Below are 72,089 nucleotides of genomic sequence, written 5' to 3'. Positions count from 1 at the left end.
TTTTCTGGATTCACCCATTTACCTGAAAAGTTCATGACTTCATTTTTAAAGGTTATTAGTATTCAATATTATATATGTGGCATACTTTTTCATTATCCTGTTATCAGTTTAGAGGTATTACAGTTGTCTTTGTTTCATAGGTATTATGAATAGAGCAGCAATGACTATGGTTAATCAAGGATTAGTAGAGTAGTTTATTGAGTCTTTTGGGTATATGCTAAGGGGTAGTATAGCTGAGTCATCGGTAATTATTTTTAAATCTTCTTGAGATTTTTCCATGCTGCTGTCCAGAGTGGTAGACCAGTTTGTAACCCTACCAACAGTGAATGAGTGAGACTCACTCTTTCCCTGAGGTAGGGTAATAATGCAAGCATAAGCAAGTGTATACAAACTCACAATAAATAAGCAAAATGGTCGTAACAACCTGTCAGCAGAACAAAAGTATGCTAACTAATAATGTGCACTCCTTGCCAATCTCAGCACACTAGCAGTGACCCCCAGTTTCAAAATGATGAACCAAAAATGTTTCTGTAGCAACTTTCTCTAATCCCATAAAAACCCCAAATCTTTTAAAATAAAATGCCTTTACATTTGAATCTTTCAGACTCTGTGTCGTTGCCTCTACATCTCTTCACCCTGCCCCCTGGGAAACAGAACATACAACAGAAGCGCAATAAGCCTACAACATTTCCCCTACAACTTTCCTTGTCTGTTGTTTGTTTTTATTGATTGGTACGATGACAGAATACTACAGACATGCAAAATTTAGGGTTTGTTTCCCAGTCCCAACTGATATATCTTCAACAATATTACTTTGCTCAGTCAGGTATCATTTCCAAAATGGGTGCAAAGTTATTGGAAAAAACTGTCAGAACACAGAGTTTACTTTAAGCATGTGTTTCCCAGGAATGTCAGAACCCCATCTCACCTACATGAGTACCTAAATATGAACTGAACAATGATGACAAGAAGACACAGAGTAATGTGGACAGAGGAATTCTCAGAGGCCTCAAGTCTACACAAATCACTACAGACAGTTAAGGAATGCTTAGAGCAGGAGAAATAGTCTTCCCCCAAAAAGAGCACACCAGTTGGTTATCAAATAAGAAATCATCAACAGTAAGAACATATACACACAAGTAATAATGAACAGAATTAATTCCTGATATTTATATATTTCAGAACATAAATATTAGTGTGCATATATATATATATATAGTATGTGTCATTTGTATATACAACTATTATATATGTAACTTTTAAATAGATATCTGTATTTATAAACAGTTAATGTAAAAAGAAGCTATGAATCTAAAAAAAGCAAGAGGCTACATAGGAGTGTTTAGAGGGTTAAAAGGTAATGGGGAAAAGATGCAATATATTATAACATCAAAAGGTAAAAGAAATATAAAATGCCTTTTAATATCATATTTTAGAACTTCTAACTAATGTTTCTACTTCGACTCTAATAATAATAGGCAACCAATTATTAAAATAAGCATTAAAATAACTAAATAGTCAATTAACTTAACAACTGTGAAGAGTATCAAGTTGAGAACCTGAAAGTAACTTAACACCAGAAAAAGGATGATATACATCTCTAGGAAGCAGTCCTGGAGAGGAGAGGAAGACAATGCAAGCGACAACTGCAGCATAGTAGGCAGCTCAGTTCTAACTGTAAATGGCTAAAAAAATCACCTCAGTGGCTAAAACATAACTAGGCAACAGAGACTAACTCTGAAATTTGAAAGCCTTCAGTCTGTAGTATTTGGTATATAAATTTCTGAATGTATTTATTTAATGTTCACTGCTTCAGAGTCCCCAAGAAATGAACTTACACTTTTTTTAAAAAAAAAATATTGATTCTTTGTGGATTTCACATCATTCCTTCTAACTCCACTTATCTCCATATTCCCTTGAATTCCCTCTCTGCCCTTGTAACTTCTCCCTAAAACAAAACTAAATTTAAACAAAACCAAACGAAACAAACAAGCAAGCATAAAAAAAACAACAACAAAAGAAAATTCTTGTCATGGAAGTTGTAGTTTTTCCCAGTGAGTCAAACAATTTACCCTTTACTCCAAACATCTTTACTTGCAAGCGTTTATTGCTGTGAGTCTTTGGTCTGGTTTTAGCCCTCTGGTGCCTGCTATACCGCAGGTAATGGACTCTCCCTGGGGTTCATGGATATGTGGAATAAATGAAACATGATCAGTAGTCCCCATGTTGCACAGAAAATAATTCAAAATATATCCAAGTTGTTCATGCAAGTGCTGAAAAACTTTAAAAGGCTTCAAAATATATGTATAAGCAGGAAGTTTCTGCAAAGGACTCTGATATACCAAGAAGCAATCAAAAATTGGGATCTTGGGGGTAGGGGTGGGGTGGCGGTAAGGGGTGATGGGGAGATGTGGATAGAAAAGTGAGGAGGGGAGGATGGGGAGACCCTGGGGGAATGGGATGGTTGGGATGGAGGAAGGGTGGATAGGGGTGCAGGGAAGAATATATCTTAATTAAGGAAGCCATTTTAAGGTTAGCAAGAGACTTCACTCTAGAGGGGGTCCCAGGTATCCATGGAGATGTCCACAGCTAGTTCCTTGGTCAGCTGAGGAGAGGGTACCTGAAATGGCCCTTTCCTATAGCCATACTGATGAATATCTTGCTTATCACCACAGAAGCTTCATCTGGCGATGGAGGGAGATAGAGACAGAGACCCACACTGGAGCGCAGGACTGAGCTCCCAAGGCCCAAATGAGGAGCTGAAGGAGGGAGAACCTGAGCAAGGAAGTCAGGACCACAAGGAGTGCGCCCACCCACTGAGACTGCTGGGCTGATCTAATGGGAGCTCACCAAGGCCACCACTACCTGGACTGAAAAATATGGGATCAAACCAGATTCTCTGAAGGTGTAGAACAATGAAGACTGACTGAGAAGCCAAGAACAATGGCACTGGGTTTTGATCCCACTGCATGTACTGGCTTTTGGGGAGCCTAGTCTGTTTAAATGCACACCTTCCTGGACCCAGATGGAGTGGGTTGGACCTTGGACTTCCAGCAGGGGCAGGGCAGGGAAACCTGACTGCTTCTTGGACTGGCAAGAGAGGGGGAGGGGAGTTAAGGGAGGGGGAGGGAAATGGGAGGTGGGGAGGAGGTGGAAAATTTTTTTTCTTCCTTGCTTTGTTTGGTTTTCCCAGTTTATTTATTTTTTATTAAAAATTGCCATCTCCTCCCCTCCTCCTCCTCCTTCCCTCCCCTCCCCTCCACCCATACTCCCACTCCCTCCCTCTCCAGGCCAAAGAGCCATCAGGGTTCTCTACACTATGTTGAGTCCAAGGTCCTCCCAACTCCCTCCAGGTCCAGGAAGGTGAGCAACCGAACTGACAAGGCTCACACAGAGCCCGTCCATGTCGTAGAGACCAAGCCCATCGCCATTGTCCTTGGCTCCTCGGTCAGCCTCCACCATCAGCCACTTTCAGAGAGTCCGATTTGGTCGCATGTTCCATCAGTTCCATTCCAAGTGGACTTGGTGGTCTCCCATTAGATCTGTCCTGCCGTCTCAGTGTGTGAACGCATCCCTCATGGTTCTGACTTTCTTTCTCATGATCTCTCTCCTTCTGCTCCTCATCAGAACTTTGGGAGCTCAGTCCGGTGCTCCAATGTGGGGCTCTGTCTCTATCTCCATCCATCGCCAGGTGAAGGTTAAGGCTCACAGTGAGCCCATCCATGCTGTAGAGTTCACATTCATTGCCGTTGTCCTTGGTTTCTCAGTCCTCCTCCACCGTCAGCCACATTCAGAGAGCCCGGTTTGGTCCCCTGTTCCATCAGTTCTATTCCAACTGGACTTGGTGGTCTCCCGTTAGATCTGTCCCACCGTCTAAATGGGTAAACGCACTCCTCACGGTCCTGACTTCCTTGCTCATGATCTCCCTCCTTTTGCTCCTCATCGGGACCTTAATAATAAAAAAATTTTAAAAAATCTGAAAAAGGGGGTTACACAAAATTAAATGTTTTGAAACAAATATAGTGTGTTAAAAATCATGTATAACAAAGGAAACAATCACCACAGTGTAAAAACAGCCCTGAGAATAAGGAAATATTTTATCAAATACACATCAGGCAATGGATTAGCATCTAGAATATAAAAGAATAATTTAAAAAGTACCCTGAAATCAAATTTACAAATGGACACTTCTCAAAAGAAGAAATACATGACTAATAAATATTGAATCAATGCAGAAATTTCTCAAAAAAATAAAAATGAAGCTCTCACATAACAAAACTATACAATATTTTTACATATATACATATACATACATATATATATATATATATATATATATATATATATATATATATACCCAAAGTATTTCAGTGTTCCAGAGATGCCGTTACTTTCATGCTTATAGTCACAGTATTCAAAATGTGTCACCAATATGTTATCTCTAAATACATGGATAAATAATGTACAGTAGTATTTTATTAAAGTATAAAGAAAAACTAAATCATTGCATTTGTAGGAAAATAGATGTAACTGCAGATCGTTATGTTAAAGAAAATAAGCCATTTTCCATAAAAATGAATAGCTTGTTTTCTCAATTGTGAAAAATCTAGATTAAAATTTATAGATGGGTGTATTGCTAAAGGTCATGATATTAGAATGCATACCTTAAAAGTAATGAAGAAATCTTAACAGAAATGATATGCGTAAGAAAGAGGGTAAGGAAACATTTCAGTTTCATGTGATACCATTTACTGTTGACCTCATGCAATTCTTGAGTTTCTCTTCTGTGAGCTTCAGTGTATCTCATTTTATGTTGAGATTTTGGTCCACTTGGATTTGAGTATTTTCCAGGGATGTCTCTCTCTCTCTCTCTCTCTCTCTCTCTCTCTCTCTCTCTCTCTCTCTCTCTCTCTCTCTCTCTCTCTCTCTCTCTCTCTCTGTGTGTGTGTGTGTGTGTGTTCGTGCGTATGTGTGTAATTGCATTCTTCTAAAAGTCTACAACGAATTATATCAGCACCATTTGTTGAAGAAGCTTTTCTTTTCCCACTGTTTATTTCTTGCTTCTTTATCAAGTATAGGGTGTCCTTGGGTATAGAGATTTAAGTCTGGGTCTTTGATTTGGTTCCATTGATCAATCTGTTTGTTTTTATGCCAGTTCTTTGAGGTTTTTATTACTATAGCTCTGCAATACAACTTGAAATCAGTGATAGCAATGCCTACAGAAGTATTTTTTTTTTATTGGACAGGATTGTTTTAGCTATCCTGGTTTTGCTTATTGTTTTGTTTTTCCATATGAAGTTGAGTATTGATCTTTCAAGTTATTTAATGAATTGTGGTGGAATTTTGATGTGAACTGCATTGAATGCGTAGATTGTTTTTGATAAGGTATCCATTTTTACTATGCTAATCCTATCAATCCATGAGTGTGGGGCTCTTTCTTTGTTCTGATACCTTCTTCACTTTCTTTCTTCAAAGACTTGAAGTTCTTGCCACATAGGTCTTTCATTTGCTGGGTTATAATGAAACCAAAATGTTATATTTTATTTGTGGCTATTGTGAAGGAAGTTATTTCCTTAATTTCTCAGCCAACTTATAATTTATGTACAGGAAGGCTACTGATTTTTCAGTCCTTTTTCTGAATGTGCTTATCAGCTATAGGAGTTCCCTGGTAGAAAATTTGTGGTTGCTTATGTATACTGTTTTTTCAGCTTCAAATAGTGATACATTGAGTTCTTCCTTTCCAGTTTGTATGTCCTTGATCTCCTTTAGCTGTCATATTGCTGCAACTAAAACTTCAAGTACTATATTGAACAGCTGTGAAGAGAGCGGGCAGCTTTATCTTTTTCCAGATTGTAGTGGAAATGCTTTAGGTTTCTCTCCATTTATTTTAATGTTGGCTATTGGCTTGCTGCATAATGACTATATAATGTCTGTAAGGCAAAGGACACTGCCAAAGGGCAAAATGGCAGTTTAAAGAATGGAAAAGGATCTTCACCAACCTCACATCTGACAAAGGTTTATTTCCAAAATATTTAAAGATCTCAAGAAACTAGACATCAACAAATCAAGTAATCCAATTATAAATAGAGAATTTTATATACATATATAAACAGAGAATTCTCAACTGAACAATCTCTTATAAACAAGAAACACTAAGAAATGTCCTTAACAAGCAGAGAAATGCAAATCAAAATGACCTACAATTCCATCTTAAACCTGTCAGAATGGCTAAGATAAAAACCACAAGTGACAGCATATCCTGTCATGGATAAATAGCAATGGAAACCCCTTCACTGCTGGTGGGAGTGGAAAACTTGTACAGACACTTTAAAAGGTATTATGGAAGTTTCTCAGAAAATTGGGAATCAACATGCCTCAAGATCTAGCTATAGCATCTAGGCATATACTCAAAGCCTGTTCTAATATACTATAAGGACACTTACTCAACTATATTCATATTGGCTTTATTAGTCATAGCCAGAAGCTGGAAGCACCTAGATGTCTACCAACTGAGGAACAGATAAAGAAAATATCATACATTTACACAATGGAATATTGTTTATTGCTAAAAAGAATGGCATCATAAAATTTGCTGCCAATCGAAAGGAACTAGAAAAGATCATGCTGAGTGAGATAACCCAGTTAGAGAAAGACTAGCATGGTATGAACTAACTTATAGGTAGATCGTCCATAGAATAAAAGATAACAAAGCTATAATCCGTAGACCCAGAGAAGCTAATTAACAAGGAAGGCTCAAGTGGGGACACATAAATCTCATTGTAAATGGAAAATCGAACAGACATCACAGATAGATAGAGGGAGAGGTCTGGGTGGAGGTGGACTTGGGAGCAGAAGGAATCAGGAAGAAGGAGGATGGAGGGAGACAGTGCTGGAGGAGACAACTGGAATCAGGAGCATCTCTAGGATGAGTTCAAAACCTAGTGCAATATAAACTCCCAGGAACCTATGAGGGTGACCCTAGCAAAGACTCCTATCAATGGAAGATTCAGAGCCTAAATGGTCATCTCCTGTAGTAAGGAAAGACTCCAACCCAGCCACACAATTTCTAACCTACAATTTCCCCTGCCTACAAGATATGCTGAGACAAATGTGGCACAAAAATTAACAGATGGCCAATAAATGACTGTTCCAGCTTGACACTTCTGCTATGGGATGCAGCCCACCCCTGAAAATGCTTGCACATCCAGGATGCAGAGATGGACAGCTTAGAGATCTATGTCAAAAATAAACATGACTTTCAAGAAGAAAAAAATCAATGCTATGATTCCTAATGATTTTCTGTTATACTCAGAGACCATTGCCTAGTCAAATTGTCATCAGGGACGCTTCACCAAGCTACTTCTGGAAACATCTGCAAAGACCCACAACCAAACATTAGGTGAACATCCAGGAATCCCATGGAATATGGATAGGAAAGATTATGGGATCCAGTGGGGCCAAGAACACCAAGGGGAAACACAAAGTCAACTGACATAGGCTTATGGGGACTCATGGGAACTGAACCGCCAGAGAACTTGTGTAGAACTGACCTGTGACCTCTGCACATACATGTGTTGCAGTTCTGTGGCTTGGTCTTCTTGTGGAACTCCTGGAAGAAGGAGCAGTGCCTTATCTCTGACTCTGGTGCCTGTACTTGGGAGCATATCCTCCTACTGGTTCGCCTTATTCAGCCTTAATAGGATAGGAGGCTCCTAGCCTTGTTGCCTCTTATGTCGTGACTGGCTATTTTACAGGCGAATCTTATAATTTACCTAAGTGAAGGGAGAGGGAGTGGATGAGGACCTGGGGAAGTTTGGGAAGAAAGGGAAGAAAGGAGGGAAGGGAACAGTATTAGGCTGATAAGAAACAAATTAATTGATTAATTAGGACAAAAAAGTGGTAAAGAAATACACATGATGTGAAATGAAAAGAGAGTATTACTTAGGTGAAGAAAGGAGATCAACAAGCTGAGGGTGGGAGATAATGGGGAATCTAAGACAATGGCATTGGTAACGTTTAAATTTGACAATGTCATTTGATATTAGCTAATATATATGAAATCTTGAAGTTTTGATTAAAAGAACCAAAGCACAAGAGAATGTGGAGTTACAGCCCAGTGTTAGAGCTCTTTCATATCACAGGTGTTTGCAAACAAAAACAGATAAGATATTAAAATCTTTTTTAATGAGAAACACTGAAAAAAATGAAGCTATTAAATAAAAAGAAATAGAATCATGGTAGTTACAAAATTCCTGTTTTCTAAGGCTGGGCATCCTGGGTGAGCTAAGAATACCTTTTTTTCTTTAGGTCGACATTAGATGCAGAATTACAAAAGAAACGTGACAGATTCAGAGCGACATTTTTGGCTACATGACTTACACTATGACTAATTTTAAGTGCTTGGGTCTCTGTCATTTGCTGCATTTAACTGTCACCTATCACTTAGCATATCTTATTAACTGTGAGAGTAAGACTTTCAAAAATGATTAAAGAATTTAGCTTAACATAGCATATACATTTACCAAAAATGTAGCACCAAATCTGGAAGTCATGTGAATCCAAAGGAACTATGACTACTTAAGGTGTACAATCACAGAGGACTGTTACAACACAGTTGGAGGTACAAGCACTCCTTGTCTTTGTAAATGAAAACCAACAGTGACCTCTCTTCTCTCATAACCTTCTATATCTCCAATTCACTAACGTCTCCTGCAACATTGTCATTCAACCACAATTCCATCCCTCGTCACTCTGGTTCTCTTAAAGTATACCATTCCAGGTTCTGAATGCAACTCATACATCTTCTCAGGTAGAAAAATACATTTGAGATGTTTACTGGATATGTTTTCTGTTTGCTTTATAAATCCATGACAAATAGCGTCATAACAATGGGGCATGTTGACCATTTTGTATATTCAAATACATGAATGCTTCAAAGTTCCAACTGGATGTCATTTCAGCTTCTCATCTTGCTGATTATACACAGCTAACTGTACAGACTTCGCCAGTCAGAATTCCAAAAGACTTTCTCTCTAAGCTAATTATCAATATCTCAAAATAAGCAGTTATTTTTCTTTCTCGCTTGCTTTTTCTTAATTCCAGTCACATAACTTTCATTAATTATTAATGTTGAGACATACTGGAGTAGACTTCCTCTACTCTTGACCTTTAATCTATAAATATTTCTTTGTACTAACCATTTCATTCCTGAAAGGATGCAATTCTCATTCTTCTTGGAGGTCAGGCTGTGTATCAGAGCTTGTAGCTATCTTGAATATGTTTCAAGAAGCGAGCAAAGGTGCCTGATAAGCAATTAAACCTTAATATCTAATGATTCTTTGCTATAACCTCTATCTGTGCTCAAACATCTAGTTTCTTTTTTTAAAAAATGATTTTATTCTAGTTCCCACATGTTGTTTTCAACCCATAAAGCTGATTTCTTACTTTCCACATCTTTTAAGCTTACTTACTGATAAAATAAATACAGTATCTAGAAAAATTATGCCTGGTTCACAATCCATATTTTGATTACATCATTTAATATGTATTTTATTAATATTAAAAGATGCCAAATCATTTATTTACTTTTAAGTCAGTGAGCATCCAACAAAAAAACAGATGAAATTTCAGTTTTTAAGAAGTTTAAATCATTTAATATTCCCTTCTAGGGTGATCCATGCATCTCTTTTTGTGTCTTCCTTGACACCTAGCTACTCTGAAGCTGTGGCTTGTAGTCTGTGAACGATAAATCTATAGCGACAGCTGATCCAGGTTCAAAGGAACTAATAAACCCTAAACCAACAGCTGTGGACTCTCCATGGAACTTAACTAGGTCATCTGCTGTTGGAGACAGTTTGTAGCTTGGTCTGTCTGTGGGGTCTCTCATTATAGCACGAGGATCTAACCCTGGTGCATAAGTTAGCTTGTGGAGCCCATTCCCTATGGTGGGATGTCATGCTCAGACTTATCGTGAAGTGGAGGGATCTGGTTCTGTCTCAGCTCAGTAGACCAGGTTTTATTGACTCACCATGGGTGGCCCTACTCTTTGGGAGGATAGATCTGGTAGACTGGGAGGAAGGTAAAGAAGGGAAAATAGGAGGGGTGAGAGGAAGAACTGGGGTTGGAAAATAAAGTGAAATTTAAAGAAATATATATAAATCTGGAAGGAGATGGGGGGGGAAGAGAAAAGAACATGATCAAAATACAGTGTATGAAATTTTTTTCAATAAAATAGAAATTTGAAAAATAAAAAAATGAATTTTAACCCAAATATTTAACAGAATTCCTTTGTCAATTAATTACATCATATATCTGGAAGTTGTGATAAAAATTTAAATATAAAGGGAGAGACAAATTGTTTCTGGTGATGAACTATGATGTTAAATTGATTGGCTTTAATACATGTTTCTCAGAAAGTGATCATGAAAAAAATTACAGGTATGATAAAGTAGTCAAGTAATGGCAAGTAGGTCATAACTACCTATCGAGGTTTATTTTGGGGTTAAGCACATTAAACCTCTCAGGGTTCAGAATGATTTGCTATATCAGGTGAAAACTGGCTAATTGGGCCTCAGGGTAAATGAAATAAATTAACTCACATAAATCTTTTCATCATGTTCTGTTTATTATTTTTTGCTCTCTCTAATGCTCACATTGTTCCTTATTCTTTGCTGTGTCTGTAGTTCTTGCTGTGCTTGCTGTTTCCCCTCCCATGAGGTTTTCAGTCTATGTAATCCACTCAGACATAAACAGTGCTATCAACATGCATTTTTAGAATAAAAATAAACAGTTAGACTCTTACAAAGTAATGCTTCAGGAATAGCTGACACACCCAGGAGGGGTCAGCATCCATGGGGAAATACCTGAAGTTCCAAACCATTAGATAATATCACTTGACTTCCCTGAACCCTGAATCACCCACTATTCTCAACCTCAATCTTTATTGTGATAACCAGCTTTCAGAATGCATAGACCTATTTGTCAATAAGCACAGGAATGCTGTCTTCCTATCTTTTTGAAATTCCTACATGATCTATTAGCAAAAGTAATTTTGAGTTATTGACTTTATGTAGCTCTATTATAACCAAGAGTGAAAAGGATGCTCAATACTACAAGGACATTGGTTCAACTGTGTTCATACAGCATTATTTATACCTGGAAACAACCTAGATGCCCTTCAACCAAAGAATGGATAAAGGAAACATGGTATATTTATGCAATGGAGTACTACTCATTACAAAAAAAAAAAAAGGATATCTTGAAATTTACGTGCAAATGGATGGAGCTAGAAAAAAAAACATCCTGAGTGTGGTAACCTGTCGGGAGCAGTGAGACGCCAGATCCTGAATTTCTTGTAATCCCCTGATCTGAGTGCCTACAGCTGCTCTGAGCACGAGACCTTCAGGCGTTCCTGATGGCATAGTGGTTTCTGGTGGGTTTGGCTGGGGCGTGGCTATCTCTATATAATCTGCCCCTGAACACAATAAAGGGGGCATTCTTGGGGAATTCAAGAATGACCCGTATCACTGTCTCTCTGTCTGTGTGTGTCTCTGTATTTTAACCTCCAGCCCCCTTGCCCGAAGCTAGGTAACTGGGTAATAGCACACAGAGCGCAGACACGGGCACGCGGAGCGTGGCAGTAAACAAGATCCAGAAATATGAGCATGGCATGCACTTACTCATAAGTGGATACTATCTGTAAAGCAAAGGATAACAAGTCTATAGTCCATGTAACAAGGAGAACCCCACCCAGAAAGTGGAAATAGACAAGATCTCCTGAGAAAACTGGAAGCATGGGGGATGCAGGAAGAGTGAGGGTAGAAACAGAGGAGGAAAGAAGGGTTGGGAGAAGAGGACTTGAGGAAACGGGATCATAGAGATGAGGAAAGGACAGAGACAGAGAACAAGGAAAAAGTTATCTTGATTAAGCGAGCCATTATGGGGCTGACAAGAAACCTGGCTTCAGAGAAATTCCCAGGAATTCACAAAAATGTCCACAGCTGAGGCCTTACGCACTAGTTGGGAGGGTGCCTGAACTGGTCTTGCCCTGTAGTCAGACTGACTACCTTAAATGTCACCATAGAACCTTCATCCAGCCACTGACGGAAACAGACAGAGATCCACCCCAGAGCACTGGGCTGAGCACCCAAAGTCCACTTGAAGAGTAGGAAGAGTGAGAATATGAGCAAAGATGTCAAGACAATGATGGGATATCCACTGAAACAGCTTACATGAGCAAATGGGAGCTCACCAACTGCAGCCTGATAAAGAAGGAACCAACATAGGACTAAGCTTGACCCTGTGAATGTGGGTGACAGCTTAATGGCTGGGGCAGACTGTGGGACCACTGGCAATGAGCTCAGGATTTATCCTTATTGTTTGTAATGGCTTTTTGGAAACCATTCTTGTTGGAGGGAAACCTTGCTCAACCTAGATATAGTGGGGAGGGGGAGGGCCTTGGTCCTGCCTCAAAGCAATATGCTAGACTTTCTTGATTCTCCACGGGAAGCCTTGCCCTCTCTGAGGAGTGGATTGGGCCGTGGGGTGGTAGGGAAAGTGGAAGAAATGAGAGGAGGGGAGGGACTGGGAACTGAGATTGGTATGGCAAATGAGAAAAATAATTTTTAAATAAATAAAAGATTATTAATAAAAGGGGTGAATATTATCACTCTAAAGTTCCATGGAAGGTCATTCCATTGCCGGAATAGGAGGAAGTTACACAGCTGTGGTATTTTAGGAATAAATTTCATTTTGAAAGGGAGAAGAGTCATTGCTTTACAAGGTTTCTACAGAACTGACAGTGACTATCCCAAAGACAGGAATTCCCAATGCTCTGCACGTTGGGTCCCTCACAAGTTGTAAACTTATGGGTTTGTCTAAGAATCTGTCAGCTGTACATTTACTTGTGATTCCAACACCTGCCATATTGAAAGGAATATCAAAGCAGGATGACTAGAAAAAAAGCAAAAAAACGGAGAAGACATATTAATGGAAGTATAGAATACAAGATTATTTGTGACCTTGGGAGACATTGAAAAGCAAAATTTATTCTAAATTAGATTGGTATTGTGATGGTACTGTGGAAAAAGTCATATGGTTCACCTTAGATTCTGATGTATCAAATAGGTTTTAAGGGAAAAGGAAATATTAATGGAACAACTTAGAATATTGTGATTAACCTGGAAGAAGTTGCTAAGATGCCCACTGACCTGGTAGTATACAACAGTACTTCTTGCTTGGAGGTAAAGATCATTAAATTCTCAATATATTTAAAAAGGTCAACAGTAGAGGAAAGATGTAATATGAGACATGAGTCTAGATTTTTAATTGTAAATAATAGGAACAGAACGGTTTTGAGACGCATTCATTAAAACCTACAAACCTATGGATAAAACCTTTAGAAATTATTTTTTATTATTATTTTTTTATTCTTCAGTGTAGGAGATTCTGTAATCATGGCTGACCTGATTCTCACAGTGTAACTCAGAATGTCCTCTACAAAGAGACAAACCTTAAGATATCTCTCTGCATATAAACACACAGAATGTGACCCCCAGGGAGTAAAAGCTATCACCTAACATCTTGTTAAAAATGAAGAATCTTGTTTCAGCCTCCTAAGTTAGAATCTCTAACCCACTCAATTCTCCAAATTTTTTCCATTGCTAAAACTCATGGACCAGTGTTCTAATCTGTTATGGCAGAGAATAACGATGAACATGAAAATTGGCAAAAGCAGTGCACTTCTTTTAAAAATCTTCATGAAGCAGAATATTTGAGGGCTTAGGATCCATTCCTTTGAAAAGCAATTTCCATAAAAATTACTGTTGCTGCTTCATGTAGGAAATGAAGACTACAACTTGATATACATGTTTAATTAAGTTGATAAAGATGCTGAACAGTATTTCATAGTACACCTCTTTTATTTCCTTGCTCTATATAGAACAAATTTTAAGCTTTTCACTTTGTCAATTTACCAAATGAATTATAACAAGAAGGCAGGGTTGTGTTGGCTCTAGCCATACCTGTTTAGCATTTTTTTTTTAAAAAAAGAAGATGGTACTTTTGGTCATAAAAGGATTTCAGATACACAATAGGACAGATTCAGATATAAAAGACCTCTAAATGAGACATAGTATGTTTTAGAAGCATACGTAGCCTTTGGAGAGAGAAGAAAAAGAGTAAAGAGACAGTAAATGTAATATAAAAGAGTATAGACAGTCATAGATTAATGGAGTAAATATAATAAAATAAATATTAAACTAGTAAAAAAGTAAAGGAGTAATGAAAAATGAGCCATGAAAGATGGAAAATTCACCGAGTCTGGATTATGTGAAGGAGCTAAGTACAGAGAGAAATTTAATGGTATAGACTGCTAAGTTAAACCAACATAAAGATATCTTGACTTCAAAATTTGGGTCTAAGGATATTTTGCTTTGGAAAAGTGGTTCTGCTTTTGCTTCCACGTAAGATGAGAATCTATGGATTAATTCCAGACTATTGTGGGTTGATAGACCAAGATCTCCCGAAAGGTCACCGTGAACAACCCCCAAAATACTTCACCCAACAAAAAGTAGGAAGCAATTTAGAAAAAACTATTCCCATATTCCCAAATATTGTTTATAAATGTTTGTTTACATTTAAATGGGGATATGCTATAGAGATTTGCACTGGTATGGAACTTGGTTTGTTAATATGAAATTAAGGTCTATTTTGTTATATATGTATTTTTCTGCTATTGAGTAAGGTATTGTGTTTGTTCAGTTCATTTAAAAATGTAATGTATAATTAAGAAATATAGGTTAATAGATAATCATCTATCATAGTCAAGCGTCTAGTTATGTTAGTGAGGTTTTCTAGCTATATAGAGATATATTTCAGTTAGATAGGAATTCTTCAACTCTTTCAGAGACCTTCAGAATATGTCATTTCAAATATTTTAAGATCTTAGGACTTTTTACAACAGTGAGCCACATCTGTTTCTGGCAGCACCAATCTACTTCAAGAGAATAATGGGCATCAAAGAGGCCACTCGTGATGTTGGTTAGCCATTTGGCAAGAAACTACTCTTGATTGGAGTGCTTGATGCTATTCTGTATGAACTGGACATGAAAGACCCACAGAAAATGACTGCTGAACTTGCTTAAAGGTGAGATGGTCCTTTGGTGTTCCTGCTTCATGAAAGAGAATTCCAGACATTCTCTAGGACACAAAAGAAAGTGACTGGCAAACTGCCAATATTGGTGGAACTGTCTTTGAAATTTCTTGCTTCATGGAAATATTTACTAGATACTATGGGCCTTTAGGCTGAATATGGATGCCCCAATGATACAGAACTTTGGGTGACTGTCCAGGCAGTGAGATATCTCTTTCAATTCTAGAGTTTTGTAAGTTGCTTACAAAGCACTTTCTGTTTACTTAGGTACTATTATATCCTTCTGGAGTCTTTGATGGTGTTGAAGAATACATAGTTATAGTTTTCCTTAGTTATGATAAGAGATAAAGTAGATATAAATATTGTACCTGGAATTCTTGCTTACTACCTGTCTTGTTATATATAATTTTACTACGTTAATATTAAAACTTTCCTTTTCATTTACAGAGAAAAGGGGAGGTGATTTGGGATTTTCCTCTCTATGCTGTGATTACCATGATTAATAAAGAAACTGCTCTTTACCTATAGCAGGGCAGAACAGTGGTAGACAGGGAAAGCTAAACTGAATGCTGGGAGAAAGAATGCAGAGTCGAGAGAAGCCATATAGTCCTGATGGAGAGAGACACAGAACTTTACCCAGTAAGACACAGCCTCATGGTGATACACAGACTAATGGAGATGGGTTAATTTAAGATAAGAGTTAGTAAAAAATACACTTAAACTATTGGCCAAACAGTATTACAAATAATATGAATTCTGTGTGATTATTTTAGGATTGAGCAGTCGGGAACAAACAAACAGTTTTCCTACCACAAGGTATTGCTTCTTTTATTTCACTATCAGAATTTCTCTTCAGAATGTTCTTAGAATCTTAAAGACAGTGATGGTGCATTCCTTGGCAAATATCAGGCTATTGTCAGGAATGTGATAATAACAAGTAGAAATAAAAATAACAAAATGATTTGGTTTTATAATTAGGACCATGCTTTCTCATTCATTCTTTTATATACTGCCTTATAAATGTTTTAAGAAACTGTGTTCATGGGCCTAAATGACTCAACATTATGTCCAAGTTTATTATTATCATGCAAGTTACATTACTGGAATTTTGACCAATGGTGCTTGAACTTACTCTACTAATTTTAAAACAACATTTGACAAAACAAGCTTCTAGAATCAATGAACCTTAATTCATTTTGCCTAGTTTTCTCTCACTCTAGGTAGCAATTTTTGAAAACATATATCAATTATCTCATTTTTTCTCTAGTACATGTGTAACCCATTTGTGTTAGAGACCCCTTGCTTAAAGATAATATATTTATCCTATATGGGAAAATTATTCCATCTATTGGATCTTGGTTCTATAATTTTTTACCTCTGTGATTTATGTAGAATTTATTGCAATATTTTGTAAAGAGATGCCACACAGATCTTTGACATTCAGAGATGTAGGGCAGAGAGGAAGGCCTAATTCTACTGTCAGTGAGACTCTGGGTTCAGGAGAATAAAATAGAGAGTGAGAGAGAAGAAGAATGCTTAATCTTCTTTCTTTTTTTCTATTTTTATTCACATCTGTGGACTCACACAACTACACACACAAATGCACGTTTGATACAAATATACACATAAACATAAAAATTTAATGTGTTCACAACATCAACTCAACAATTCTTTATTTCACAATCTTTTGGGGAGGAATTGCTTTATATCTGTGGGTAAGTAAGAGTTTCAAATTCACCTACAAATAATTTTTCTTGACAGCACCCAACTTAATTATGCTTTATTTGGAGCTCAGCGTGTTTGTACTCAGAGAAGCCCAGTGCAAGCTGTGTGCTTTCAGCAACAGAACTATCACTGCTAACTGACCTTTTCATTATGTCAACAGGAAAATCCAGGCCAGGGTCACTTTAAAAGAAGAAGAAAATAAAATAGTGTTCTAAATACAACACCCATTACTTTTTGTCTATGAAACCATTTACCAACAGAAATGAGAGACTTTTCTCTGGGATGCCACAAGCAATTAATTGTGTTGTCAATATGAGAATGAAAAGCATTTGGTTTACACATGTGGTGAGTCGGTCTTAATTTTTTAGTTCATCAAATTCAAGGAGTGAGCAAAAGGCAAAGATTGTAACTTTAGCTGCCAAAGAGAGTGTGAATCAATTCTCTCAAGATTTTAAATATCCCTTTTTTAGCTTGAAGCTCTAAAGCAACCGACCTGAATGAAAACAGATTTAGGATGTAACAAGAAGACAAAATTTAGCCAGCATATGTTAAACTGCCTTGCTAAAACAGAACAAAAGTTTCATGAATAAATTTTACTCAAGAAAAAAAGAAACAGGCAACACTGTTCACACTGTGGTGATTGGGCTCTATGCTCTTATATTAAAGACCATGATCATTCTGCCAGGAGAAACATATATAAATTATCAAATCAGTGAGTTGTTTAAGAAAGATAATCTGAAACTTAATGATAAGTATATTTTTAGTAAAAATTGTCTTTCTAGCTTTAATTTATGGTTACACATACAGATATTTATAGACACAAAAAGAAAGAAAAAGAGATACTGGATTACTTGTTTTTTTTCCCCTTAGATTGATAATCTTTCTAAATGATTCTCTCCCATACACACACACACACACACACACACACACACACACACACACACATCTGTGCACATAGCAACATACACAACTGCACGTGTGTGCATATAATCAAAATAAAGGAAAAGTGTACATGAATTTGAAAGGGAGCAAGAAGGCCTCATGGAAAGGTTTTGAAGAGCGAAAAAACATAAATAAAGATGTTATAATCCCATATATGTATATATATGCAAATATTATGCTAATATTAATATTTATACATTATACCTTATTATAGTATTTAAACACCATTTGACATGCAATAATAACTCTTTCAGTTGGGCTGAGAAGAATGAATTTAAATATATCTATCTATCTATATTAGTTCAGTTTACAGTTATGATGAAATTTCAAGTTAATATGAGAATATTTTATTATTCAAACTATACTATATAAAGAAATGGATATCTGTATATTTACCTATATGTTTCACAGAATGAGACAAAATAATTTCCTAGTGAATCTATATGCCAGGTTAAGAAATATACACAAAAATAGAGATGATAATATTCATTTTATTATTGATTACAAAGTTATCTTTAAACTATCGACTAAAATTAAGATGTCACATTAGGAAGTTTGATAATTACACTATATATCTGGGAGATTATCTTTATGCAAGAAGGAATAACCCCAAAGTTGCAAGGACTATGTGCGGACCTGGAGAACATGTAAACTCACAAGAGAAATAAATTGATACCTTGGACACAACAAGGCACATGGAAGATAATACAAAAGATAAGATGCAGAAAAAGGGGAAAAATTGCTCCCCCCCCCAGTTCTCTGCACAGTGATTCTTAAAAAACAGGTTTTCCCCGACAGTCTCACACACATAAAAATAGCATGGTAACAGTTTCCTTCGTTGGCTGCATCTCATCATTTGTATACTCTGCAAATTCCAGGAAGCCTCAAATAGGGAATTAAATATATTTCAATATGCATTCTATCTAAATATGTGTATTTAATTACTATATCTTAACCCCAGACTTAATGGTTGAATTATAGTCTTTATAAAACATTTTTTATAAGTCCATGGGAAAGTCAAGGATATTTTGTAAAGAGATATTTCAAACAACAGAAGAGTTACATTGGCAAGCAAAAAATTTTTTGAGAGATAAAAGTGAAAAAATACATGTGTTCATGTATCTGTCCTTAGAGAAACAGCCTGCAGTGTAGCCTTAGGACAGTGTTATCAGGCACCACTCACTGGGCATTTGATATTAGGGAATATGAACAGAGAAATAACTAGATGAGCTTAAATATTAAACTTTACATGAAACTACTGAAGTAAATAAAAGGGAGAAGAGAGAAATATGAACTCTAAAAATCATTGACTAAAATTTTCGTAGAAAACAATGAGAATAATGACAAGTTATGCATTTGAAATGATTTACCATTAACCTGGCATGGACAAGTCAAACTAGGACTAAGTGACAGTGTCAAGAGATAAGTAAGGGTTGGAAAATAAACAGTGAAGAAAACAAAGTAATTGAAAAGAAAACTAAAAGTGACTTTAAATCTTATTTAAGTCCTTTAGAATATTTTAATTAAAAGAGAATTACATCACTTTTCCCTCCTGTGGAGGGGTTCTTTATGTCTTCACATTATACCGTTTTTCATTTCTAACTGTCTTGTAAGCTTGTCTAAGCAGACAGACTTTGTAAAAAAGTCCTTTGTAAAAGGCAAAAGGAACCCATTAAATACATATTTATTGTGTTGATATTTAGTGGAAACATCGCTTATTACTTACACACCAGGCTACCTGGAACATGAAACCCAAATTAACAGAAGAGGAAAGTGTCTTCTGAGTATACGCATTGTAAAGAGAAAAGTAAACTCATGACAAACCGAGCAAACATGATGATTCTGCATAATGGTAGTTAGGCATATGCAAAGACAAAGAAGTGTAAGTAAAAATGACTTAAAAGAGACGTGAGTGTCTCACTTTTAAAGTAATTGATTAAAATAATGCAATTCACATTTTTCTTAATTACTTGGACATTTCTTTTCTGAAAATATTGCATGAATATATTAAACTGTGTGTCTAAGAAATAAAATTACTGAAAACTATATATATATATATATATATATATATATATATATATTCTGATGAGGAGAGAAAGCATCTTCTCTTAGAAACAGAGTACATAAGACTTACAATTAAAGGGAGAGTGAGATGACTTACAACAAGAAACTTCTCATAGTCACCAAAAATCTTCAGGTAGTGAGAAAATTCTTATAGGTTTTTGTTTGTTGTTTCACACAGACTCACTGAGTACCAAGATGTTGTTTTGAAAACACAACCTGCTACATAATACTCTACCTTACACTCATTCCTCGTATGCACAGTTTACATACACATTCCATTCTTATTTCCACTCTTGTCTGTGCACCAGAGAGACATCATTGACGGCTAATATCCTGGGAGCTGGCCCAGATCTCCTGTCAGCAAGTTTTACCCATTCTTTTGAGATGATTTTTGCTCCCAAACCTGTGGTGACAATCGTATTAGGCATGTGTGATAATTTCCTATTTTTTCACAAGGTGACTAAACTTCTACTGTCAGTACGATTCTTTTCACAGCACGTAAAAACCCCTAAAAACTTCTACTCTCTGCTCTCCATTTATATTTTTAAGTGAACAATACTACTTTTACCTTCAAAGATATTATAATTTCAATAGGTTGTGCAATATTAATTAACATCTTAATGGGATTTGTATCTATTTAAAATTTTTCACATGTTTAACAAATATTTAGGTCTATTGAAAAGGGTAGTACTAATATATTTCTTCTGAAAAGTTTTATATCTCTTATTAAAAGATTATTTGTGATAATACTTATTGAAGTTCTAATAAATAATATCACAGTCAATATTATTTATGCTTTCCTCTGCATGTTTACATTATAACTTAGCTGTAAGTGTCATAATTCTAATATTACTAGTTATTCAGAAACTTGTCATGAAGACATCTGATGAAGCTGGGAAAATGAAATTAAATTAACTCAATTCATTCACAAATGTTAGATAATTTGTTACAATCTGTTCCATTCCTTTGGTGGCTTTTGCTAAGTTAACTTCGTGAAAAATATACATGTTTCAAATTTTAAAATATTAAGACAACAAAACACCCATTTTCAATTAATTTTTACAAAGAAGTTAATTTACTTATTATTTTTGTTAAATATGAATATGGCATTTTGATGAGCACTAAAATTGTAAAATTGAATATTTTTTCAAATGTTTAATATCTATCAATCCATCTGTCATTACTTTCCATCAAATACATGCTACTTTAGCTTTTAAATTTTTTTTTTCAAATAAAGATTACAACTAGACGTTGCTTGAAAAATGTCTTTGAAACCCCGTGTTGGACACTTGTTAAATGAGATTGATGGAAACTGACAACTTTGGTCCCAGGTACGCAGGAAGAATGAATTTACGCAATGTTGCCAGTGGAGGACATATTACATAAGACTACAGGTGAAATACAATAAGGACATCATATGTTCAAGAGTGAAATGTATGTTGGAAACATGATTTAGTGACTGCATTTGCTTTTCTTTAGCTACCATCATGTTATCGTTATGTTTTCATGGTGGAAACTCTGGCACAAACTGTTGCCAGGTCAACATGGAGCTAATTTTCCATTTTCTGGAGGAACAGATGGTGTACATGGATACAAATCTGGCTTCATGGAGGGAAAAAAAATGGTTGGGTTTGGTACATTCGTTTCAGAAAATATTCTTAATCAGCTAGGTCCATTCAGCCATTTTGAGACTGTCCTCCCATGGATAAAGCTGATTAAGGGTAATTATGAATATGTGTACAATCTGTGTGCAGTGTCTAGATGTCTCCCTATGGTAAGTTCTCCTCTCTGGCCAGCTGGAGGAGCGAAATAAGTTTCTGAGAATTTTCATTTTATTCAACTTAATAAAAGCTTAACGAAGAAGAGAACAAAGATTCCACAATGAAGTAAAGTACAGATACTTTCTACTGAGAAATTCTTTTACCAGGTTCCCGTGTAGAGTAATTAACGAAAGCAGTGAGACCAAAGCTAATGTTCTTTTGAAGAAAAGTATTTTACAAAGAATTAAGAAGTTATTTGTTGAAAAGTAATTAAATAAAATAGCAGATGAGTTAGCACTTTCTGTTTTTTTAAAAAAAATAATAAAAATTAAGTTTCAGGATGGATTGTTACATTTTCTTCTAATCAAAATTCTGGCTTATAAAAATAAGTAGGGTATAAATAGCTGTACCTTTGTTTATGTCAAATAATATTTGCTATATTCAGAAACTTTTTGTTAAATTAACAAACATAACTATAAGATCCTTGAAATGAATGTGATCTCAATTTTTTGGCATATCATTCAACAGTTTTATCATGGGAACTTTAGACATTAGAAGGGATAGGACTGAGAACCATAATTCTAAAACTAACCATAAATGGAGATGTGGCATCTATAGATCTGTTTTAAAAACTCAGTAAGCAACTTTGAACTCCCTAAATCAATTGATTTAAATTATATTATAATAAAATTTAACAAGGGGGAAATTGCATGAACATTATCAACCATGTATAGGGTAGAAGTCATGATTATATGGAATAATAAAGTTATTTTTTTAATTTGGAGACAGGGTTTCTCTGACACTGGTTGTGCTAGAATTCACTTTGTAAAACAGACTAGCCTTCCAGAGATTCTCTTGCCTCTGCCTCCCGTGTGTTGGGATAAAGGTGTGTGTTGCTACTGCCCAGCTTTTTTGAGTTATTTTACATTAATTCATCATCATCATCATTATCATCATCATCATCATCATCAATATCATCATCATCATTACATTTTTACATGTGAAGCCATCTCAACAACCTTAAAATAAATCTTGTATAAACTAACCCTCCTCAACAGTGAGAAGAGAAATGTTGTAAATTATGTATATATAATACACACACATCTCTCTCTATATATGTATATATATATATATATATATATACAGATATATAAAGAAAATACGTATGTAGATGTGATGATTTCTATGTATGTAAAGTGAAATATATTTGGGGAGAAAGGATGAACCAGCAATTTCTCTTAGTTTATGTTCATAAATAACAGAGACATGAGAAAAAACTTGTGATAAAATGCAATGAAAAAAAGAAGAATCTGCTATTGATTTAGAAATACACAAGATCCTAGAGAATGGGGAAACAGTCTCCCAGAGTGCATATTAGTAAAGGGTAAAACATTGTAATGACATTGTGTGTCATTAGTACAACCATGCTATGAGCAGACTATGTTTCCAAATAATCACATTTTAGTGTGAAAGGGGAATTTATTTCATTTACCTGATACTTATAAAATTAAAACATACTAAATTTTAAATTTTTATATTCAAAATAGTTGTCAGAAATGTAAAAAGGTCATTCAATAGTATTGAAATTTGGTTGAAAATCTTCACAAAAAATTTAAGTAGTTCAAAGGGAATAAAGAATGTCCACATAGAAGTATTGAGAAGATTCCACATGGGATCCACATGGGATACCCTTGGTCCTGGTTGGTGGGAATTGCAGGACTCGGGAGATAGAGTCTTCTATTGTTTCAGCACAAGAGAACCTAGGACCCAAAAGAAGAAAGAAAGCATGAAGACCATCTATAGATTGTCACACCTTGGCCCATACTTTCATAATTGAATATTAGGCTATTGAGATCTAAGAACCTCGTTGTGCTCTTAACTGCCGTGCACAGCGCCCCCCTCTGCGCTCTATGCGCTACAATAAAGTTCGCGAGCTGCGGGCAAGGGGCTGGAGATTGAGGAAACACACACAGACACAGACAGACACACGGACCTCCAATCACAGCTACAAAGCCCTTTTTAATAGCACCATGGAAGCTTAATTACCCAGCTTAAATACCAGTCAATGGCCAACAGGTGAAAATCCCATCCTCTGATCCTCTAGCCAAGGCACAGCTTTTAGTAACTCCAATCAGAAGGCTCTAGTAGGAAAGAGCAGCTGAAGGCCAGGACTCCAATTGGTCCCAACACTGAACGAAGATTGAACATGTTTTAGCATGTTGTTGCTCTGGAGCCCAGAAGGAGCTGGTCAGTGAGGCTTCTCATCAACTTTTTCCTTAGATTATTTTCTCTAGTACATGTTGTCACAAGACAGTCATTAACTGTAATGTCATTTAAACCTGTTTTTGGCTCCTGTAACATAACCGCCACTTTTGAAACCCTGAGACCAGGACTTGGATTGTTGTATTACTTTCTAACATGCATATCCCTTGACGACGCAGGAGATGGTCCATGTGCCCACACCCAAAAAGTCGACCAGTTTTTCATTTGCTGTCTCTATTTTGGCTTTCAGTCTCCTCTGTAGTTCGTGCCCCAGTTATTTTTGCATTTTTCTCAGAAGCTCAACTCTACATATGAAAACTGTATTTGACAAATGTTATTCAGCATATTCAACTCTTACAGTGGAATAAGTTCAGATAATATAATGTGACAATTTTCTGAGAAAGGAGGGAATGCCTATCAGCACTGCACAAAACCCTCTGTCTTCATTGGGTTACCTTAATATGTTGTTATAAATGGGGAATATTTATAAAGAATATTCATAGAATAAATAAATCTGTAGGTGACAGAAAATATGTCTTCAAGTGTGAAATGACAAAGGCAGAACAAAGTAGATTTTAAAATAAATGAAATCCTAAATTACAAAGTAAAATGAGCATGAGAAGAATGCATTGTTATAAACTTCTTGAAAAGTATGACGTATGTGAAAAAGTGACATTTGCCCCCAAAAGAAGAAATCAAATTTTGAGGAAGGATGAAAGAATGGTTAGACATTTCAGTGATGTTCTGAGAACTAAGACAGAATTAATATCCTAAAGTTTCAAAAGAAGACATGCAGGATCAACCCAAGAAAGATTATTGTGACAATTAGAGATATTATCAGTTGACTGCCTTACAAAATTTAGTGGCACAGTAGAAGGGAATAGATGAACACCTACCATGACAACATCACTCCTTCTTTATACATGGTTCCAAAATTCTCCTAAATAATATGACAAGCTGGATCATGATCATGGTTCTCAAAATGATCTGGCTTAGTTATAAATTCAAATGGAAGAATATTTTTTTGTAAATAGAACTCAGAATTACTGTATGTAAACTAGAAACCATCATATTTTATTGGGAAATATGGAAACCTAAATAGAATTAATTAGAAATAAGAATATGTGGTCAGAACCTTTCAGCCTACACTCAATTATGTACCGAGCAATTTTTATTCCTCATGATTACAGAGTACTTTAAAATTCAGTAACTTTTTAAATACAAAACAAATATAAAATTACTTTTCAATTCAGTGAAAGTCATTCTGATTTGAAGTAAATACAGAAATGCAACAGCCATCCCATGCATGTCAAAGCAGGTTAAAGGAAGCAATAGAAAAAATAATCTATGCCTTTGAATCTTCTGGGAAGTATAGCACGCATGTAAGAGTGTGTTCCTTCTGACACACTGCTACTATCAATTCATTGTCTTTCACTGAGCTGGTTTAATACAGCACCCTATAAAGGACCAACACATTTTATATGATGTGCGCCTTATCCACACATTTATTACATTTAGGATGGACTAGTCTATAGCACGTTACCTTTAAATATTCTCTTTTTAAAATTCTTACATATTAATAACTATATTTTCATTCTAGAAAGTGCTCTCTTTTTAGTGTATTACTTCACATATTCAGAACAATGTGATTTCTACATCTCCTGAATTTCTATTTAAACTTCTGTGAATCTCATCATAAGAATTGGTTTAGGAGCTGGGAATGGTGATACAGGCCTATGATGCTAATAATCTAGAGTTTGAGGCAGGAGGGCCATGAGATCAAGACCAGAGTGGTTTAAAATTAGATTCTCAATAAAGTAAAATAAAATTATAAATACATGAATCAATAAGTCTTCTTATGTTTGGAACCTGTCATCAAACATTACTGATTGGTTCCCATCTTCCCTCTCCATTTAATATATCACACTGATAGATTAGCTTCTACTGTCGTGTTTTACCTCACCTTTGAATGTACATGTTAGGTGAAATCAAGTTCATAACCTCTTTTCACTCCAAATTGATAATCCACCTACATGTTCTCTAGGCCTAGAAATGTGCAAGAAGTTTTATAGCCATGTAAATCAGAAAATGTTGATGTCTTAGGTAGCAGAATTTGCAAAATAATAATATACATGATATTAAATACATAGCAAGAAGACCAGTAAGAGTTACTTTTTTTGAGCAGCATTTTTATGTGCATTTGACTCATTATTTTCTGCTTACATAACTTTGATTAAAATAGGTATTGAATATTCACAAATGTATAAAACAGATATTAGTACATGCAGGTCAAGGTACTATTTTGAGGTGATTGTGAGAAGTCTGGTAAAGGATTCTGAAGAGACAGCTCAGCGGTTAAGAGCACTGCCTGTGCTTCCAAAGGACCTGTAAGGACATAAAAAAAAATTTAAAAGCTTTGCTTGGTCAGGAGCTGGTTAAGACATGCCTTGAGCTCTTTGCAGCATCAGGAGTTAGCTGGAAACAGGAACCTTTGTAAAAGTGCAGACCAACTGTCCCTAGCAGTTAGCCCCCTGTCAACATCCAGCTTTGTGGTCTAGACAGGAGCAGAAATAACTGCTTGGGGAGAGCGCATGCACAGAAGCAGTAGTCCATACCCTGTACTGCAGAAGAAGTCCATACCCTGTACTAGCAAAACTAACCCTCTTGACCCTAAGTAAACCTGATTTACGGTTTCTGTCTATATATGTCAACCCCAAATGAGGTATGGGAGCTCTCCCTACTGCGCTGTGTCACACAGGAGAACAGACCTGAGTTCAGTTTGCAAAAACCACATGGTGGCTCATAACCATCTGTAATGAGATCTGGTGACCTCTTGGGAAAGAGACCTAGTGAGTCGTCATCATCAACTTAGACTATGAAACTCAATATGGACACGTTCAACAGAACCACCACATATGGGCTGCCCATGCATGCTTCAGCATTGTCAGAGCATAAACTTAATTAATTCATTCATTAATTAATTAATTCATTCATTCAAAAGAAGTCTGCAAACCCTTTTCATTGCCTGGTAGAGAAAACACAGGACACCCAATGAGGTCTGCTGTTATAATTTCTGTGTTTTTAACTGCTCTGTGTACTTCCAGTAAACCTTCATGACATTTTCATCTCTCTATGTCAATCTACATCACTTGCAATGCACCATAAAACCAAAATTTACCACAAAATATAATGCCTGAAACTCCTTAATACTTCTATTCTCATTCGCCCTTTTTAAAACATAAAATTATCCAAGTCTTCTATGTTTCTATAATGTGTAATTCTATAAATTTTTCTTCCTCAAGATGTCATCCTATGATGTTGCACAAATATGAAGTGACATCTTTTTTACTTCTCATCGATATTATCGTTTCTGGGCATTAGTTACAATGTTTTAATCTTTCCTGATGGCTCTGGTTATTTCTACCCCGTATGAGAAAACTCTTGGCAGTTACATTTATTTACTTCTTGGAACACATTTCTTGGGTCTTCATGCCTTTTGCTAAATATATTAATAGCTGTACAAGGAAAATGGCAGTGAACATTCTCTACCCTATTCTTCAGTAGTGAACTTCATGAAATTACAATGCTAGGTACATCTACTCATTTTTACCATCTTGAATACTTGCTATTGATATAATACCCTTATAGAGATGATTCAGGAAAGAAGCATATAAACATTTCTGAGGTCTTAGAAATCAAACATCAATGTGCTGGCAGATGTCTGGTACCATCACTTCGAGAACTTTAGAACTCTCATGACAAACCGAATGTCTATTCTTTATTTGCATAAGAACAAAGTATCATCGTGTCAGTTATTTCTTTATAACCTTGTGTAGACCTAACTGCCTCTCATGTTCCTCATGTCCATCTTTTTTTAAGTCCCATTGGCTAATAGTGATTTTAGCTGGAAACACTCATGAAGTCCCAAATCCGCCATCATGATTCATTGGAGTCTGTGGATATTGGTCTTAAAACACTGTGACGCCAGTTTGTAGTTGCTCATGTTCCTGTTGTGTAATAACAAAGGATCAGCAAATACATAAAGGTATACTAATTTATGATTTAAATAATTTCTACAGCAATTGTGAAGCCTAATATAATACAAATTATGTAGCTATTACAATACTGTGCTTATTAGAGAACAACAAAGCATCAGTAAATTTTCAGTACAGTTTCTTTCCATATATATTTTAGCTTGTATGTGGCTGAATTCAGATATAGAACCCACCAGTATGAGATGTTGACTCTATTAATATTTCTTATAAATATTCTATTTTAATCCCTATATCATTTCTTATAGATTTCAAGTTTCTATTATGTATGTAGTCAGGCATTTTATTAAATAAAAACAGTAATTAAATGATGATTAAAATTATGGATATTTTTCTCATATATATATGAACATGGACACAAACTAAAGAAGCTCTTAGAGTTACTTCCTTCGGAAACATTCACTAGGATAAGCTATAGCTACCTGTCCTAGCTTCTGGTACCTCCAGACTCATTCATTTCAAGGGTTTGTGGATTCAGGACACTAATATCTGTATTGATTGTTTTCTCACAACCACTTTAATACCATGTTACTCATTCATTTTCATCATACACTTCCTCATTTCTCTTTCAATTCAAATATATATATATATGTATATATGTATGTATATGCACACATGCACACACACATATATATATACATAGATAGATAGATAGATAGATAGATGATAGATAGATAGATAGATAGATAAAGGCACACGCTGTTTTAGTATAACCTCATCTTAAACTTCTGTAATTAATCCTGTATTGATCCTGCTTTCAAATATAGCTATTTGTTGAGATACAGAGATAGAAACCACAACATACCTTTTTAAGTAACAGAAAAATGAGTGAAAATGTGAGGGATGCCATACTATATAAGATGGTCCCCCACTTTCTGATTTGTTTTATGTTTCTGCACACTTCCCTTACTAGTGCCTCTTATTAGCTCTAGGGTATGGATAACAATTAAATCTCTCTAAAGTGCAATTTTCCCATATGTACTATAAAAATAATAGCTCTAACCTTGAGGCATTTGGTGAGGACCAAAGTGTATTAACATGACCAAATTTAAAGCAGTGGCTTTAACTTGTGTGCAGGTTTTCATTACTTCAGGCAGCTATGAAGTTGGAGACTAAGATGCATGATGAGCAAACCGAGGTAGGGAGTAGTTTCACTGACCTGCACATCCATGTGTTCACTTGATGTGGCCTTCACTTCCATGACTTTAGTCACCATTTTCTAGTCGATGTAAAAAGTGTTCATAAAATATCTTAATTAGTGGTGTGATTAGGTCACCCAGACAAATCGGCCCGAGGCAAATGAAAGCATCATGGATCATGTGATTTACCGCTTTGCTCTACACTGGTAGAGTATTCAAAAATGAGCATTTTTCTGCTTCTACACGCCTCACCTTCAAGAGCTTCTAGTCCTGTCTTAGTGTGACATCTGTATATAAATGAACGGTATTTTCCTAAATTATGAACAAAGCACAAACATAGTTATGTATAATTTTAGCAGCACACTTCTGAATCTGAATTAGGAAAATAAGGAGTTAGAATCCAGCCTACGCTACACAGTGAAACTCACTCAAAAGCCAACTTATTTTAATTAAATTTAAAAATTCAAAGAAATACAGACAGGAAATTTTCACTATCTAACCTACATATAGCTTTGTAGAAGAAAATTTAAAACTCAGAGTCCAATTCCATGATATGACTTTTAAAATTTTATCAAAAATAAGGATACCAAAAGTTATTTTAATAAAATGTACATTCTTTTCTTTTTAACAAAAAGTTCTTCTTTTTGAGGAATATATATATATGTGTGTGTGTGTGTATATATATATACACACACACACACACATATATATATACCTAAATTGAAAATTTCTCATATTTACTATAAAAAATAATAGCTCTGACCTTGAGGCATTCTGTAAAGACCAAAGTGTATTCACACACACACACACACACACACACACACACACACACACACACATATTAAAATTGTATATCATAATTTTGCCCAAATTCTCCCAATAATTATCTCTTGTCCCCCCTCTTTAACCCTACTTAAATTTTGCTTAGTGAGAGTTTTATTGCCCTATTTTTAGAATGTTTGATTAGAAATATGCAATTGTAAATGACTTTCATCATTTTCCAGTTTTTAACTGTTCGAGAATCTGAGCACGTACCCGAATGATACTGAAGCAATAGCCTAAGAGGATAGCTGTACTTTGATATCTATTGTTACAGTAGTAACAGCACAAAGAATTACCTCTGCCAGTCTACCAACAAATTAAATTCAGTAAATAGGGTATATATTTGATTCATCTTGATAGCAAAAACTAGAAGGAAAAAAGAAATAAAACAAACTCAAAAAGACAATGTATGCATATAGTTTTGTATGTATTATTTTCATAAATACATATGAGTGGAGCAGAAAATTATAAACAAAGCAAATTACCAAGTTAGATTTCATTGCTGGTTTGAATGAGAATATCCCTATAGGCTCTGATAATCAAACATTTGACCTTTAGTTGGTAGTAAGTTTGGAGAGGTTATAGGGAGTTGCAGCCTTTTGAGGAAAAGACTGTCATATATATTTTCCTCAAATGTATAAAAAGTACATGTACATGGATTGGGTGTACTGTGTAACTAGATGAAGGCCTTGAGAGGAGAAGACTTATTACAAGGGGTGTAGGGACGATGACTTGTTACATAGAAACAGACCAAACTTTCTATTTAGAGGAATAAATGGTCCAGCAAGAGAGAAGACATGAAGAAAAAAGAGTCAGTGCAGAAGATGAATAGAAAAGAAAAACTATATTTCCCCCAGTGACAGTCTTCCCCCAAAAAAGCTCCACCTCCCTATAAACTTCTCCAAACATACTACCAGGAATGAACTCGGAATCAAATGTTCAATTACCTGAGGCTATGGGGGTATTCTAATTTAAACAAGCAATGCAATATAATTTGGTAATGAGATTTCTTTGTGATTTCCTTGTCTACCTATATGTGCTATTATATTTAAGAAATCTATGAAATAATTATAAATTATATCTAATGAACTAAGGAGTTCCTAGTAAAGTAATTTACATGTATATTTTTATTAAATACTAAATTTAGTGAATACATTTCTACATATCTTAATTAAGTAAAAATAACAGATACTCAGTGTAGACAGTGTTGCAGTAGAATAAAACAGGAATCCCAGATCTACTTTTTGGTAAATGTCAATAGATAGTATATTGATTTAAATGGGTTATGAAATCATGTATAGTTGAAACAGATACTATAAGCTGAGAATACATACTTCAAAAAAGAATATGAAGAATGCATATAAGTAATTTTTTAACCCAACTTTAAATGTGAAGTTGATAGGGAAAGGACAAAAGTTGACAGTTTTAGAACATTTGCTTATAACTGTGCAAATTTGCAAATATTTTGACCCTGGGACTTCATAAACATAAAAGGGACCAGTGGAGAAACTCAAGTAGTGTATATTGCACAGTTTAATTGGCTTCTAGTTAGAAGCAAAATAAAACAGAGAGATTTTGTGGCAAGAAATAAGATTAGATAAAATTAGAAAACTCAGCTTGGGAACACATGATTTTGGCCTTCACATTTAAAGAGTGAGGTAATTTCATTTGGTATGTAATGAAAACTCTTTAGGAGATTTCATGCAAATTGTAACGTGATTTTGGTGGCTTTAAGAAAATTAATCTGGAACTATTGCATCATCTGAATTGGAACAGAAGGCAGGAAGTCTATTGAAGTTTAATGTGATAGCCTAGGGAAAAGGCAATGAGGTTGGCAGCTGTAATAGAGTGATGGCTGGAGGGCTGGAGGAAAAAAAATGAGGACAGTGAAGAAAAGGTGTTAGTAAAAGAAAACAAGGAAGACTTCTTGGGAGCGCATTCTGGAAATGCAGCGTGGCAATGGCACACATACTCCTGCATAAGGCTTCATAATATTTACTTAAAATACTAACTGATAATCACGATATACTTTATATTTTATAAACTTTGTTATAAATTTATTTCATCGTGTTGCAGATCAAAATTAGAAAAATAAAAATTGGGACCACGGTTATATAACATTCCTTGAGTTGATGACTAATACAGATTTCAATATTAATAACTCTAATTATCAATTTACATTCACTAACCAGATATACTCATTATATTTCTCATACTGTATCTTCTGATTGAATTATAAATAATGATAATTGAATGAAAATATAATCCATAAAAGTAAAATAATAATGAAAAATAAAGAAAGAAAATGATGGATATTTTTAAAAACTTAGTCTAACTCTGATCTTTATAGAGAAAAAATTCACTTTAAAAGGAGTGATCTCTAGACTGTATAATAAGTTACTGCTAATGACAATACAATATGATAACTCTATTTTTAACAGAGAGACAGAATTTTATATTTATCTCTTTGTCATGGCTTTATATTATATAGAACCATCAAATGAAAGTGAATAATGTTATCAAATAACAAAATAATTTAACTAAAATTTTCTTCTACTAAAATGAAAACATTGTATATACAAATATCTACAGATCTTATTTGAGCATATTCTCAACAATTTACAAGCGATTTTTTAAGCATAGCATGAAGTAGCAGACAATGAATTTGAAGAAATTTAATTGCTTATATTGATTCCCTAACACATATATCTTTATATTAATTAAAGATTGCAAAACTTTATAAAAGACACCCTGAAATTGCCTTATCAAAATTAGTATTAATTTTATATTTGTAATTCAGGCAGAGGGAAAGATAACTATGAGTTGAAAAACCTTGAGCTACATATCAAAAATGTGTCCAAAACAAGCAAATGATAGTAACAATAAAAATATAGTAAGAAATGTTTTATATAAAGTTAGGGGCTATATATTTTGTATATGTAAAAATAAAAAATGAATCCAGACTTTTTGAAAAGCCACATTGCTACTGGGAAGCCAGAATTTTATTTGCATTGCAAAGTGGTTGATTGGGCAAAAGGTCATTACAAGGTCTTTAAAGGACCAATAAAATTATCAAAATATTCATGAAGATATAGCTCAGTGAATAGACACTGGGTCCTGGAGGCTTCTTTTAATGAGAAGTCCAGAGATTTATTCTTATTTTATTTGATTGGTGATAAAACCAAGAAACTCAAAAGGATGAAAGAGCAACATTCCAAGACTCTTTTTTAAGAAGAAAATGAATTATACCACAGTGAATGAAGTCGGTTTCAGAAAGACTAATTTGGAAAGGATTTTGCCATCTGGAGATAAAATCTATGACATTTTCCTGAAAAGGGAATTTATATTATAATCTAAATCTAGATCTAGCATGGGTTGAATAAAACAAGTTTCAATAGTCTTCAAAATGCAAATATTGATTCATTCTTTGTAGCTATGAATAACTGAGATAAGTGCTCTTAAAATGTATCTTTTTAAAAGAAATAGCATATTAGCTTCCTCATAAATCATTTAGTCATTTTTATGAAATTATACATTAATCTATAAGGAGTATACATTTATCATTTTTAAAATAATCTACTTAAATACATCATATTTTGCTGTGATTTGAATGAAAATGGCCTCCATAGGCTTGTAGTTGAATACTTGTTTCCAGAGTGGCAAAACTGTTTGGGAAGGGTTATGAAGTGTTGCCTGCTTTGAGAAGATGTATTACTGAGGATGAGGGCTTTGAGATCTCAAAAGACTTTTACATTTCCAGTGTTGTGTCTGTCACCTTGTTGTGAATCAAGATGGGAGATGTTAGCTCTTCCTCTTTTTAACCCCCATAGACTGTAACTCTCTGAAACCTTAAATTAATTTAAATATAAATTAATTTAAAATTAATTTAATTTTTGTAACTTCTAATGCGCATGATGTTGTATCACAGAAATAGAAAAATTTAATCAAACAACAAGGAAAGAAGTTGGCACCAAGAAGTATCTTATTAATGTGATAGGCTTGATCAACCTATTTTATGGAGGGATGTGGAACTTTAGGGACTTTGGAATAAACAATAAGTTGAATTCTTACATGGGTCTTAAGAAATCCTAGCAAAAAGTTGGAAGACAGTAGTTCTGAGTGAAAAATGGAGTACATGGACCAGCTCAAATGTTTTTAGAGGGGAACAGTATGAAACAGCAGAAATAGAGAAAAAAAAAATTGTGATTTTTTTTCAGAGTTTGGTTTTTCTGTTCTCCTAAGAAATTTCCTAAGGCAAAATTGTTAAGTGCAAAAATAATTTCCTTGATGGGAGAGATTTCAAAACAATCTAAAATTGACTCTGTCGTCTGGTTATGTGTAATCACTCTTATGCAGGTCATAATGAAAAAATAGGAAATGAAAAATATGAAATAAACAGTCAAAAATAAAAGAACACCAGAAAATGTAATGCTGGTGTCGAGGCATGTACTGAAAAAGATGAGATTAGGGAAGACTGATCTAACTTGAAATAAAGATAAAGGAAAGACCCCCACCTAGCTAAGCTTCCATCTAGTTATAACAAAAGGCCTAAGAAATTTTCTGTTCCTCAAAAGCATAAAAAAAAAAAAATCAAGCCTGCTATGGATACAATTCAAGGGTGGTAGGGTTCATGTCACATTGATGGTCAGACTTGGTTTTAGATTCATGAATGACACAACACGCAAGGGTAAGGGGTTATAATATCTTCCCTGGGGTCATGAGAGGCTACGTGTATTTGGACATTTTCCTGTCTGACTACCTGATCCCCAATAATTATTTATATTAATTATATTAATTATAAATGCTCGGTGGATAGCTCAGACTTGTTTCAAGGGAACTCTTAAGTTAATTCATATTGCTGTTTATGCTTTGCAACGTGGCTCATGGCTTGTTACCTCATTTTTATACATCCTGCTTGCTCAGGGGCTTCCTAGATTCTCCCCTGATTCTCCTGACTCCAGCCTTCTTCCTTCCATTATTCTCTCTTCTCAGGCAGTCTCACCCAAGCTCTTCTTGTTCTGCTATCAATCAGTTTTTTTTTTTAAATGAGCATAATTAACAGCACCTCTATGGCCAGGTGACTGGAAAAGGGACCCTGAATGGAGACCCCAATAATACATTGGATGAGTCAGTCAAAGTAAAGCCTGGAAAACAGTGGATACTCTAAAACATTAGAGATGCTAGAGCCAGGCTATGTAGGGAAGTACAGCTGTGCACAAGGAGGTGAAATCAGCGTAACAAAGCACGGTGCTTCCAGCAAAACTGGAAAGGTGAAACCATTTAAGTCCATCTGCATCAGAGGAAGGTACAAGATTTTAAATTTTTCCTGATAGGTTGCAATCTTGTTTTCACCTCTCTTTTCCACACTTATCCCTTTCCTTTGGATAGGAAGTATACAATTTGTTTTTTAATTTCACAGATTAATGATGCAATTAGAAGACTGTCTTGAATCTCAGAAGCAATTTTGGATTACGTATTTTAAACTATGGAGATTACTCAAAAGAGGAAGACTCTTTTGAGATTGGAAAAAAATGTCTTTTGCTTGATAATATTGCCCTGAACTCATGATGTGCAGGTAGTGAAATGTGGTAATTTGAAGTAAAATGGTCCTCATAGTCTCATATATTTAAATGGTTGGACTGCAGTTTTCTGGAACTGTGTAGGAAGGTTTTAAGAGGTATGGTATTGTTGGAGGTGTTGTGTTACTGAGAATGGGCTGTGAGAGTTCAAGAGCCCTTGCTTCCATAGTTCTCATTCTCACTCTCCTTCTCCGTCCCTTCCTCCCTCCCTCCCCCCTCTCTCTGACTCACAGTTGTTCTCTAAATATGTATGCTCTCAGTTATAGCACCTGCGTCATGCCTGTCTTTCTGTTGACTACCATGCTCCTTGCCATGGTAATGATGGTAATGTTTCAACCACAGAAACCTTAACCTCAAATTAAATTATTTTTTGTGTGTTTGTTTGTTGTTTTTTTGATTGTTTTGTTTTTACAATTTGCTGCAGTCAAATCACAGCAAATGAAAGAATAACGTACTAAATATTAAGCTATGCATTTTATCTTTCAAAATACCTGTACAATTCCAACACTGAGCTAAAGCTTAGAAAATATATAAATCACAATTATAGCAATTATAAAAATGTGGATTAATATCAATAATAATATAAGATAATTAAGAAAAATATACCATCAATCATTAAGCCAATTTATACCAGGAAAAATGCTGCCTTTTATGATCTCGGATTCTAACAAATAATTATAATATATGGCCAGTTTTCTACAAAGAATACAATGGATTTTCCTGCTTTAGGGTTGGGTTGTTTCTCAGATTCTCAACTCATTGTGAATGTATGTGAGTTAAAGGCTATAGATGATAGTGAATGTTGGGAATTATAGCTTCTTCTTAATTTTATAATTTTTACAAACATCTTAGTTAAAAATGGAAGTTTAATTTAAAGAAATTCTATGCTGTGAAGAAAGGTACAACTATTATACATTAAATAGTTTTCTGCATATTCATCTAGCAGCTTCTCAAGTAGCAATCTTAAAAATTGAGTTGACTTATGCAAATTAATATAAAATACGCAAAATGTATTGACATACATTTTTTTAAATTATACACTTTAAAATAAATTAAAATAGACTGATATCACTTTTTTATCCATCTAGCTCCCACACGTTATCTTCCCTGCAGCCTGTCCCTTGTACCCTACATTCTAAATTGATAGATTTTTTTTCTCTTTTATATTCCTTGATATCACATACAAATATATGTGTGTTTGTACTTGTTTATGCATGTGTATGTATATATGCTGGTAAGTATGCTGCTGAGTCAATTTTATTGTTTGTGTATATGTGGTTTTAGGACTAATTACTTTGTTTTGGGTAACTAATCAGAATCTCACCCATGGGAAAAAGTAATTTTATTTCATAGTAGTTAGTAGTTGTCTGTGGTTTTTTATCTAATGGTGGGACCCCATGAAAATTCTCTTCTTTTAGGTTAGCCTGTTTTTTGATATTACCATGGTTCTGGTCTTGTTTATTTAGCTATTTTTATGAAACTTATTTCACCGCAGACTTCTGGGTATTCTAACTCTTATAGGCTTTCTGCTTGCTCTTTTGCAGTGTTCCTTGGGATATAGGAACAGACATTGTATTGAGAATGAAAGAGAGATTCATATCTCATTTTCCTCAAGGATTGAAATGAAATCAAAATAGTATCAAAGTAGAGAGGAGTTTCTGTCACTCCCAGTCCCAGAGCCATTCAGTTCCAAAGAAACACACAGTCTTATATTAATTATAAGCTGTTTGGTCTATTAGCTCAGGCCTATTATTAATGATCTTTTATAACTTAAATTAATCCATATTTCTTATCTATGTTTACCCATGTGGCTTGGTATCTTTTCTCAGTAAGGCATTTTCATCTTGCTTCCTCTGATTCTGGCTGACAACTTTTTTCTGCCTTTACCTTCCCGAAATTGTCTAATATGGTTGCCCTGCCTATACTTGCTGATTGCTGCCAAGCAACATTTTATTAAACCTATATGAGTGACAATTTTTTTACAGTGAACAAGGAGTATTATCATTCAGTGTATCAAAACATAAAATCTATAAAAGTGAAATACTGAGTAAGCATCATGCTGAGCACTCAAGAGAAACTTTTTTATGATAAATTTACAGGCATAAAAACAACATACCAGTAAGTGATTAGTCAACAAAGATAAATATAAACAATGTAACTTTGCAATTCAAAGAAAAATCTCTACAACATTTCTACAATGGTAGAAAAATATCACAAATAACATAAAGAATTTCATGATATCACAAACAGCAAAATCAATTTAAGAAGAGGCCAATATTAGAGGAATTACCCTTCCTGGATGTAAACATATTATAAAGACAGAGTAATCAAACAGTGCTCTACTGTCATAAAAACAGAGAGATGTAATAATAGAATTACAAAAGAGAATAAAAGTAGACATAGTAAATACAGTTGAATGATTATCACCAAGGCTCAAAATCAATCAATGGAGGAAGAATAATTTCTTCAACACAGGTGCTGAGAAAACTGGATATTCATTTGTAAAGTAATGAGCCTATTTATCTTACATAGCATGTAAAAATAACAAAAAAGTATTGAGGATATAAATATAAGACATCAAATAGCAGCAATCACAAAAAAATAGTAAAGAATACATTTTCCTAAAGTTGATTTGGTGAATTGTCAGGTGTAACATCTAAAGAAAAGTTAAAAAAATACAATAATGGGATGATACAAACTGACAACATTTTGCTTCAAGGCACACCATGAAGAAAGTGAAAATTCACTTAAGAGGATGGAGCATACATTTGTAAACCACGTACATAAAGACATATGTAACAAGTGAAGAACACCTACACTTCACAGAAAAAGCAATAATCAAATAACCCAATAACACATTTGGAAAAGGATTAGATTTTTTCAAAAAGCAGACAAGATGGCCAATAAACATGAGAACAAATTTAAAATCTCTAGATATTACATAAATGCAAAGAGAAATAACAGTGAGATCAATTTGCATATCAGATTATAATCATCTCAAAAAATATGAAACTAAAAGAATTGACTAAGATTGGAAGAAATTATAATTTTTGAATTTAATCAATGAGTCTTTAAAATGTTGCAATCAATATAGGAAACAGTATAAAATTTGCTTCAAAATTAAAATTATATGATCTAGAAATCTCATTTATTGTTATCGATTCAAAATAAATGGAAGCAGAGTTTCAATGAGAGATTTATAAATATTCAGAAAAGTGCTTCCCACAAATGGCAAGAAGTTGACCCAGTTCTTACATCCATCAACTGATTAATACATAAATAAATTGACTATGTGTTTAAAATGAAAATTAGTTTATTGTAAACATAGAAAAACATTTGACTCCTGTTATAACATAGATAAAAAATTTAATAAGCTACAAATTAAGGTGCATTTACATAAGTGATCTATAGTGAGTGAATTCACAGAAAAAAGTGGGTGGATTATCAGGAACTGTGAGAATTAAAGAAAGTCTTTAAAATGATTAAGTGACCTATGTGCAAGACACTAAAATTGCTCACTTGGTAAAGGGATTGGACACTAAATTTGATGCCACACAATGAAAAGAGGGAACTAGTTGCAACAAGTTATCTTCTGAGAGCTATAACACATACACACACACACCAAATAAGTGAATAAGCAAATATAAAAATTGAAAATATATTAAAAAATCATATCATATATCATGATCTAATCATTCTCCACATTTATTACACAATTTAAATATAGCAAATTTGAACTTAAAATTTTGAAAAAAATAATTTTGTTATTTTTTCCTCTTTTAACCACAATCAGAAAAAAAAAAACTCTCATCCTCAGAAAGCAAAAGACCATATGGACATATAGTTTAAAATATATGTGTAAATTCACATGACAAATGAAAACTAAGGATATAAAAGCCTCTTTGAAAAATTCAGAATTACAAAAGTAAAACAAACCTTAATTAGAGTAACAAGTTTACAATTTATATTACAGAAAATAGAATCATATCTAAAGGATGGATAGAAACAGAATGAAAGTACAATTTCCAGAATATAGACCTCAAGGTTAAAGGTCTTTTCAAGACTACATTGAAAAGTAGCATGATGGAAAGCAAACAAACACTCTGTCATTCAGTTGCTTAGCTTGCGGAGTTTGTGGGACTCCTAACAGTGTGAATGCGAGTATCTCTGACTCATGCCTGTTCTTGGGACCCTTTCCTTCTGCTCGTTCTACTTTCCCTTAACCACGCTTGATAAGAGAGTGTCTACCTGATATTACTGCACTGTTTTTGCCATGTTTGGTTGATATCTCTGGGAAGCCTATACTTTCCTGAGCAGAAAAAGAGAGACAGTAAATCTGGGGGAAAGAAGATGTATTGAGGTGACTTGGAGGAGTGGAGAGAGGGGAGGCTGCAGGCAGAATCTATTGCATGAGAGAAGAATGTAAATAAAATACTGAGAAGAATGGGAATAATAGAGTAAATTTTAATGAAAAAGTATGTTATTGTTAAAAACTACTATATGCAAACTAAAATAGGGAATTGTTTATTTTAGAAAAAGATGAAAATAATAAAATTTTAGAAATTTCTACAAATTGTTCCAGAAAAATAAATTTTAAAAACTTTATGAGAATCTTTAAAAAGAAGTAAAAATGTAGGATTCTAAATGAGATCTACATGAAAAAAGATAGAGGAAAAGGAGACTTCTTTCATAAACAATGTATCTATTCCTACTTAAGTGCTCTAGCTAAAGTTCGACTTACTCAGTTATTTATTCTTCTTTAACAAAAGCATTAAGCTGACTTATTTAAAAACAAAAGGGTCAGCAGGGCAGTGGTGGCGCACGCCTTTAATCCCAGCACTCGGGAGGCAGAGGCAGGCGGATCTCTGAGTTCGAGGCCAGCCTGGTCTACAAGAGCTAGTTCCAGGACAGGCTCTAGAAACCACAGGGAAACCCTGTCTCGAAAAAAAAAAAGGGGGTCAAAAAACAAGGTAATTTACAGATTTGTGCTTGAAAGTACATAGTATATATTCATTTCGATGCAATGTCTTTATTGAGGTGATGTGGCAAAAGACAGAAGAGGATATTTTTTAACATCTCTTCTCTATGTTTTGTGGACGTGTGATAACATTATATCCCAATTTTATCACATATATTAAGAAATAAAAAAGCAATTTGACTTTCTATTCTTTATAGGAAATCAGGAAAACAAGAAGATTATTGTGATCCTAACAAAAGGATTATAAAAGGACATTAGCAAACATAACTAGTTTATTCTCACTAGACAACAGAGATTTATTTTTTGACATGAACCCCATCCTTTGTATTTTGATGAACAAAAGCACTGATTTAATCTGTTTCCCCATACACTAAGAGTGGGAGACATCAACACCTCACTCTCAACAATGAACAGGCTTGCCAAACAGAAAATTAAGGGAACTAATAGATATTATGACTCAAATGGGCTTAACAGTCATCCATAGAACATTTCACCCAAACACAAAAAAATATACCTTCTTCTCAGCATCTTTTGGGGCATTCTATATAATTGAGCATGTACTTATTACAAAGCAAATCTAAACAGAAACAAAACAAACAAGCAAATAAACCCCTGTTTTATTGGATCACCATTGCTTAAATTTAGAATTCAACAACAACACAAATTACAAAAACTGAAAATGCTCAAATGAATCACTTTTGAGTCAAAGAAAAGCTATAGCAAGAATGTAAACACTTCATTTTCAATGAAAATGAATATACAACATATTCAAACTTATGGGACACAATGAAACCAGTGCTAACAGGAAAGTTTATAGCACTAAATGCCTTCATAAATAATTTGGAGACATCTCACACTACTGAATTGACAACACACCTGAAAGCTCTAGATCCAAAAAAAAGCAAACTCACCAAGGAGGAGTAGATGATGATGACAGAAGATGATCAAATTGAGTTCTGAATTACATAAAATAGAAACAAAGATAGCAGTACAAAGAATCAATAAAAAAGAGTTAATTCTTCAAGAAAATCATCAAGATGAACAAATCTTTATCCAAACTAAACAAAAGACTGAGGAAAATATCCAAATTTAAAAAAAAAAAATCAGAAATGAGAAGGTGGGCATAACAATAGAAATTGAGGAAATCCAGAGAATCATCAGGTCATACTTTAAAAGCCTGTACTTGAGAAAATTTGCAAATCAGTGTCTAGTTCCATACATAACCACAAGAATCACTTGTTTTAAGTTTTTATGCATATTTGTGTGATGCTATTTGTGTGGGGAGTACAGAAGAGGACAATCCATCTGCTGCAACTGGACTCTCAAATTGTTGTTTGCCTGCCCAACATAGGAACATGCCGTCCTCTAAGAGAGTGGTATTCACTGAGCCATAACTCTCTAACAGCTATTCATTTTTTCTAAAATTCAAAGTTTCTCTTGGCAAAATGTATATGAGTGTGTATAATTATGTTTAAATCAACAGCCTAGAAATATGCCAATAAGAACCTCCTATACTTCATACAATTGCCCAGAGACACATGATTTAAACCCTCCTAAGAAACAACACTGCCTCTTTTTCCAGGAAATAATAACACAAGTTAAAACCATTGTATTTGCCAGTTTTCTATTCAGCAACAAAATACTTCAGATAAATGAACTTAGAACACAGCACTTCCATTCTCCGTCAAAATTTGTACAGCTTTATCCATTGCTGTTTGGTTCACTGCTTTTGGTTCGGGTCCATATTAGACAGACTATCTTGACATGGATAAGAAACAAAGGAACAAGGAAAGGAGGATACAATGTCCCATGCTCATCTTCAAGGAAACACCTTCAGCTAGGTGACATTTTTCATTCCATCCTCTCTCATTAGTGCAGCATGCTTCTAAGCCTTGAGTACATGAGTATTTCAGGAAAACTTAATGAAATCACAGAAATGACCTATACTAGGCAATTCTCAGTTTGATTTATTAAGAGTACCCTTACCTCACTACTATGATACAAAGTGCAGAAATCTTTGTTTTTCCAATGAACCTGTGCTAATGAAAAGAGCCAACAAAACTCTTGCCTAAGCTCACATGTTTTTCATCATTTGGTTATTCTTTCATGCTATTTTTGTATTACTATCATATATTATTATTGATATTGTCCAACTTCTCAAATAATTATTATATAGGATATATAAAATTATGATATGTGCATGCATACAAAGAGAAATTTTTTTTTCTGTATCAATGCACACTTATTATAGTAAAGTCAGGCAATGACTGACAGCACACTGCTTATGGAACACTGTTAAACTTGACTTACAGGATGCCTAGCCCGGACAGCCTCAGTTTGCCCCAGAAAGATCAATGGCCACATGAGCCACGCTTCAGACCTGATAGTTGCTGCTTCAACAGGTGGGTTCACATATATGCTCACCCCCCCCCCCCCCCCCACAAAAAAAACCCAAACCCAAAAAAACCCCTTGCAACACAACAAATTGCCTTTATTTCAGTATGCATCCATATTTCAACATTTAGTGGTCCTGAACAGAGTGGGGAACATGGCAACGAGCCAGGAGGCCAGGCCCACTGAAAACTCGGGACACGGAGCTCCTCCAGGTCCCTGCCGAGGGTCTGAGGAGCAGCAACACTGAAACCTGAGTCCACAGGGTCAGGGCCTCTGTTCCAGCTGTCAGGCTCCACATCAGACCTTATGGGTGGCCAGGGAGCCCTGTCCAAACCTCTTCAGTTTGTAAAAGCAAAGCGATTATGAGAAAAGGAACCGACACAGAACCCCGTGCGCTTAGGACTCTCTGCATGGCCTTTCTCTAGGCGGAATCACCAAGGACCCTGAGCGCTGGCAGGTTTGTTGCCTCGTGACTGCTCTGTTCACCTCGAGACCTGAGCTCAAAGTGCATCGGCTGATGGTGGCAGCAGGGCTGGGGACCCAGCACCCCCTTCCCAGGCTGGTGGCAGGTAATGTGTGGTCCAGAGCTAAGTGAGGGAGGCCAGGCTCTTCCAACCTCATCTGATGGCTTCTGGCCACAGCAAGTGTTGGGTGGTGATGGGCAACAAGGGAGTTGAGGAGGGGGAAAGCAGCAACCCTTGATAAAGGTGGGGAGACGGGAAGCCCTGAATTCCTCACCCACGGCCAATTTCAGAGGGAGGGGAAGGTTACAATCTAAGCCTTGGCCAAGGGCGGGAGTGGAGGAATGGGGGAAGACTATGGCTTGGACGTGGCATCACTTAAGACTTAAGGAAGCAGGGGTACAGCCAAAGCACCCCAAACCCAGCAGTAGTCCCACGGCTGCTACCTGAAGCCTTCCCATCTAGTCTAAGGGCCACCACACAGCTGTGGCAGGAGGGCGGGGTGGGCAAAGGCAGACACAGGCCATGTGTCAGCAGCAGGTGATTGTGTGACGTGTCTGTTCACAGTTGCGTTAGCTGTGCCCACCGCTCCGAAAGGAAACTGATTTCAACACACCTTCTTGATCCCAGAAGTTCAACTAGGCAGCCAGCGGTTCCACTCGACAGAAGATGTTACACAGCACAATTCAGGTATTTCAAATGGACAGAAATTAGTATCAGAACAGTGTCTCAGGATGAAGTCTCAGTGGCGCTTCCTCTCCAGGACTTTGAGGTCTACAAGATGAATCTAGAAAATTCACTACTGTGGAAAATGAAGACTTAGGTTGGACTGGGGAGGGGAGGCCTGGGCCTTGGTGACTAATTGCTGTAACACTGTCCTTCTGGCGGCTGTGGCAGCTTCATGTTCTCTTTTGACATCATCAAGCGTCGAAGCTCCTGCAGGATGACTTTGATGCTGTGGGAATTCTGCCACTTTGCCAGCACTGCTGTGGCCCTAGGGTCCACCACGCCATTTGAACTACTCACGCGCTCATATTGACTTTTGTTACAAATCTTACAGATGGAGGTGCTTCTGGGTATTTAGGCCCACATTCTATTTTAAGGCTGTATATTCGGTTTTCGTAAATTGTTCTTGGAGGCCCAATTATCATCCCTGTCCATCTTGTAAGTGTCATGTCTTCGTCGTTCTCTAGACCCCAGCTAACTGTGCCGTTGCCTACTCCTTTCTGGCCTTCTTCCAGCTCTTCCAACAGTCGGAAATTTCGAGGGACTTTTACTCCCGAGCCTGTGGTGGCTGCCTTCTTGCGTCGCTGTCGCTCGAAGGCCGGCCCCCAAAGAGAAATTATAAATTTGGACAGCTAATATATTGTAAGTAGAATTTAAAAATGAAGTCTATGTTGAATGGAATCATAGATGAAGGGACTAGCACTTCATTTCTTTTTTACTGAGCAGCTGTGTATTGTCAATATAATATCTGTAGACATTTCTATGAATCTGCATCATCATATTGGCTTCATTTATCCAGGAAATCCAGAAACCTTCATATTTTAAGTGCTATTGTCTAAATTTGCTGATCTTGTCCATCTGAAATTATTTTCTAAGAACTTTTGAGAACTATAAGATAGATACCTATCCAGGTCTTAGACTTATCTGTTCTCTCATATTCCCACATTATCAAAAAGTCTTAAGTTTTAATTCACCCAAGTTATATAAAGGAATCTCATTTATATTAGGATGAACAAGGAGAAAAATCTGACTTCAAACTTACATGTACCTCAGTTTAATTCAATTATAATAATTGAGTTTATATGGAAGATACAGTGTCTTGAAATCCACCTGCAAGAGACCTCATGAGTCAAACACAAATTACAGCTTTTTTTTTTTCAGAGATGAGAAACAGTATCCTAAAAATTGTGTCTTTTTCTTGTCAGAACACAGAATAATTTATATGCTTTTATGCAAGAGAACTTAATGTTACCCAGGAGCACTGTGGCAGGATGACAAGGGTTTGAAGTTTCTTCTATAAGCCATTGTCTCTCTCTCTTCTGTTTCTCCCCTGTCTTTCTCCTCTCCTCCCTTCTTCCCTCACTCCTTTTCTTTCTTTCCATTGCTCCTCCCCTTCTCCAAGTTAAATTGCAAGTCATCAGATCCCAGTCTTTCATGATATAAATATCAACTGGTAAATCAAAGTTGCTGTTGGGAACATCTGGCATTGGCAAAACAAGTTGCTTTGAGGCCACAAAGAGTTCAAATGAATTAAAAATTTAAATATTTTTTCAGAATCCAATCTTAAAAAAAAGATTCAAGCTCAAAGGGATTAACAATGTTATTGATATTTCCTCTTCATGTTTCTTAATATATCATTTTGCAATATTTTCCATTTATTGTTACAATGTGTAACACTTCTATGTGAAAAATAATTTAAGGAAATATAAAAAATGTAAGTGAAAATTGTGATATTTACAACAAGAAATAGATGTGGTTTCTAGCTCTGTCTTCTTAGAAATTGAACTTTTAAGGAAAAATGAACAAATAAAAACAAGTATATTGTTGGAACAGTGGCTACATTCTTTTCTTGCAAGTGACAGAACCAAAGTTCAATTCATAGAAACCACATTTGTGTAGCAAAACAGGAAATAGTGGTGTGTGATTGCGATCCTGGTAGTGGGTTAATAGTCAATAGTTATAGGTGGATCCTTGCACTCTCTGGCTGTAAGCCCAATTTTGTGTTGGGAGCAGTGAGACCCCAGATCCTGAATTTCTTGTAATCCCCTGATCTGAGTGCCTACAGCTGCTCTGAGCATGAGACCTTCAGGAGTTTCTGGTGGCAGGAGAGTGGTTTCTGGTGGGTTTGGCTGGGGCGTGGTTATATCTATATAATCTGCCCCTGAAAACAATAAAAGATGAATTGGAGAATTCAAGGATGACCCGTGTCGCTGTATCTCTGTCTGTGTGTGTTTGTGTATTTTAACCTCCTGCCCCTTGCCCGAATCTTGCTAACTGGGTAAAAGCGCACCGAACGCAGACACGGGGGCGCGGTGCGTGGCAATTTTGTACTGAAACTTGCATGTCTCTAGCTCTCCCAAGTCTACTACTGTCCTCTGTAGCTCCACTCAGTTCAGACTTAAAACCTTGCAGTCCTGTTCTGCTCCCCTCCAGTTGTCTTGTAACCTAATATCTTAGAGTCACTACCGTGACTCTATGTCTGTATCGGATCTCTGTTTCTGCCACTAGCAAGTTGTCTGTGCTTTTTAAACTATATTTTGTCCTCTTTGACCTCTTGCAAAATTCTGTAAGTAATAAATAGGTATACGATAGACTTATAGATAGATGAAAGATATATAATAGATAGACGATAATTAGATGATGATGAAGGCTTATAGTAGATAGATGATAGATAGATAGATGATAGATAGATAGATAGATAGATAGATAGATAGATAGATAGACAGACAGACATATGGATGTATAGATAAGAATGATGATAAGTAGAAGATATATTATAGCTAAATAGGTAAACAGAAAGGAATAATCATCAATAAATATATATCTATAATTATCACGTGGTATCTAATGTTTAAACAGATAATAAATATTTGTAATTAAAAATTTTCTGCATCTAATGAAATGATCATATGGTTTTTTCCTTCAGTTTATTTATTTGTTGGATTACATTGATAGATTTTCATATGCTGAGCCAGCCCTGCATCTCAAGGATGAAGCCTACTTGATCGTAATGGATAACTGTGAAAAGATATCAGAACTACCTGACAAATTACAACTAACAAGACCATTGGTGCTTGTGAATTTGTTGTCATTTAACAAATAAAAACAATGTAACTAGAGCCAGGTGACACTCACAAACAAAAGTAGAATACAAGATGAGAGACAAGATCTTACCTTAGATCCCAGCCATTATGGACCCTTCCCTCCCGATTCCCACTGCACCTAACTGCAAATGATCTTAGGAGGTGTTAGAGCATATATGAAGTAGAAGGTTAACATATATGAAGTAGAAAGTAGCTCCAAGATTCACTTTCTATGTGACTATCCCTGGATTGGCTTTGTGGTGGTGCAGCTATCTTGGGGTCATCCATGTTCTTGTATATTACTCTTTATTGGGGGTACTGTAAATAAGTCAAACTCATTAATTTGTTAAGTTGGATTTGGGTGGCAGTCTTTGGTCTATTATCAATGCCATATTTTAGGAAGTAGATGTTTGTTCACATATGATCAGAAAAATTAGACATATCACTTAACATGTCTAAATAGCATCTGTCTTTTTGGATAAAATTATGGATAATGAACATGTATGAGAATTATTTTATGTTTTTATATTGTGGGAGATCAACATGGTACTGTCATAAGAAACAGTATGAAAACAATAGGAACATATTTCCATTAAAGTTACTGGTTCATTGTAGTACACTATGTTTCTTATGATATATTTGAAGTCGGTCTTCATATTACCAGAAGAAATCTTTTTTTCTGTAATGCCAGGATATTGATCATTGCAAGAAGTATACACCATATTAACTGAACTTTGTGATTAGGACTTCTCAGAGTGATATAATTCATATATATTTTGGCACAGAGAATGAAAGAGCAGTAAGCTTTAAATGCTGAGAACACATTTTAATTCAATAAATATGTATGACAACAGAATTTGGATTGAATATGCAAACTATTTTAAAGAATTTTTTTAATTAATTAACATTATTTTAAAATTTAATTATCATTTTCATTCAGTCAAAAATTATCTTAGAATTAAAAACAAATACCCGGTAGTACATGTGTGTAACTGAGACAAAAACTACATCTTCTATGCTACAATAGTGAAACAAATGATAAAAATCAGAAGTTTTCAGAAGGTAGGTATTCATATTAAATCAAAGCCAACATTATAGGGTGCTTTTTATAAAATTCCACAAAATAGTTATTGATGTAAAGGCTTTTAAATACTTCAGTGAATCTCAAATAAAAAGGATTTATAAATGAAATGGGAACATAGAAGATTTTACCAGAACACTGAGCTTCCCATGACATTCACAGAAATCAACACAATGTCCATTAGTACAGAATAAAAGACATAAAACAATTCAGTGTAAAAAAAATACCCTGCATTAACGGGGCATTAGCATTATAATTTAAAACCACAAATGTCAGGAAATTCAGAATTGGAACTCGCAAGGAAACCTTAACTGTGACCTCTTGTGCATGAACTCTGTTCAGAAATATTGAGATTTTTGCCTCTATGATGACATATTTCTGTGAAGGACAATTTTGAAAGGAAAATGGCCTTTCAGCCACTGCATGTGTTTAAAGTTTTATACCTACTTAGAAAATCAAACCATCACTCCTTTATGACCACACAAGCTAATCACAGAAAAAGAAGGGGATTTTAGTATATACCATATAAGTAACAGAAGCTATAAGAAGGCAGATATACATAGCAAACCATTAAGTTGCAGGTTCTCTTTTGTATACTTAAGAAGTGTGTGCCTCACAAAGTCAAACTACTGGAAAAACACATTTGGAGCAGTATTAAAATTGAGCTGTGAAGAAGTAATAGAAACCCAATTAAAATGAAAAAAAAGAACTTTTCACTTCACATTTATGAATCTATACTTTGTTGGGGAAATTATTTTGTCTCTATATCCTGACCTTTTCATTTATAAAAAGAAATGATTGAGGCAAGAGACATCTTAGCTCCTTCTAACTATAAAAATAGAATATGCCTGTGACTTCATACAAATTTATATTCTAGAAGAGAATCATAAAAGTGATTTAATTTAGTCTTTGAAAAGCCAAGTGAGGGTGTTTAAACACAGAAGAAATGTTTTAACGCGACCAGACTTGTCTTAAATGTGATCAAATGCCTTCTCATTGCTTCTGACCTTCTTTTGTATCTTATTGCAACGAGGCTAAGAATATTCACTCAGTCACACAAAAATTATCCTAAAACTAATTCAAATCCTTACTGTTAAGAAATTTAGCTGAGTAGTGTCTAATGAATGTCTTTTTATTGTATAAAAGACACACATCATAATCTTGCTCACCAAGAAATATTTTGCTAAAGAAAGAAAGAAAGAAGAACATGTGCAGGAAAGCCAAATCATCACCATAGTGACATACTACTTTTCTCTTGAAGGTCCCTAGAACTACTTTCTAAAACTTCTCAAATTCACTGATAGGAATTAGCCCCTTAAGCAAACATAGTCTCATTAAATGAACTTTTAAAAAAATGATAAGGAGATAGAAAGGCTAAGATTTTTCATTTCTATTTTAATCAATGAAAGGAACTATGCTTTGTTTCTAATATCATTGGCTTAAGACGTTTGTCAGGCCACATTTAGTTTCAATAATACAGAAAAATACAATAGTTCTGTCTCAAGGCAACTCTAGCCTAATTGTCATACATAAAATTGGAAATTGTTTCATACATGACCACAAGGAAATCCTCTAAAAAGCCAAAATGTCCCTTGATTTCTTTGCTAAATCAGAAGTCACCTGATTTCCACCTAGAAAGCTACAGAAAGAGGCATCTAAATCTCTTCCACATGGACATATTGATTAACACATCATTGAACTTACTGTTTTTTAAAAAATGATTTTTAAAGTTACCTTAATGACATTTATAAATATGCAAGATATATTTTATTAGAAATGTCAATGGCTTAAAATCTATTTTGTTAATGTTTCTATACATAACTGGAAAAATTAAGTGATGAATAAATAAAGTAAAAAAAAATCACCTTACTATTGTAAATACAAAACATTATGTTTTCAATTTTGTCTTGCAAATATTGTTAGCATCAAAGTATATTTCATGATATAAATTATAACAGCCAAGATATTCTGTAGTCCACCTTTCAATGGAATTCTTATATTTAATCATCACAGGTTTTTATGCCATTATGTCAAAGATCATGTAATATGCTACCAAGTTAATGCAGTATAATTTCCTTAATTTCCGTATTGTAAAAATACTTTAGCTATTAGAGAATACACCTCAGGGAATAACCAGGTGCATATTCCACTTTTTTTCTTCTCTTGACAAATTTCCAACATGGAATATTTATGACTTAATACATAAAGTGACATTGTGACTAGCTGAAGGTGAGGACAGGGGTGTTTAACAATTAGACTGCAGTCTTAATGAAAGTGACTGCCCATGATTAATCATCTCCTGAGAAAGCACGACAGAATTCCTGTCTGCTGATGCTATGCAAGTCCTGCAATGTGTCTCTCTTGGAAATGAATATCTATTCAGCACCCAGCTCAGTTGTTCCAGAGTAATAGACATGCTTTAGAGTTAAACGTCCATTTAAAGTCACAGAACACGTAAGTACTTATTAAAGCATTTTATCACCGTAACATTCAGTGTTAAATATTAGGGTACAAACGCTGGTGCTCTCACACTGGAACAAAATCCGAATGCTACAAATGTTGGCAGGATATGTATGGCTATTTTTAGAATGGGCACTTTGCTTTCTAAAGGTAATGGAATTATTTAGGGGTTATTGTTTCATTATGCAAAAGAAGTGTTCCTGCTCTGAAATATCACTGCATTTGAATTCTATTTTAGCAAATGCCATGCCAGTGACTCGAATTCCTGGAGCACTCTCCTTTATGGTCTGGACACGTTTGGATTTCTCTGCCTATCTTCTTTTTTCACTTTTTCTTCTCTCTTGGTCATTCGGCTCTTATGCTCTCCTTGCTGACCTGACCACTTGACTGAATGCTCTCCAACAACAGGCAGTAATAACCTGTGTGTGGTGAAATCCAATGAATTCTTTTCAGTTTCTATTTTGTTTGACCTCATGCCATATTTGATATCTTTGATCACTAGCAACAGAAAATTTTATTTTGCCTTAGCTTTAAGGTACAATTTCTGTCCTGCTTGTCCTTTAACTTTGCTTTGACTTTTAGGTAGATGGGTGGCTAGGTTAGCAGAAAGATAGATAGAGTTTAATAACAATTAAATAGATAAGGGAAATAGATATATTGTAGAGAGAACTATGTACATATTGATATACTCTGCCATTCTGCTAAGACAATACAAAGACATTTCCTGTGTTATTCATTTTTGTTTGCTTGCTTTCTTGTTTTGGCTTTTCAAGACAGGATTTCTCTGTGTAGCTCTCGATGTCCTGGTACTCACTTTGTAGACCAGCCTGGTCTCGAACTCACAGAGAACCACTGAGTGCTGAGATTAAAGGCATACGACACCAATGCCTGGCTTCTATCTCATTCCTTATTCATTGCTCATTTTTCATGAGGCAAATTTTCTAGGTTTTATTACTTAAACATTAATTCTAATTCACTTAGTCAATAACTGAGATTGCATATCCAAAAATAAAAGTAAGAAATAGCTATAACAGAAATCATATCTTTTTTTCTGTATGTGACCAGTACATTATTATGCCAAGATGGACCCGTTAATATGATCCAGAACCTGCTACCCTTAATTTAATACTTGTTCCAGTAAAATGCATCATCATCTATTAATTCACCAAGATCATGCACTCTTTTCCAACACCAGCATTATATTACTTTATTTTCTCATAGGATACATCCAACTAGTTATTGTATAGCACATGAATACACCTGTAGTGTGTTTTTTGATAGTTTTGATATTTCTTTCCTGAAATAAACAAAGCTTTTCAAATATATACATTAAATTGAGTCAATTTTTTATTTGACCACTTTAGTTTCAACAAATTCCAGAAAGGAATCCATAAACTTTAGTGTTAATCCATGTTCCTGTTCATTTGATGTATTCATTCACATAGAACATAGTGTTAATCCATGCTCCTGTTCATTGATCTATCTATTAACATGTCAAATCTTCCTACCCTCTGTTAGGAGTGAAGAAGATACGGTACATCTTGTGTCGGAGAGCTCACAGTCAGAGTTGGACAACTCTACTTTAGTGACCCCAGACCCAGGAAAAGAACTCAGAAACAGTTCAAAATGTACCCAAGTCAACCAAACATTTGGTGATTAACTGTGAATTCATATTTTATCTAATTTTTCAGGTGAAAGTGAGGTGATTGAATACTGTGAGTCATGAGCAGATACTGAATGAGACAGCTGTCTTAAATAGAAGTAACAGCTCCCAAAGAACTGTTAAGAAAAAGAAAACAGAAATAGAAAAATCTTATAGGGGTAGAGGTAGAGGAAATATATCTTCACTGAAAAAGATGAGCTTAGATAAAGGTAGGATTTATAAGAAACTCTAGGAAAAATGCATGTTGAACCTGCATGTTACTCTAAAGAAATGGTATGCCCAATTTACATTGTTAGTACAGGGGACCAAACCGGACTCTCTGAATGTGGCTGATGGTGGAGGAGGAGGACTGAGAAACCAAGGACAATGGCAATGAACATGAACTCTACAGCATGGACGGACTCACTGTGAGCCTTGTCAGTTTGGTTGCTCACCTTCCTGGACTTAGGGGGAGCTGGGAGGACCTTGGACTTAACATAGGGAAGGGAACCCTGATGGCTCTTTGTCTTGGAGAGGGGTGGAGTGGGAGTATGGGTGGAAGGGAGGGGAGGGAAGGAGGAGGAGGAGGGAAGGAGATGGAAATCTTTAATAAAAAAATGAGGAAAAAAAACAAAAAAAAGAAAACTGGGCAACAAGTAAAGAATCAAAACACAAAGTCCATGACAGCAAAGTATGAATAACAGGACTTCATAAAGTTATGCTTATAATCCCTCACTGCCTCTGTCCTTCAAGCCATATCTATAATTTTTCCTCCAAAATAAATATTGCTCTACAACTAAAGTTAATGTGGCATTTCCCTCAATTCTTCTTTGTGTGTGTGCCTCCAAATCTATGCAAATGCTTTCTGTAGTACCTAAAATCTTCTTCTCTTTTTTAAAATCAGAAAATGCTGCTCTTAGAACAGCCAATTCTCGCATTTTCTCTTTTGTGAAGTAGTCTTTATGTCTTTATCTGTGCTTTCAGTCACCTGTGACCATATCCATTGAAAATATGCATATCCGTCCAACTTTTGAATTCTGTCTCTGTGCTGGGATTTTAACACCTACAATCACTGAATGAATTCAAAACTACTTATTTCTGGAAGTTCCTCGGCTAGCATGGATTGAAAGGAAATTAGAGAGAGTAGAGTGGAGAGCTGTCAATACAGTGAAAATGAAGTGGTAGGATACATAAAGGAAGGAAAGAGAGAAAGAAAAGGAAATAATATTTCATCAGGTAATACATTTTGATTTTGTATTTTTTTCATTACATAAGTGGAAAGTGAAGATAAAAGGGAAAATCTTTCTATGAAATAATAAATCTTCTCTAGAAAATCTTTGGCAGACAGTCATGTATCCTTTACTTGAGCATTTTGTTACCTCAGGTTCTTCATTATTTTTTTCTAAATGAAGCCACTGTTTAAATTTTTACATTTTTTTGCCTTGACTTGGAACCATTGTACCTAGTTTATCTCTTAGCGAATATGGGGAAATAAGGAAAGAAAGTGTCCTTGTTTCTGTCAATCAGTTCATTTCTGTCACCTGGCAATATATGGTTTTGTTTGACATCAATTATACCTAATCAAACTATAGTAAGTGCACATTTTTAATGGAAAGATGAAAAAAAGCATGTCTATTTACTTCACAGAGCAATGACACAAAAAACTAATGATAAGATTTAGCCCATGTATAACTTGATGAATCAGTCAGTTTTCAGTATAACATAGTGAAACTTGAACAGCGTGATGACAGTTGGAGCCCTAAGAATTTCCACCCCAAAAACATGTGACGCAAACCTGACACTGGAGGAGCATGAACCAATAGTGGTAATTGATGTAGGATTCCCCTCTGTATGCTGTGAATACCACTGGTTAATAAACAAACTGTCTTGGGCCTGCCCAGGGAATAGAAGTAGGTGGGGAAAATTAAATTGCATTCTGGGAGAAAAGAGGAGGAGTTAGAGAGAAGCCATCTAGCCCCGCTGGAGACAGATGCTGGAAATTTAGCTGGTAAGCCACAGCCATATGGCGATACACAGATTAATAGAAATGGGTTAAATTAATATGTAAGAGTTAGCCGATAAGAAGCTAGAGCTAATAAGCCAAGCAGTGATCTAAATAATATGGTTTCTGTGTGATTATTTCTGATTTGAGTAGCCAGGAATCAACAAGTGACCTCCTCCAACAGGTAATAGATTAAACATTTAAACATTAAACTGCAGTCCCTGAGTAACTGAATCTCTGAATAACACCATCTATTCAGTTGTTTATATTTTATAGTCCTAGGAAAGTGAGTGGTGTGATTAGCTTTGTGAGCCTTCTCCTTCCACTAGGGGTTGTTAATAGGCCTTATCCCATTAGAGTCTCATTCAGGATCAGAGCTACTGTGGTTCAACATGGCACTAGATATGCCAAACCCCAAAGAAATAGCTCTGCCACAATGGTACTAATGAAGTGTATGAATGTCACATTTGAAGCTAATAAAACTAATGCTGCCAAATTATTCAATCACTTGCCAATATTGTTGGTAGTATATGTATACTGTTGGAATTATCTCTGTGTGTGTATTTCTTAAACATTTTGGCAAGTGGTTTACTGACATACCATTTTTATTCTAAATGAAAGTGTATTTCCCAGTGGTTAATTGACATTCTGGTACTATTGATTGATATTCTATAACCCAAAGATGTTTCATCTAATCTCTGACATGACTACCATGCATGAACATATGTGACACATTGCTTTTTGACAGCAACTGAATTTTGTTCATGAATTAAACTCAAGAATTTATATTTATTGCTGTCATTCAAGTTGTGTCCTAAAGTATTTTGGCTCCACAAATTATTTGACTTTAAAGAAGTAACACTGTTCATTGATCTTATTTTTTTCTGCCACCTGTCCTTTTTCTACTTATAATTCACATTGTTCCAAGTATACCTCATTGACCTATCATTAATATGTTTATCAAAATACTTCCTATTTTTATTGGGCTGTGGTACAGCAACTCCAAAAATGTAAAACTGCATACTTTTATTACTACTATTACTATGATTTTACTGTTCTGCCTGTATAGGTGATTGTATATATTTACACCAATTAATGTTACATGATCCTCCTTTGTCATGTTTTATACTCCCATTTAATAGAAAATCTCTCGTTTTCAAGTTCTACTCTTTTGACAAATCCTACATATTCCTGCAGCCCTCTTTTTCACTTGACACTTATTTTCAGTTTTATGAAAATAAGGGGAAAAATCTGTACAGAACTTCAAGTTACTCTCATTACATTTACAAAAACTCCTCCAAAAAGTTTCTTTTTTTCCTATTCTAAAAATATCTGATCCATTTCCGAGTATTGCAGTGACGGCATCTTGCAGTCAATCACGAATAACTTTTTGTTTTAGTACATGTACATCTATTCATGACGGATGGGTTAGATATTGGCATTAAATCAGTTAAAGAACTTGGAGAAATGCTTCCAATTTCACACCTCTTACACAGGAAGAAACGAAAACAATGACAGGGTCATTAAAACGTTGTGGTTTTAATTTATAACACGTTTTTTCACATAGTTTGACTTATTTTTCTAAACTCTGTTTTCACAGAGCTTTTAACAGTACTTGAAAACACATGGTTTACATTGCACTGGTTGTTGGCAGCTCATGACTGCTTGTCCCTCTGTGACTTTGCAACCCTTATTTTTAAACTTTTTATTCATTTCACATACCAACCACATTTTCTTCTGCCTCCCCTTATTTTGCCCCCCTAACCCTCCCCTACTCCCACTCCACCCACTATCCACTCCCTAGAAAGTTTAAGGTCTCCCACGAAAAGTCAACAGAGCCTGGCACATCAAATTGAGGCAGGACTAACACCCTCCTCCTAGCATCAAGGCTGAGCAAGGTATCCCACCACAGGGAATTAGGCTCCAAAATGACAGATCATGCATCAGGGATAGATTCTGGTACCACCGCCAGGGGCCCCCAAAACAAACCAAGCCATAAAACTGTTACCCATATGCAGAGGGCCAACTATTTTCCCCATGCAGGCTCCCCAGCTGTTGCTTCAGAGTACATTAGCTCCCAGAAGCTAGATTCAGCTGTTTCTGTGGGTTTCCCCATCATGATCTTCATCCCCCTTGATCACATAATCCCTCTTCCCTCTCTTCAGCTGGACTCCAGGAGCTTGGCACAGTGCTTGCCTGCGGATCTCTGAATCTGCTTCTAACCGTTAATGGATGGAAGCTCTATGATGAGAGGGTAGCCGCCAATCTAATTACAGAAGGCTAGTTCAGACACCTTCTCCACTAGCGCTAGGAGGCTCAGCTGGGGTCATCTTTGTGGATTTCTGGGAATTTGTCTTGCAGCAGGTTTCTCCCTAACTATAATGGCTCCCTTCACAAGATATCATTTTATTTATTACTCTTCTCCACTAGCGCTAGGAGGCTCAGCTGGGGTCATCTTTGTGGATTTCTGGGAATTTGTCTTGCAGCAGGTTTCTCCCTAACTATAATGGCTCCCTTCACAAGATATCATTTTATTTATTACTCTTCTTCTCCATCTCTCCCCCAAAGGATAGGGGAGGGGATGGGGGAATGAGAATATGAGGGAACATGATGGACAAGATCGATAACTTTTAAAACACACACACACAGAGAGAGAGAGAGAGAGGGAGAGGGAGAGGGAGAGGGAGAGGGAGAGGGAGAAAGGGAGGGGAGGGAGGTCAAACAAAAGAAATTCATGCAGAGACTCCTCTTGCTGGGCAGTTGTAGCCACTGTTGGTCCAAGTCAATTTAAAACACTTATATGCTTTCAGGATAACTATCCGAACAGCTCCTTTCCCGGGTGGTCAATTCATTTATTTCTCTTTTCACTCACCCTTTACCTGTGGCTTCTGTGCTTCTGTATTGGTGTCTTGTGTTGAAAGCTCAAGGGACTATTGCGTCATTAAGTCTTCCAATGTCAGGGACCAATTCTAAGGCACTCAAGTAGCAGACCCCAGAATTTTTGAAACCATGTATCTCTATCCATCACAAAATGTTAAAGAACGTAATCCTGAAAAGATTTAATACAGATTATCACAGTTCTGAGAATCAACAGTACAATGGCCACAGATCTAAAATGGTTTTATAAGATTCTACTAAAAATCAAATTCTTTTAGTTTCTTTATTCAGCCATACTTTCCAAAGGGACCATATAGCAATGCTGCTCATTCTATCTTGTCTCTCACTGCTATTCCCCCGAAATTTCCATCGTTCAGGACACCAATCTCATAACATGACCTTAAATGAGATTAACTTCCTCCCTCTGTTGGCACTTTGCAATTGTTCCCTGACTAAAATATTCTTTCATATTTCTGAACTTAGTGTCTATTATTAACTAATTTTTTTGAGGCAATGCTTTCCAAAGAAACAAGATTCCTTGAGTCCTACATGATCCTGTGTTTAGGACTCTTCCTTTTCCTTTTAAAAATTCAGCCCTGACTGCTCCTTGGACTGGCAGGGGAGGGGGGGAGTTAAGGAAGGGGGAGGGAGGTGGGAGGTGGGGAGGTGGAAATTTTTAATAATAAAAAATAAAAATAAAAAGTAAATTTAAAAAAATTCAGGTCAGTTGCTTTAGTCAACAACTAACATATCATTTACTCCATTTTTCTTTCTCGTTGATCTTGTGTTTTAGCATGAATTATCAAACTCAAACACTCATGGCTATTGATAAAGAAAACATGTATAAATTTATCATGTACAAATTCAGACTTTACAATCAGCCTTAGGTAGAATATCAACTGATTCTACATTTTCTATGAATTAATAAATTTTAAATCATACTACAAATTCTTTGAAAATATCAAGTTTCTATTCAAGAATCAAGAGATTTTTTCTGTTTCTCGTAAAACTGATGAGATGATCAATAAGCTCTGTATCTATCTTAATATCAAGTCATCATATATGTAATCATATGTAAATCAATCAATAATTCAAAAAACTTTTGTACTCATCTGTAATGATAGGTAACAAATCTTACTTGATAATTAACATTCATCAAAAAGAAGAAAAAATGACACTGTTCTTTCCATTGAATTGAAAGGTAAAAAGAAAATTCGTAATATTGTACAATAATGATTTTTAATTAAATGTGACACTATTTTCAAAAAACTATTTAAATCTTGCTTTTCCTTCCATTCCCTTGTCTCTTTTTTCTATCTGCCATGCCCTACTTCCTTAAAGATATTTCTCATTCTATCAGAAATGCTCATTTTCTTTCTCAGAAACTAGAGCATATGGTTATTTATCTGAAGATCTCACTCTTTCTTGTCTCTCCGTGTGGTTATTCTCTCTTTATTGCTCACAACATTTCTGACAGCATCAGCCAGGAAAACAAATATGGTGTTGATTGAAGGTCATTTTATGGGTTTCATCGAAATCTATATTTCCTGGATCTCAAATTGAACAAAATGTCTTTGAATCCCTTCTGAAAAGAGCTCTTGTAATTCAATGCTACAAATTATCTGAATTTCACATAGAGGTCATAGGCTAGAATATAACAGATATGTCGGGCAAACAAGTTAAAAGATCTATTGTAAAACATGATGATGGAAGCTAATTAAATTGTACTATATTAGAGATTTTGTTAAATAAGACTTCAGCTACTCTCACTACAAACCCACTATGCCTTGATAGATCTATAAATTTGCCCCATTACAGTAACAATTTATTGACTGTCTTATAGCATCGTGCTGTAATCTCCAAAATCTGTACTGCAATTTTTTTTAATTATTTGTATTTTGTGTACATTTGTAAAATAACTCAAGTTGGAGCAAACTTCTTGTAAAAGCATAATGCACTTGTATTTACATTAAGCTAAAAGAACACAATTATTAATTATTTCCCCTAACATAATGTGTTCATGTACAAATAACAGACATTCATTTATCTTTATTTATGTGTTTAAAGCGTAATTGTTCAAAATAGCTATTCTTTCTTCTTGTTCTCTGTAGTGAAACTAAAGTACAAAAGCAAAAGTTATTTTATTTATAAGTATTTATTTCTTCAATGTAGTTTACACGGTTTAGCAGTTTCACTCATTTCGTGTTCAAAGGTTATTAATTTTTTAATATTTTTCTGATTACACGTGTTTCTGGTTGTATTGTCATGCACTGTGTATGTATTTGGTCTCAGAGAATACCAAAAGGCAGATTCAGACGTTGTGAACTTGAGTTGCTGATAGTTCCTAGCACCATGTGGGAGTTGACCCCTGGTCCTCTGAAATAGCAGCCAGAGCCAGTGATCTAATTCAGGGAATGCTTTATCCAGTCCTATGCATTTATCTTGATCTCATATGATTTCAAGAAGCATGTTTGTAAATTATTAGATAACTATAGTATAAAAATTAACTTACTACTTCCCATCTATCAATTGAAGTTGCAGTGCAAGTTCACCCAGGAGAATGGAATTATTTGATCATTCAATAAAGGTTATTCATGACTCAAGAGTCACAGAGTATATGAACATGCCAAAGTTGCACTATTTGTGTTCTAATTTATCTTAAAATAAGTCAGGAGAAGATAAGTGTGCACATAAATATGTATTTAAAATACCCAAGTACAACTGGAAAAAATAATAAATAAATAAATAAATAAATAAATAAATAAATAAATAAAAGATTAATACAAGGACTGGATAAAACTTCAGATTCATTGCCAATTCTCAAATGTATCACTTACGTGGAGCATGATGGATGGGAGTAGAAAAAGCAATGAGATGGGTTGAAAACTTGACAATCTTCATAATAACTCCTGGTGGTGTGGTGAGCAAAATAATGTTCTCTTTTTAAAAAGTGGACAATTACTAAATGCATTTTAATGCATATAATGTCTCAGTAAAAATAATTGAAACTGTAGTTACAATTAAAAAGTGCATTATAAACAAACCAGCCTGAATAAAAATAACAAATAAACAAACACACACCCAAGCCCACACTCACAGGTGGGTGGGATGAACATATGCATGTTCACAAACACAGCTGAGTTAACTTATTAGTGATAATATGAAAAACTGACCAGGATACGATTTAGATAGATTTAGAAAATAAAAGTTATGAACTTTACTACAAATATGTTCAATTTTGTGAAAAAAAAAAAAATGCCTGATGGCTGAAAAGAAAGGCAATCTTACAAAAGTAACTGAGTCAGCAGGGATGAAGAAACTGCGTTTTCATAATTGAATACCAAATTGTAGAAACTGAAGAATATACCAGGTTAGAATAAGAGCAAATAAGCCATGAAGAAACAAGTCAACTAAATTTTATGACATATTTGAAATAAATAATTAAATATAAAAATATGCTAATGCAAGGTACATTGTTTCATTTTTACACTACGAATGAGCACAACTGCATGAGTAGTATAATAAAAATCTACTTGAAACTAAAAACGAATAAAAGCCATATTGCATATTAGCGTATAACAATATTTTCAGCATATAGTCACTCATTTTCATAAAAACAATTCTGAATAACAGGTTGCTAGATGATATTTTTCATGCAAAAAACACACATAAAAGGAAAGAACTCTTCATAACACAAGGTTAGTTTAATTTTCATTATTTCTCAGTTAAACAAAAGTTTGTATTATTTTTCATTTGTTTGATCATATATTACATCCTGACTGCAGTTTCCAATTCCTCTTCCGTTCCCAGTACCTCCCTCCAGATATCACCTCCCATCTCTCACAGATCCTCTCCTCCTTCTCTTCAGAAAACCGCAATCTTCCCAGGGACATCTACCAAATCTGGCATAGCAAGCTGCATTAAGATTAGGCACATCGCCTCACATTAAGGGTGAATGAGGCAACCCAATAGGAGCAAAGGGTCTTTTTAAATTTTTTTTAATTTTTTCTCATTTTTTATTAAAAATTTCCATCTCATCCCCTCCTTCTCCCCTTTCCCTCCCCTCCCTTCTACCCATACTCCCATTCCCTCCCTCTCCAGGCCAAAGAGCCATCAGGGTTCCCTTCACTATGTTAAGTCCAAGGTCCTCCCAACTCCCCCTAAGTCCAGGAAGGTGAGCAACCAAACTGACAAGGCTAACACAGAGCCCGTCCATGCCGTAGAGTCCATCCCATCGCCATTGTCCTTGGTTTCTCAGTCCTCCTCCACCGTCAGCCACATTCAGAGAGTCCGGTTTGGTCGCATGTTCCATCAGTACCATTCCAACTGGACTTGGTGATCTCCCGTTAGTTCTGTCCCACCGTCTCAGTGGGTGAACACACCCCTCACGGTCCTGACTTTCTTTCTCATGTTCTCCCTCTTTCTGCTCCTCATCAAAACCTTGGGTCTTAGAAGCAGGCAAAAAAGTTAAAGCTAGTCCCTGATTCCACTGCTGGATGTCCCCCAAGAACATCAAGCTGAATAATGATAACATAGACTCAAAAGGACCTAGATCAGATACACAAAGGCTCCCTCATTTTAAGGTCAGTCTCTGCGAGCCCCTATGACCCCTGGTTAGTTGATCCTGTGGGCTATTTTCTTATGATATACTTCACCCCTCTGACTCCTACAATCCTTTCTTTCCTCTTCCACAAGATTCCCAAGATCTGCCTAATATTGTGCTGTGGGTCTCATTTCTGGAAAGTTAAAATAAATAAGAAATTCATCATGGCAAATCAAATTAAACCCCAAATAAGTAAGAAGAAGAGGAGGAGGAGGAGAAGGAAGAAGAAATTATGGAGATAAAAGTTAAACTGTATAATGAAATATAATAAATTATATAAAATGTTATTTTTAACTATCAAAAAATAATAAAAACAGATACAGTATTCAAAGAGAGCATTCAAAACACATCTGAGCCGGGCGATGGTGGCACACGCCTTTAATCCCAGCACACGGCAGGCAGAGGCAGGCGGATCTCTGTGAGTTCGAGACCAGCCTGGTCTACAAGAGCTAGTTCCAGGACAGGCTCCAAAGCCACAGAGAAACCCTGTCTCGAAAAACCAAAAAAAAAAAAAAAAAAAAAAAAAAAAAACATCTGAAGCATCAACAATTAAAGAATTTAGATTTTCAAAGAAGAATTCAAAACCAAACAACACAGATATGCATCAACTGATGAATGGATAAAGAAAGTGTGGTTCAATTGCAGAATGGAATATTAATCAACTGTTAGGAAAAATAATACTATAAAAGTTTCAGGTAAATAGAAGGGGTTGACAACAGTCACTCTGGATGAGGATGTCCAATGATTTCTCTCATTTGTGGATATCATCTTTGAAACTTTAGAAATGTGTGTTTTACATGGAAGACCCATAGAGATCAAGACATTAGTAAGAAGTCATAGGTAAGGCATTTCAAGGGAGATGTGATAGACTATAATGGAATAAAGGCTAAGGTAAAGGGAAATAGTTGAGAACCAACAGTCAAAACAGGTGACATGCGGTGCATGGCTAAAAGGAAACAATGTCTTTTGGATACCATGTGACATTCAATGCACTCACTGGTGGCAATATAACAATGTACATAAATTTTGACAAGCCTAATCTATTCAAAATTCAAATATGCAGAAGGGTGAAGGGCACAAATTATCCCCCCTCACCAAGGGGTTGATTAGCAATAGATAACTTCTGAGATAGATGCATCAGTTCTCTGTAAGGTTGTAGCATCATGCAGGTAGATCACACCCCAGAGGATGACAACACAGCCAAGAATATATTAGTAGTACAAATCACAATTGATGATTTTTTTATAGAGGTCATAATTTTGGGTGGTTAGAGAAGGGGTGGAAATCTGGAAGAAGGAAGGAGTTGTAGGAGGCGAATATGACCAAAATGTATTGAATTAAATTCTCAGGAAACTAACAAAAGATTTAAAGCTCAATACCTGTCTGTCTAAAACAATAGATCTTTATTCTGAGAACATTGCTTTTTCTGAATTTAAATATGCAAATATATTTTTGAAAAAGAAAAGTTGTATGGTATATGTAACACTTATCCATCATTATTATCATCATGTGTTAAAGTGAATGAGTAGATGGTAATTGTGCTCTGAACAATTATCTACTGAAAAATCAAACAATGTAACCCAGCAGAATATGTTTTCACCCATAGTCAGAACTTAACTAACCACAGGCATGTTGAAACTCATTTCTGAAAGCTAAGAACACACTCTCTTCACCACAATCAGATCTGTTTTGATAGCTAAAGACAGAGATTTTCTCAAAGCAGTAAAGAACTCCTAAAATATTTCTGTTAGACAGCTGTGTGTTCTCAAATAACACATCCCAACATTAATTTGCATTTAGGATATTTGAAGAGAAACATTAAACTGTACACTAAATGATGATTTCTGAAAAAACAGAAAATACTAGCTTTTCAAGTTGTTCCTATCATCAAATTAAATGCATTTTGATTATGCTTCTCTTCCTGGACAACTCTACTAAAACATGCCAGTGAACAGAGCTTGTCTTACTTTGACAGACATTTTTGTCCATTTGGGTCAGACCAAAGTTCTCAGGATTTATTTTCTTATCAAAGGCAATCTTCTCAGTGATGGTCACAGCAGATGTCCGGCACGTCTCAGTGAGCCACCCACACCATGGCAACTGCTTTCAAAAGAGATTCTTACAAAAGTGGAAAAGCAAACCAAACACAGTCTAAAGTGTTTTTTTACCGGCCAAAGCCAAAGAACAGCTAAATACAAAAACAGTGTTATGCCTCACTATTAGACTGATTTTAGGCATTGATCATAGTTTCTATTGTCCTGGTTTAAATGGAAAAAGACTAAGAAAATCACAGATATACTCATCTAAGCATACTTAGGATGTAACTGAGATTAGCCAGGCATCACTGGTGTCTGGGGGGCTTATACAATCACTGTTAGGTCTCTTTATAGAAAAATCAGCTTATTCAGCTCATAATACTTCGAATCTGTTGTGCACAGGTTCATATATTACTATAGTTAAAAGTATGATATTAATTGTTACTGATTTTGGTACCTGTAGAGTGTGGTACAATTCATGACAACGTTAGCAGAAAGGCAGAAACAATGAGAATCACCTCCCCTATCGTCTTCCTATGTCCTTCATGACACATCCCCATTCAACTTCCCCCATTTATGTCGCATTTTTTACTTTCAGATCTTTTGTCTTTAGATCACACAAGAGGAAAAAAGGTCGCATTTGTCACTGTTTGACTTGTTTATTTCACATTGGATGATTTACTTCAGGACATGTTCCCTAGATTCCAAGCTCTGTGAAATGCAAGCTTTTCAATACAGTATTTTTCCTAGCTACAAGGCTCTTTAATTCTGCCCAACTCTTAAACCTCTAACCTCCCGCCTTTTAATATGAACCTAGCCGAACCCAAATAGTGAACCTGGTCTAGACGTTAATATGACTGTTGGCTCTGCATCAAGTTTAAATTACTGTCTGTATATTTAACGGTATCTGCCCAAACGTGATCAATTTGTAGAGGAAACCAAAACACAAAATTGAAGAATAATACCATGAACTCCTCCTTTATTGGACAAAGACCTGCTGTCATTTTGTGGTTTAAAATTTTCAAGAAAATGGAGGAAAGAAATGTGATTTGCTGGGAATCTCAGATGATTTTATGTATCTATTGAAATGAATCATTTATTATTTCCACAAAGAGAACTTATGAGATTCCTAAGCAGTTCTGCCTCAGTATGGTTTATAAAAATTAAAAGTTTAACTGATCACTTTCATGACAATGTTATAAATTCTGAGAAAAAAAAACCTGTGCTTTGTTTGCCATGTATCCAAATAGTGAGTATGAGCTAGCATTCAACAAATATATGTTCATGTATTAACTATTCTATGCTGACTGTAGTAAGTCTTGGTGGGAAATGAATAGACAGTCAGAAGAACAATATGTTAGTGAACGCATAGCTTCCATGATGAAAACATCAATCTCCCAGGAAACAACAACCAACTGAACATGAACGAGAATGAAGATGGAAGCACAGAATTCCTTATTTGGCATAATAGGAGGAGATAAAATTGAAAGAATATTCATGATATACTGAGAACTAAAGACTACCATCAAATTATCACATCTCTGAGCTATACTTCACTCACATCAAGCAAAATAAAGGAGTATTTTTAAATCAATTAAAAAATATCTTTGGGCACTTAAATTTTCAACTAAAAATCAAAAGAAAAATTTTCAATTAAATTTTTTCACTTTAAATTACAGTACAAATATTTTGTTTACCTCCCTCTAGTCCCTACCATGTTTTTTGTGGTGGTTTGAATAAATATGTCCCTCATAGACTCATATTTTTTTAAATTATTGACCGATAATGAATGGCAATATTATGAGGTGAGGCCTTGTAGGAGTCAGTACTGTTTTATTGGAGGAAGTATATCACAGTGGGGGCAGGTTATGAGGTCTCCTATGCTCAAACTCCTGAGTAAATTGGGAGCATGGGGACCATGGGAGAGGGTTGAAGGGGAGGAAAAAGAAGGGAGAGGAGCAGAGACAAACACAGAATAAAATAGCCTGTCTTTATGAAACTTATCACATGCACAATGAATATTCTCAATAAAACAAAAAATAGTTGCTGTGGCCATTATATCTCTTTACTACAATAGAAACCCTAAGATACTCTTCTTCCACTCCTTCCAATGCTTCCCTGCTCTCAGTTTATAGTCTCTTATTCTTTGAGGGTGATTGTTACACACACACACACACACACACACACATATACGTAACATATGACTATATACATATATATTCATAAATTTATAAGTATAATCAACTAAGTCCATTGCAGTAGATTATGTGTATATTAATTTTGAGCTGACCACTAGTATTAGATAGTCTGTCTAGTACTCATTCCTGGGAAGAATAGTTCTAGCTCTTGGCCCTCTTTATTGGCCTGTAGTTCTTTGTCCAGGTTTGAGATTCCCTGAAACTTTCTTGCTTCTGCTTTAGCATGTCTATTGATGTGTCCATTGTTCGAATCTTGTTTATGCAGCCAATTCTAGGAGAAGCAGTCTCACAGCAGAATTATTGGAATTCTGATCCTTACAAATCTTTCCATACCCTCTTTTGTGATGTTCCCTGAACCACAGATACATAATCTCTGCTTCACATGTATCCACAGAGGAGGGGATGAGCACAGTTCATTGATAACTACCATTTTATGAGATAGTCTCCATTTGCCATAGTGATAGCTCATTTGTAGAGGGGTGACAAGTTACACTTGTCTGTGTAAGATTAAAAATGTAGCTAAGGAACTGTACTGGTCTATAGAAGCGGTTAAAGTAGATAGATTCTCTTCTAAAACTCATTATCTCACTAGCCTTGAGAATTATTTAATTTCTAGTACCAGGCACAATTTTTCTCTCTGTTGAATGACACAAACTCACTTACTCATGTGTGAAGTTACCACCAAAATGTGAGTGTACCTATTGTAGTATCGTGGATATATTGGTCATTGTTGTGGTTCATAGTAATAGGACTATTAATTGCTTTTCTCTTTTTGCAGCTTTTATAGTGTGTTATGATACTTATGGAAGCTAGTATACAAAATTTGGGTTTTCAGCTTCGATCGAACTTGAACAATCCTGGTCCCTTTTTCAATGTGTCTTCAGAAATGAGGGCTTACTTTCAACCTCTGAGAGGCATCCAAGGCCAATATTGACACTCTATATTGCTTTGGGAGTCAAGCAGACATCCTAAGCAACACTGGAACAGAGGTTTCCCATACCTGGTCCTCATGATTTTTAGTTTTGTTTTTGTGTTTTGTAGAAAGAATTGTCATATATGTGTGTTTATATTTATCCAGATGCATGTAGGAATAATTTTGATAAATATAAAATTATAATTCCTTGAAACATTATCAAGTAACATTGGTATTATTTGTTTCATCTTCTTTCCTTCTTCTTATGTATTAACTGCCAGTTAAAGCCCCTCTCACTAATTAAATTCTTAATGTAATAACTGTTTATCCACATTTTTGATAAAAGGTGAGAGCTATGCTTATCTGTGGAGTCAAGTATTTAGAATATAGTTTTGCAGTTATCCTGATATAAGAAGTGGTGATTATATGTCTTCCTCTAAGATGTATGAACTTTCCAACCATAGGTGAAAGGTTAGGTTTAAAAATGCAAATAGTTGACCATGGGGTTCTCAGTCCTAATTTATGAATGTAAAACACAACCCCCATATCTAATAGTTAAGGCAGATGGATTATGAGAGCCATGAAGGAGCAAGTCTGCTTCATGTTTGTTTCTTGTTGATATGATAGTGAGGCTTCACCCATGAAATATCAACAATGTGCCTGCTGAAACAAAGCCTGGAGTGACAGCTCCTGTTGGCATGCCAGTGTGAGTGAGGAAAATCTCATGAGGCTCCACCCTTAGATGAAGAACTGTAGGCAATTACTTACCACTGAGAGTAAAGTATTATTTTCTCTTGAACATAAATACACTAATGGACTATTCAATACTAAATGGTCAGTCTTTAAATAAGATACATATAAACAACACTAAAGACGCTCCTCAGGTTGTAAGATATGTACTGTAATATATGATTGTGGGATGCAGTATGTAATACACACATGCATGTGTGTATGTGTGTGCATGTGCGTGTAACAATAAAAGTTAATGAAAAGGAGCCATAGATTTAAGAGGGTGATGCAGTACATAGAAAGAGTTGGAGAAAGAATATTAGAAAAAGTAATGATGTCATTATATTTAATTAAAATTTAAGGTTAGTAATATGAAAGGATAAGTGAGCTGACAGTTTAGCTCATTGGAACGGTACTTCTTCAGTTTATTTAAAGCCTTGGAATTAATCCCTAGTGCTAAGAGAAAGAAGAAGAATATATATAAATGGTTCCTTTATATAAATCATCGTATCGATACATAAAATCTAAAAACATAGTGTAAAAGTATTTGAATAAGAACTTGAATTTTTGAAGAAACAGTAGTGGTCCAAGTATCTTGAAATCTACCTTATTACTCACAATGGATAAGTATACAGTATAAATGGAAGACAAAATGTTTTAAATAGTGCAAGCATTCAGAAAAGGAAAGTTAGTCATATTCTAGAAAAACATTAAGTATCCTATCACCACCCAAGAACTTAGAGGATAAGCTCTACCTAGCAGAAGAGGTTATTACAGCTGTGTTTCTCTAGGGCTCTTACATGGCTCCATGTCCTAGCATTTGCTTCTATCACTCTTGCATGTTCGTCACTGCCCAGTATGCAAGCCACACATTCTCAACAGACAAGACAAATTATTCTCTACTTTAGTTTCTGTCATTTCAGTTAACCATGGTCAACCCTGCTCTGAAAATCTAAAATGGGAAATCCCTGACGTAAGTTTTAAACTATTTGCTGTATTACATAGCATGATGATGCAGCACATCAATCCACTATGCCCTCCCTGACATATTAATCATGACTGTGTTCCGTGTAAGCATGCTGTATAAGATTAGCCTTCATGAAGTCCCTTTGATCTACTATCACAGAGTGGCAGTGCTTAAATCAAGCAACTCTCCAAAACCAATGCCAAAGTCACTCACTTACCTTCATCATTCAGCCAAACATGAACCAGGTCTGTGACTGCTTAGCATCCGTGAACAGATCAGATTGGACATCTTCATGGTGATACGTACTCAGAGGGCCCTCATCTCATCTGTCAGGCATTTTATTACCTATCACCAAATTAAAAGAATGGCTAAAATAAAGCATTTGAGAGAGAGAAGAAAAGCTACATTCACATAATGTTTATTAGAGTCTATATTTATAAATGTTTTATTTTTGAAATTTTTAATTGTTCCTGTGATTAATTTGTGCTGAATAAATTTTACCATAGGTATGCATATAGAGAAAAAAACAAAAATAGCACATCCAGGACTCAGTACTATTTACAGCTTCAAGTTTTCACTGAAGGTCTTGAATCACACCCCCCCCACACACACACACACAAAATGAAGGATGACTAATGTTAAATGGTAGACAATACCTCTATCCGAGAGGTTGCCAGCCAGATGCTCGTGTGAAAAAAAACACGTTTTTAAATAGAGAACAGAACCAGGAAGCTGTGAACTTTAGAAATGACTCTGCGCATGAAAAATGGAGACGACAAAGACAGATGCTTTCTGGAAAGCAATGGAAGAAAGTGGGAAGGGGCAGTAACGTGTTAATAGGATTGAGCTGATTGTTTTAGGCTTAGCTTTAGCTCTGCCGTTTCCTGGAAGCCTGGCTATCAGAGAAGCACTACCAGCTGCCACAGCAGACTCCTGAAGCAACTGTGGAATAGCAAATAGCTAGATTTGCCCTGAAAAAGTGCCAGAGAGAGAGAGAGAGAGAGAGAGAGAGAGAGAGAGAGAGAGAGAGAGAGAGAGAGAGAGAGAGCACAGTTACTATAATGTTCCTAGCTTGAAGGATGTTAAAAATCACTGATTTTTCTTACCATATAAAAGTTAACTACATATTACATGAGTCAAATAATAATAAACTGAACCCATCTTCATAGCCGAGGAAGTCTTCGGATCCCTGCTGCAAGCAAAGCCCTCAGAATACAAGGATAGTTAAGCAAGTTTCACATCCAAGTTGCACCAAAGAGTGGGAGTTAAATGCACCCCCAGCTGGGATGGGTGACAGGGAACTGGCATCTGTGGCTTGTAATTCCACCCTCATGGTATGAAGGAAAATGCACACACTATGGCAGTCCTGTCTTCAATTGATCATTGTCTCTTTTCAGTTGTTCCATTTAGAAACCTTGTAATTAACCTTCACCCAGAGGTTTCATTTGCTGAAATGGATAGCATATTTTTGGCTGTGTTGTTTGAAGAGTAGAATGAGATCAATATAGTCAATAAGATTAAAATAGAATGAATTCAAATTGTTCAATGAAATTGGACACATTTGACATATGTTAGCATATTAAAGATGTGATTGAAGAAATAAATTAATTTCAATTTATAATAACAATGAAAGAGCAAACTAGATGAAAACCAAGCTGCTCCGGGGGAACAGAATCCCACAGAACTTTCTCTTTCTGCACTAAATTTAGGTGACAACCGTGCTCTGAGTTTTCATCTGCTTGTGATTATTGTTATCGCTTGCAGTGGGTCACCTTGTTATATGTCATCTTCCTCTTCAATGTCATTCCTCCACAACACTTATTTATAAAATGAAAGAAAGTGCTTACACCATGCTTAGGACCTGTAGTGGTGTAGTCATAAAGAGCCTGAGGTGTGACATCCTTGATGGTCCTAAACGTAGTTATTTGTCCCTTATTCAGGGTGCTATAGACATAAGGAATCAAGTGATGTAATGGACAACAGCTAATGTAATCAAGCTAATCATTGTCGGCACAACTCAACTGCCTGGGTAACGGCACCAAAGTTATAACAGGCAGCTTAATGGTGTCACCTATGAGTAAGACAAGAAGAGTATTGATTCTTCATACAGACCGATATTTTTCCACTTTGCAGGTATGAGAGCAAAGGCAGACTGACAAATAATATCAAAATCAAACAAAAAGAGATACACACAAAAATCAAACAAACAAGAACAAAACATGGAGTATGGTTTTTGCTTGCCTGCTTACCTGGTCAGAGAGGCATTGCTCCACTGTGGGAAAAGATTTTCCCCTTTGCCATCATGTATCAATTTCAAACATCTTGGTTAGGAAGGAGACGTTGTATCTGCTTCCCCTTCTCAGTACTGAGATTTTGTATGGATTGAAGGTGTTGTGTGTCTGCTCACCATCTCTATGATTTCACATGCGCATCATTTTTGTTGTATCTGAAAGCTGTAGTTTCCTTGAGTTATCTGCGACCTCTGTCTCCTACAATATTTAGGTCTCTGGTTTTGTATGGATCCTTGAGCCTTGGGAGGAGATGTTGGAGAACGATATCCCATTTACGTCTGAGTGCTCCAAACCTTCTCACTCCTTGCACATTGTCCTTTTGAAAATCTGTGCCTTAATAACTATCTACTGTAAGAAATGTCTCTGATAAGGATTGAGTGGTACACTGATCTCTGTGCCTAACAGGTGATATTAGGAGCCATTTCATTGTTACGTTTCTTTATATTATAGCAGATTCCCTCCTAGAGTCCATGACAAACCTAGTTAAAACCAATTGTCTCCTTTCTCTAACAGATATAAAAAAAACAAAGCTTGTTTAGAATTTTGTGCAAAGATTGTGTTTCCTGTTCATGACATTTGTTGTATATTATTTCCTTTGTAAATTATATGATGGCATTGAGAATTGTTGAAGGATCATTGAGAAAGAAACGATGATGCAGTGTAAATAAAACCAAAGTACAGTGTGAACGAATTGCTGTGCATATTGTGAAAATAACGACAAAGAAGATAAAAATCTACACAAAGCATCACAACTTTAGTTCATTGTACCACTTACTTAAAAAACGTAACATACAAAAATATAAAGTAAGGAAAGGAGGTAGGAAGGAAGGGAGGCTTAAAGGAAAGAGAGAAGAAGGGTGGAGGAATAGGACAGGAACAACAGAGTAGGAAGAAAGGAATAGGAAAGCAAATCAAAGAATATGCTCCCATTTCCCCACTATTAGAATGAGCTGATGCTGTGTTATTAATAGGCCCAAACAGCTTTTCCTAGCATCACTCCCATGTCACAATGTGTTGACACATTATGTATTTCCTAACACATTTGGAATGCTAGGTTTCCCTAGTGAATCGCAGTATCTCAGAGGATGAAAACAAAATCTGAACACTGTCAGAAGCCTCCAAATGTGTTCTAATTTCAACACTCAGTGCAAA

The sequence above is a fragment of the Arvicola amphibius genome, chromosome 3, assembly GCF_903992535.2.
Source record: "Arvicola amphibius chromosome 3, mArvAmp1.2, whole genome shotgun sequence".
Lineage (NCBI taxonomy): Eukaryota > Metazoa > Chordata > Mammalia > Rodentia > Cricetidae > Arvicola > Arvicola amphibius.
This window is presented reverse-complemented; position numbering follows the sequence as displayed.